This window comes from Sciurus carolinensis, chromosome 6 (assembly GCF_902686445.1).
Source record: "Sciurus carolinensis chromosome 6, mSciCar1.2, whole genome shotgun sequence".
In the NCBI taxonomy this organism is placed as follows: domain Eukaryota; kingdom Metazoa; phylum Chordata; class Mammalia; order Rodentia; family Sciuridae; genus Sciurus; species Sciurus carolinensis.
The window spans coordinates 128,169,114-128,241,202 of NC_062218.1; the positions used below are offsets into that span (position 1 = coordinate 128,169,114).

At 38.0% G+C, this 72,089-nt stretch overlaps 1 protein-coding gene across 5 annotated transcripts; it reads right to left on the reverse strand.

Annotated features, from left to right (window-relative positions):
* Window positions 1–1,407: 1,407 nt before the first annotated feature.
* Smad5 (SMAD family member 5) lies at window positions 1,408–45,123 on the reverse strand. 5 transcript variants are annotated; one of them, XM_047555698.1, is made up of 9 exons: window positions 44,994–45,082; window positions 26,516–26,582; window positions 25,493–25,624; window positions 23,785–24,355; window positions 17,099–17,350; window positions 16,309–16,428; window positions 10,523–10,744; window positions 8,169–8,425; window positions 1,408–6,498 (listed from the first exon to the last, which is right to left on the reverse strand). In XM_047555698.1, exons 4-9 carry the CDS (start codon window positions 24,185–24,187, stop codon window positions 6,355–6,357), a joined length of 1,398 nt encoding a protein of 465 aa, XP_047411654.1. In that variant the 5' UTR covers window positions 24,188–24,355; window positions 25,493–25,624; window positions 26,516–26,582; window positions 44,994–45,082; the 3' UTR covers window positions 1,408–6,354. The 5 variants fall into 5 exon arrangements, with proteins under 5 accessions (XP_047411654.1, XP_047411653.1, XP_047411652.1 ...); XM_047555697.1 differs by lacking the exon at window positions 26,516–26,582 and having other exon boundaries at window positions 44,994–45,118; XM_047555696.1 differs by lacking the exon at window positions 26,516–26,582 and having other exon boundaries at window positions 25,493–25,758; window positions 44,994–45,092.
* Window positions 45,124–72,089: the final 26,966 nt, after the last annotated feature.

Here is a 72,089-nt window from a genome sequence, read left to right on the forward strand (position 1 = left end):
TACCAGAACTGGTTGAAAAGGTATGTCCCTGGCCACTCATGGTGGGCACACACCTGTAATCCCAATGACTCCCGAGGCTGAGGCTAGAGGACTGCAAGTTCAAGGCCAGCCTCGGCTATTTAGTAAGATTCTCAGATTCTTAGTGAGACCCTACCTCAAAATAAAAAGGGCTGGGGATGTAGCTCAGTGATAAAATGCCCTCAAGTTAAATCCCCAGTACTCAAAAACAAAACAAAACAAAAAAAGTACATGCACAAATGTCTAGTGGTTAGCTAATGGTGGGAGGGTTTTAGTTTATGCTTTTCTGAACTGTTTAAATTCTCAGCATTTACCTCAGATGAAAGTATTTTAAAAAATGAGATAATGGTTGAGATTTATTAGATGAAGAAGGGATAAGAGATTAAGGAAGTATAAGGAGCTTTTCAAAATCCATCTCCAAATATGAATAAACTGCCTCACTAGGAATTACATTCACATATCTTGGTACAATATGGATCCTAAGAGTTAGCTACCAGATTAAAATCCCCCCTCTCCCACCACCCATCCAACATACCCTAGGATGAAGATGGTTAAGCAAGCTGGCCAAAAGTTCTTCTTTAAACTTTCCCAGTAGCCCCACTACCCTAACCTTCAAAATACAGCAACAAAAATGATTGAGGCTGAAAAAAGATTTTTTTTGAAAAGTTTATTAAATAATTATAAATCTGACAACAAAAATCACAGTAATATTTTAGTGTTAAATGCGGGGGAGAAGGCTTTTAGAAAATGCTTCCCCTTTTAACCATGTATATACTATACCAGACCTCTAAATAATTACTTTCTTATAAGCATTGTCCAGTCTGACAGGCTTCTTATAAAGTGCTTATAAAATATCAACTGCACCAAAACTGCATTCTGGATTCTAATATGAAATAGTACTTGTCATTGAGTCTCACCACCTCATCATCTGACTGGGTGACAGCAATTTGAAAACTATCTTAAATCTGAAATTTTTTGCCAGGAAAAGTATTCTTTTTGTTGTTGTTGTTGCTTTTTAGGGAATGTCTCTAAAATAGCCAATAAAGTTGCTACAAAGTACCTCACTTTCAAAGAAAATGAGAGAAGAATGAACTGTTTTGCAGTAACTCATTCTTTTAAGAAAATCTTTCTCTAAAGAAAAGAATAAGAGCTTTCATATTTATTCTTTTGAGTCAAAATATTTAGTTTAGCTTTCTCTACTTCTAGCCAAAGTGCATACCATCTCCTGCCCCCTGCCACTTGGCATGGTATAAAATATTTTCTATCACTAGTAAACAAATAATTCAGCAGGTTGTATCAACTGATAATCTTATCCCTCTTCTGTAACTCAATTCAATGAAATATAAATCAGAAAAAATTCCCTAAAAGAAAAAAAAAAGACACATTAAGCAGATTTTGAGGTTTATTAAAATAAAGTATTAGCAAACAATATGCAAAACAAATTTAAGAGTTATGGCTTTGAAAAGCACAACATAGTAAAACCTAATACATATTTATAAGTATCAAAAAGATAACAGATTGAAGCATCATGCTACAAGTTCATTTTCTACAACATGAACAGATGCAGAACAAGAACAAATAAGAAGCAGTCCTACAGTGCAGCCATTGGTTTGGTCTTTATCATCTACATATGAAATATTCTTTAAAGAAGGTGTAGGCAGGTTCACAAATTCAGTTTCAATGATTAATCCTAACCAATTTAAATAAGTGAATTTCAAATTTCAACTTTAAACAATCAGGCTAAAAAGAATATCTCTAGCCCAACCATCATCCTCAAGAGTCCCTCTAGTTAATATACTGTATGAGTAAAATCAAAGAAACATCATTTCCAACAGTATTAGAAGGGAAAATCTGACTCTATGAGATTTCTTCTTTTATAAAACACTTGGAATTCTTTGGCCTAACAGGAGTTTTCTCATAGCTAACACCAGTTAGCTTTAAGAAAGGCACTATCTACTACTGGCCAGGCAGGGATTTATTTATACAAAATTCTGAACTTTTTAAAAACACAGCAACTTCAAATAAACCCTTAAAGGATAATGGTTTATGATGATTTTAGGAATTTTAAGAACTGAGCTATGGACAAGAACCATAAAAACACTTTTTACTCTGCCATGATCAAGGAATTTTGCTCTTTTCAACAAAATAACTCATTACTTATTTTACAGCAAATGCTACCAGTAATATTATAGCACACACTCTTTAAAAATAACAAAAATAGAAGTCAATATATGAAATCTCATTCACTGGTTTTGATATACCATCTAATTTTAGAGCGTCACTTCAATTACAATGCAGTTGTATTTTACTTTGGAGATGAGTGTCATCTTTCTTTTTTCCCTGCCCAGCTCACCCCTGCCCACCCATGGGTGGATCTAACCCAGGGTCTTCCGCATACTAGGCAAATGTTCTACCACTGACTACACCCACAGCCAGGAAGGCAAATTTCTTTTATGAATAATCCAGTTTAACAAAGGCTTGATAAATACTGTTACCTCCTGTAATCAGGACACATTAAACTGCAATCCAGTGAATTCCAAAGAACTGTCCAAGTTTCTGTCCAGCAAGTAGGATTCTTTGCTTATGCGGGGCAGTGGGGGAGGGAAGCTGTGAAAGTACATTCTTCTCTTACAACAAGAAAAACTTCCAAGAATCTCACCTCTATCAATGAAGAAAATAATGCTGCTCTGGGGAGAACAGGCATCAAAAGGAAGATTATGCTCCAAAAAGTTGCCCTAGTTAATATCTGAGAAAATCAATAAACCACCATTTAAGGAAAACTCCCTCCCATAAAACCACCAAACACTCCTAAAACCACCACACTACCTATCACCTTAAAAGATACTGGCTTATCTTGCTGATGGAAAAAATCAGAACGAACACTTATATTCAGACTCCAGAGATTAAGAGACGATGCTTTGAGTTCTTAAAAGTTAATAGGTCCAAAATGCAACTCATCACTGAAGGCTGAATTCAAAGGTGACAGTGACCCAAAGTACCATTAAGTAAATAATTAGAAAAGCATTTAAAAAAGGGAACTAGACAGGAATATGAGATGCTCTCTATAACAGAAATATAGCACTTTAATAAATACCATCAAACTTTTTAGAGCTTCTCTGCTATCAGTAGGATTTCGTTTTTTGTATAAACTTTTTCCTCCAAAATGGTACTATTACAGGGGAAGGAACTGTTTCTCAGAGGTACCCTCAGGTAATAACAGGGAAGGTTTTATAAGGGGAACCCTAGTTCTTATCTTGACCATAGACGTCAGATTTGATTACTTAGTACTTGTTTTACAACCCCTAAAGGACGTCTTATTCTTAACAGTTATAAAAAGCATACAAAAGCACATATTCTATCTGTATTTCTTTGTGTGGCTTGTTGAACTGACTCTTATTCTGGGTTTCACCTCAGATTCAACTGCTACAGTTTTCTTACACAGCAACCATGTGTAAAAGGGATTGAACCCAGGGTCTCAAGCATGCTAGGAAAGCTCTCTGTCATTGAGCTAAGCTCCCAGTCCCTATATCTGACATTTTTGATACCTTCCATAAATTTTCTCTAGAGAAGTGTTAAATTCAGTAGATCAGTAATATGCCTACTAATTTATATTCTATATACACTAGCCAGGAAATCATTAAGATATTAGATGCAATTAAGATCTTGTTACTTTATTACTGAGATTAATTTGATTCTCTTCTGCTTTTTGCATTTACCAAACTGGCTGTGATTTCACTATTCCAAGATTCTGTCTTTTATCTTGCATGTATTAATATATTTTACATGCTATAAAATGATTATTCTAGTGATGCTGATATTCTTATAAATTTGACTATAAAGCAGTCTATACATTAAATAAAATATTAACACTATACTTTTCTGCAATGGTTTCTTTTAGAGGTACTTTCTTATTATTAGCCAGAATTTCACTTCGCTTTTTCTGTTTTAATCTAACAATTTTTATCTCATATATGTATATAATATGTATATGTACATATACATACATCCTTAGGGTTTACAAGAGTAGCCAGACTTAAAATTTTTTCACTTAAAGGCCACAGGTGGAAAGTTGACAATCTTGAGAAATAGAACGGATTTCTACTTCATGAAATTCATAACAGTTAATAGCTTCAGTATTATCTGTCATTCATAAGATAATACTTCTTAGAGAAAACAAAAAGTCAATCACATAAAATCCTGCTAATTCTAAAGGTTGGAAAAGGATGACTGCAAACAAAACAATTTTTAACTTGCAGCTAAAAACATCTATGAAACAATTTGCTAGCTTCCACTAGTTTATGAGACCAGTTTGATTATACGTTTCTGTCATTCTACTTGAGTGAATTCTTTTCTATAAATTTGTGCCATGAGCCTGCTAAGTAAAAGAGTGATAAAAATACCTAAGTTCTATCACTAAGCAAATAATTCTCGTTTGTGTGGCTGATACAACTCTGGAAGTCTGAGAATACATGTTATGAAATACTTATGTTTAAGGCTCAGGTAACTGTCTAAAATTATTCTTTTTACCCAGCAAAGAATTCTGAGCTGAAACACAAATGACACTTCAGCTGAAGGCACTGAAATCATCCAATGGCTGCACTTTGAAAAAGCAATAAATACTGACACAGAAAGCAAAAGGAATTGCAAAATCCTTTTCTTAAAAAAAAAAAAAAAAAAGTTTTGTTTTTTTTTTTTTTTCCCCTCATAAAAGCACAAAGGGCAAAGCAGAAAGTCAAACCAAAAATAACATTTTTAACAGAAAAATGGCATGGCTCCATATACTTACAAAAGGCACTAGAAAACAAAGCTTCTCATTCTGATTAGGTACATTAGGTCATTTTTCTTTTCAAAATAATTTCTTCTTTCTTGTGCCATAACTAAACATCCATCTGACTACTCCTTAGAAAAAGTGGTTAACAGTACTCTACTCAAAGCCAAAGCATGACTGGTTAAATGCAGATTTTAGAGTTTTCACCTTTCTTTCAGAAGACTGTGTTCTGGGAGATTAGCATTCACATAGATACAAAAAAATCAGAAAAAGCATTGATGATAAGCGAGAGAACAGACTTTGATATGTGTATGTTTTGAAATCAGCTATCCCAACACCTACTGCTGATTCATTTAATATCAGACCAGCAGCCTCCTCCTTGGGGCCCAATCAAAGAGCCTCCTCTGGCTACAGTGTATAAGTCCTTGAATAGAGAGACTGATACAATGGCATTAAGTACATGATTTTTCAACATTAATAACACCCATAAAACTGTAGATATTAAAAAGGCACCTTAGCTGGAGCTATAGAAGAACAATCTTATAACCTAGATTGAAAATAAAATACTAGAAAAAGGCATAACTTCCTAAAATGTAAACTATAAATTGTAGTTTGTTAATACAAAAGGGGTACCAAGGAATTAAGGATAAGCATCTAAGTCCAAGTTACTTGAGTGTGTTATACCAAAGGTTACACTAAAAATTATCACCCATAAAAGTGCAAAATAAAAGATTAATGCATGTCAAAATTACAGTCCTTGCAACATTGGCCAAAAGCAGCAAACATAGCTGAACAAGGCCATGCATGCACTGTCACTAGCTATAAAGTAGTATTTATGACAGATTTTGAGTAAATGACATACACTAGCGATCAATTACTTGGCAATTTTTTTTTTAAAAAAGGAAATGTTTTTAAAAAGATATATAGCATGAAGTCACATTACACCAACAAACATTTAGCTATATAAATGTAAATTTTATGTCATCTAGAAAACTCACTTTGCTTTTACTGAACACTACCTGTTAGGGTAGTGCATAGTGTTCCTTCAAATAAAAGATTATTTTAGAGTTTCTTTTAAGCCCCTACCATAGGCTTTTGCAAAACTATGTGTTATGCTTTTTTAAAGTTGCTGGGACAAAGAAATTGTTAGAAGTATAGCTTCTGGAAAAATTAACAGAAGGAAGACCATTTTCTCCTATTTTTACCCTCTTAAACTATAATTTTTCATCATGTGATGCATACTTTAAAAAAATTAACGAATAAAAAACCTGTTGGGATGATAAGCTAAAGACATTCCAGTTTAAAATCAATACCAAACTTCTGAACAGGGGCATAATACTTAATCTACATCTTTTACAATACTTTTGAGAGTTAATCACATGAACATGAATACAAACAAATGCAGATTCATCACAAAATACAAATGTGTTGGTCACAATTATGTAGAAAAAAAAACAAGCTATAAAATCTGTTTTTCCATGTCAGCTCACAGTATTTGTACTGGAAGTTTCTCTAAAATTAAAACAAGTCCACTAATAGTAATAACAATTGAAAAGAATACTTCTGCACTATGAAACAGAAGATATGGGATTTAAAGGGGATCCCATCTGAGTAAGGACTTTATCCAGCCACTGAAGAGGCCCATGAAGATGAATCTCAATCCAACATGGGGTGCTGGTAACATCTTGTCGGTGATATTCTGCTCCCCAGCCCTATAAAAATGAACAGATATCATAGTCAATCCCTCTTTAAATTGTCAACCAGTCTAAACCAATTATAATAATAAGATAGTTGAACAGTAAAGATATGTAGAATGTACTTAAATATCACAAAACCACTCTTGGTGTTCACCATGGAATTATAAGAAAAGAACTGCAATATTCAAAGATAGATGAATTTTTAAACAACATACACTTCTTCTAAAAGAAACATATGGCACCAGATGTTTCACCATTATTTTTAATTTTAGAAAGGTTATACAGTATAACATCTTATAATTAAATAATTAATATTTCTGCTGTGAGGTACATTCTCACTTATTAGATTAAATAAAACCCATAAATAGCCTCACCTAACTTTGTGTCAGATTATATGCCCAAAAAACTTTGTTTTCAAGTTTTGTTTTTGGTACTGGGGATGAACCCAGAGTGCTCCATCACTAAGCTATATCCTCAGTCCTCCTTATTTGTTGAGACAAGGCCTCACTAAGTTGCTGAGGCTGGCCTGGAACTTTCAATCCTCAGTCACTGGTATTACACGCATGTTCCACTGTCTGGCTTGTTTTGATGTTTGTTTTTATTTTTTTTTCCTGTCAGATAAGGCACTGTAGATACTGATAAAAACATTTATAAATAATTCAATGTAGTGATTACATAGCCATTATCCTTAAAGTTGGTAAATTAATGAGATGAAATGAATTGAAATGCTAGCTTAAAACTACAAATAAAAACAGAAAAAGAAAATTTTTCACTTTTTTCCCCCTGGGTTTATTAAGTTCTCTGTGTTAGTGCTTATTATAGTCCTGGTCCAGGAAAACTGTGGAGGAAAAGAGGAAAAAGAATGGAAAAAATGAGGGAGTGCCGATTAACTAAATATGCTGAAGTCTCATTAGAGGGAGGGGAAATAACTTTAGGGTGATTGATAACTCAGTGTACACATCTGATCTACAGTAAAACATCAAGAAAACACTGGATGGATGGAAGAAAGAGAGGGAGGGAGAGAGAGAAGGAGGGAGGAAAAGGAAGAGAGAAAGAAAACACTGGATAGGGACTGAATGCCAAAAAGAAAAAATCCACACAAAGCATGTGACAGTTCTTGTTCTTGGGCTAATTCCTTAAGGACTATGTGAATATAGTGTAGGTTGATTAAATACATCACAAATTCTTTTCAAATTTTGTTCAAGAACCATAATCTTCGAAATATTCAATAAAATCAGGCCAAGAGGGTAAATGATAAACTTGAACTTTGCAAATTCTTAATAACACAGCTCAGAACCAAGTAAAATAATTTTAGTCCTCTTTAAATAATTGTTAAGTAACCCTAATGGAATCTAGTAACAATCAAAACTACTGACACTGAGGGACTCAATAAGCAATTTTATTATTAAATGTTTCCAATAATTTAATCTTTTAACTGACATTCTTTATAAGCTCAACCCCTATTCAATATCAAAATCAATATCAATCATGTATTTTATAATATCTGGATTACAAGGTATCTTAGACTTACCATATATTTACAATCAAATTCAAGAATTCCATCTAAAAACCTAGCAAATCCAGTCAAAAGTAATGCTTATCTTTCACTTAACAATTTTTCTATAATAACCTACAGACATACATATTTACAGTAACTCAAATTACATTACAAATCACACACTCACCTTAACAAAACTCATTCGAATGGTGCACATTTTGGTGAGCTCATATACTGCCTCAAACCCATGGTTGACAGACTGAGCCAGAAGCTGAGCAAACTCCTGATTATTAAAAATTTTGAGGCTGCAGCTGCTGGGAATCTTACAGACAGTGGTGGGATGAAAGCCATGATGAAAGTTGCAGTTCCTACTCTGGACAAATATGCTGCTGTCACTGAGACACTCTGCATACACCTCCCCACCAACATAGTACAGATGAACACCTTAAAAAGATGAGTACCATGAGTCAGTTTAACAAAGCAAAAGAGATTGTATGGTACAATCAAAATACTCAGATATTCATAGCAAACCCCCAACTTTAGATAGAAGCTACCACTAGATGGCCTTCTGCTGCTAAAGATAACGAAGAGGTTAATGTCTGCCTAAATCTAAAATGTTCTTCAAAAAAATAAATCAAGCCTCAAGCTGACCACTGATTAGGTTATCTGCTTTTAAGTTGTTTTCTTTCTCCAACAATCATCTATTATCTCTATGAGAGAAAGAGATGGCTAAGAAAATAAAATTGCCTTTTCATAAATCCTTTAAATAAACAGTCATTTGGTAGTTTTGTACTTTCTTTTTGTTAATAAAGAAGACAACAGTATTAAACAAAAATACAAACAAAACCCCCAAAAGTGCATATGCACTTTCAGATCACAACAAGAATTTAATTGTAGACATTTTACTTTCCTTCAAAAATTTTTTTTCAATATTTAAGATATATGTGTATATGTGTGTATAAAAATAATGCATGATAAGTTTCAATACAAAAATTTAAATTATATAACTAAAGGTGAAGTCATCTGGTATTTTCCCAACGTATTTTTCTATCACCTCAAATTTCTATTCATCAAAGGTAGAAACTGATATCAAAGTGTTGTATATCTTTTCAAACCTTTTTAAATGTACTTAATTTTATGTAAATGTTTTTTTTTTCCTTTTGAATATAACTTTATTTGTAAATGTTCTTATGGAGCATTTTTTGTGTGTTTGTGGAGGAGGTGTTGGGTACTCTGTTTTGTTTCTTAATGTGAATGGTACCACATTCTATTAAATCAAGAACTTGTTCTTAAACCTTAAGCAATCTTGAGGATTCTAGTCTCCAAAATATAAATTTGCCACTGTACATATCTTCTAAATGCTGCTATAATTCTAGAATGAATTTACCATCTACTAATGGACAACTTTTCACTTTTCAACTGTGTTTTTTAGCATCATCCCTGTATATCCATATCTCTGCACACAGGTAAGTCATAAAATTCTACCAGGTTATAATAATAAAAACTTAGTTTTGCTTCTGAGTAAATAAAAATGACCTATGAACCAAAGGCTCCAGAATAGCATGCTGGGAAAAAAAAAAGACAAATAATTCCAGAAATTCAAAATTTCCCAAATAGATTTCACTTAAAATTATTTTCACTGGGGTAGGGGGGAAATCAATGCATACAAGGAAAACATTTCACCCCTATTTAAAAAAAAAAAAAAAATCATGGTGAGTAGGCCATGAAGTCAAAAGAGAATGGGAACTGTGTTTTCAACCTATTTTCTAACATACTATTTGAAAAAAATGCCATCACAATTATATTTATTTTCCTTTTGTTACTACTTGGAGTAAGGCCCTCTCAAGTTAAAGAAAAAAGCAGCAAGAGGTGAAAACAAAACTTCTCAAGAAGTATGCAATACATTCTACCTGGGATGGGTTTCCTTCCTGATTACTTGATGCATGCATGAGACTTTGGCATTTCATTGCAGTGTGATAAATGGTTTGTTGTGGCAACTATATTTCAAGATGAATTACACATAAAAATCTTGTTTCCTGAATTTAAAAGAGGAGGGGTGATGGTAAAACCAACAAAGAATTTTGTCATTCACACTGGATTCTCCACCTCTAACTCTCAAAACATGGTAATTTTTATAAGTTATTTTAATTGAAAATGCTTCAAATACCATAATTATGGAATCCTCATTGTTTACTAGCAGTTTTATGTTCCACAAATATATTTGTTGTATATTTCATGAGCCAAACACAGTCCTAGCTATTGTTATGACCATGACAAATTTCTGTGCAGTTTATATTCCAGTCAGGGTAACACTCAAAAAACAAAGAAATAATAAGATTTCAGATCTTTAATACCAAGCAGACAAATTAAGTAGGATAAGGAATTGGGAATTCATTATGTCTTTATTTAATACATTTTTTAATATGCAACCTGAGGCAGAGGTCTTGCCTTAAGATTCTTTGTAAGTTTACAGCACCTTACACAAAGTGTGGCACATAGCCAGTACAACAAAGGACTGAATTCAACTGCATGTAGGATTACCTTTTCCAATATGTCGCCTTGTGTTTTCAATTGTTGAATTACGATTAACATTTGACAACAACCCCAAGCAGAATCGACTTTTGTTATTTGAAGGGTCTGTGAATCCATCTACTAATACACTAGTAGAAGATGCATGAAAAGCTTCCCCAACACGGTTGTTTAATTCATAGTAAACAATTGAACACCAATGTTTAGGCTCTTCATAGGCAACAGGTTGAACATCTGTGAACAAACCAGACAGAAAAGAAATTTAATAAATGATTATTCAAAACTCCAGATTCATTATGTGCTTAACCTTCAATCCAACCCAAAGCACTACATGAAAAAGAAAAGATATTTTACTTAAGTATCACTGTCCTTCCTGGGTTTGTATCTATATCCCAAAATACTAGAAATAGACTTAAATATGACAAAGCAATTTTAGGAAAATAAAGAGAGACAACTATCTTAATCTGCTCAGGCTCCCTTAACAAAACATCATTGTCTGAGTGGATTTTTTTTCCCCCTCTCACACATCAGGAGGTTGGGAAATACATCAAGATATCAGTTCATTTGATATCTAGTGAGGGTTCCCTTTCTGGTCTGTAGATGGTTGCCCTCTGCCTGTGTGTTCATATGACCTATCCTCTGTGTGTGCTCATAAAGATCCATTTCTGTTTCTCTTCTTATAAGGGCAACTAATTCCATCCTGAGGATCCTGCTCTCTCTCATGAACTCATCTAAACCTAAATTATCTCTCAAAGGCCCCATCTCCAAATACCATGACATTGGGGATTAGGGCACAATTTGGTCTGTTAGTATGCAAAAATACATGCATTACCTCCCAAAGGACCCAAACTTCTAAACTTATTCCAGCAAAAACTATAAAGTCTAAAGTCTAGTCTTATCAAAATTAGAAAAAGGTGAGACAGGAGACAAAATTCCAAGGCAGAATTCCTCACCAGCTGTAACATGTGAAATTACACCAAGTAATGTATCGTAGTGAGCTACACCCTCCAGTCTCCAGGTACCCTCATGGCTTCATTCAGCTTGCTGAAACCAGATTAGTGATCCTGACGATTTCTGAATCAGCTTCAGAGAAATTCTTCTTCTTCTTCGTTTTTTTTTTTTGAAGAATTATATAAGTTTACAGTCAAATAGCTTAACTTGCCTGCCACAGAATTTAAGGAGCCCAACAGCCTTACTAAATTCCAGTCCCATCTCTGTTTCCCTTCAGGTCAAACCATGTTCCTGCTGAGGTGGCTGTTGAGGTCCATGGTTCACGTCCACACTAATCTCACTATCAAATGGCAGATAAGCAAAATTGAGTGTTCTCCTCCAAACACATGTTCTCATTTTTTGAAATATGGATGGATTGAGAATTTTCCAAATCTTTTAAGTTCTGATTCCTTGTTGCTTAACAATTCTTTATCAAATTCATTTCTTTCTTCTTATACCGTGAGAAGCCAGTAGGAACTAGAATACTCCTTCAACACTTAGGATGCTAAATATCCAATTTTATAACTCAAAAGTTCTACCTTCTACAATACATGCGAACATTAACACCATTCAAATTCTTTGCCACTTTATAAAAACAATGGCCTTTTCAGTTTTGCAATAATATATTCCTCTTTTAGTCCTATATCCTCACAGGAATCAGCCTGATGTAACATCTATATTTGTACTAACATTCTTTACATAATTTATGTATTCCCTAAGAAAATGGAAGGTTACTTTAAAGCTTTCCTCTTTTACTTCTTGGCCCTCACCAGAATCACCTTTAATAATCCCTTCGCAGCAGCATCAGATTGTTCTAGCATGTATCTCAAAACCTTTCCAGCCTCTACATTACCTAGTTTCAAAGCTACTTCCATGTTTTTAGGTATTTTGTTATAGCAACACCCATTTCTAGGTACCAACTGCTCTATACCCAAGCAGTTGGTTCAGGCTGCTATACCCAAATACCATAAATGGAGTGGCTTAAACAATAGAAATTTATTTCTCACAGTTCTGGAGGCTGGGAAGTCCAAGATCAAGGTGCCAGTAGATTCACTGTTTGGTGAGGGGCCCGCTTCCTGGCTTGTAGACAACCACCTTCTTGCTGTGTGCTCACATGGTCTTTCCTTTGTTTGTGTTCAAGGGTAGAGAAAGATATAGACAGAAAGGGATCTATCTCTTCCTCTTAAAAGTTTACTAATACCACAATGAGGACCCCACCCTCATGATCTCAGTTAAATCTAATTACCTCCCAAAGACTCATTTCTAAATACCACCACATTGGGGGTAATGGGCTTCAATATATGATTTTTGGGAGGACACAATTCAGAACATAGTAGCAATATCACAAATTGTTTTTCTAGGAAAATCTACTTCAGACTTAAATTTGAGATGTAAATAATTTTTTAACAACTGGAAAGGTTTAATTATATCAGTATCTGCAACACTATTCTAAACAAAAAATTGAACTCAAACTTTGCAAACAGGGAATACAAGCATGAATAGTCATCCTTGCCTTGTTACTGATCTTAGCAGAAAATCTTTTGGTTTTTCATCATTAAGTATGATGTTAGCTATGGGTTTTCTGTAGATGTTCTTTATTAACACAAACGTATAAAATACAAAACACTTAAGAAATATGTAAAAGGGTGGTATGTTATTTCTAAACTTTGATACTATATGAAACTTAATGTCTCAAAACAAAGTGGCTTTAAAACCACAATGACACCATAAAAATAAACCATTTTTCATTTGTCAATTTAAAAAGGAGACAATTAAAAAAACCCACAATGAGGTCCACTTTATACTCACTGGATGGCATTAAAAAAACAAAAACACAGAAAACAAGCACTGGCATGTATAAGGAAAAATTGGAACCCTTATGCACAGTTGGTGGGAATATAAAAGGAAGTAGCTGCTGTGCAAAACAGTTTGGATGTTTTGAAAATTTAAACATATAATTAGCATATGACACAACAATTCTATTCTCAAGAATATAATATTCAAGTGGATTATAAGCAGAGACTCAAACATAACAGCATGACTCACAACAGCCAAAAAAGCAGAAAAACCCCAATAACCATCAATAGATGAAAGAATAACAAAATGTATACATACATACAATGGAATTATAATTCGGTGTTAAGAAGAAATGAATTTCTTTTCTTTGTTTTTTTTTTTTGGTACTGGGGATTGAACCCAGGGGCACTCAACCACTGAGCCACATCCTCAGTCCTTTTTATATTTTATTTAGAGATAGGGTCTTGCTAAGTTGCTGAAGCTGGCTTTGAACTTGAGATCCTCCTGCCTCACCCTCCCCAGCAGCTGGGATTACAGACAGGGGCCACTGTACCCGGCAGGAATGAATTTTTAATGCATGCTATGACATGGATAAATCTTGAAAATGCTATACTAAGTGAAAGCTAGATATAAAGTTCATAAATATATGGTTCCACTTAGATACCTCAAATAGACAAATTCATAGAGACAAAAAGTAGAAGAATATTTATCAGGGGCCAGAGAAGAGAGAACAGGGAGTTTTATAATGGGTACAGAGTTCTGCTCAGCACGATGAGAAGGTTCTGGAAATAGTGACAGTGGTGGTACAACATTGTGGATACACTTAACACCACTGAATTGTACACTGAACTGTACAAACCAGAGAGTCTCAAAACACATAAGGCAAATCTCAACAGAATTGAATGTAGAAATATACAATTCAACAGTAGTTGGGGACTTTAACCTCCCACTCTCAATAAATGATTTAATAATTAGAAAGAAAATAAACAAGGATATAGAAAACTTGAACCATACTATCAAACAACATCACCTAATTGAAATTCAAAGACCCTATGACAGCCCACAATAGCAAAACTGAAAAGAGGGTTTTTGAAAAGATATCTGTAATAGCCAAAAATTAGAAGTAACCCAAGTGTTCATCAGTGGATGACTGGATAAACATGATGTGGTGTGCACATACAATGAAATATTATTCATTCATACCACAACATAGATGAAGCTAAGGATATTATGCTAAGTAAAATAAGTCAGTTATAAAAGGACAAAGAGAAATTAAAATGGTGGGGCTGGGTGACTGAGCACCTGAGTGAGGTCCTGGGTTCAAGGGAGGGAGGAAGAAAGAGAAGGATGAAGGAAGAAAACAGAATGATGGTTGCCAGGAACTGGGAAAGGAGTATATGGGGAGTTACTGCTTAATGTGTACAGAATTTTGGTTTCATAAGGTGAAAACAGTTACAGAAATGGAAAGTGGACCACCGCACAATATGAATGTAATTAATGGCAACAAACTACACTTTTAAAATGGTTAAGATGATAAATTTTACATGTATTTTACTGCGATACAAAAAAACTGGGTGGAAAAATCCTATCAAGCATTAGTAATTAAGACAATGAGGTACAGATACATAATCAATGAACAAAACTGAGATCACCTAAACAAACCCTTACATTTGTAAATTTTTATTATATTTTTATTATAAAGTGATTTCTAATAAAGATGCCAATGCAATGGAGAACAAAAATACAGACATTTACCATATAGCACACACAAATTTAACTCAAAATGAATCAGAGGCCTAAATATAAGCACTAAAACTACAGAACACATAGAAGAAAATTCCAAAGAATATTTTCACAACCTCAGATGCCACACCAAAAAGCATGGTCCAGAAAAAAATTGATAAACTGGACTTCATCAAAATTTAAAGCTACTGTGCTTCAAAAGACATTATTAAGAAAATGAAAAGAAATCTATAAACGGACAAAAATATTTGTAAATCACTTTCTGATAAAGGACTCAAATTCAGAATATATAAAGAACTTGTATAACTCAATAAAAAGATATACGATCCAATGCAATGGGCAAAAAAATTTAAAATAAATATTTCATCAAAGAAAAATTTTTAAAATGATCAACATCATTACTCATTAAGAGTATAAAAATTAAAACCACAATGAACACTTCATACTCACTAAAATGGTTATAATCAAAAAGACAGATGTAATAATAAGGGTTAACAAGTTATGAAAAAACTGAAACCCTCATGCACTGCTGGTGTCAAACAATACAGCCACTTTGGAGAAGTTTGGCAGTTTTTCTTCAATAGTTAAACTTACTATATGACACAGCAATTCTACTTCTGGGTACATTTCCAAGAAACATAAAAACCATGTCCACACAAAGACTTTTATACAAAAGTTCCTAAGAGTATTATTCACACTAAACAAAACAAAAACTAGAAATAATTCAAATGCCTACTGACTGGTGAATAGATAAAATATGGTATATCTATGCAAAAAAAAACACTGTTCAGCAATAAAAAGGAATAAACTATTATTGTTACAACATGAATGTATCTCAACAACACTATGTTAAGTGAAAGAAGTCAGATGAAAGACTACATATTACATGACTATATGAAATATTCAGAAAAGATAAATCTATACATACAGAAAACAGATTGAATGGTATGTAGAGCTGTTCATGGGAGTGAGGATCTATTCAAAGGGTTATGAAAATGTTCTCAAACTACATTGTGATACAAAATTTTATGTTTTCCAAAATCACTTTTGGAAAACATACACTTAAGGTGAATTTTATAGCACACAAAATATACTTCATTAAAGGTATTTTTTTTTTAAGTGGCCAAGACTGGGAGTGTAGATCAGTGGTTGAGCACTTACCTAGTATGTGGTAGGCCCTGCACTGGACCCCTGATGCTACAAATGAATAAACAAAAATAAAATAAAGACAGTTACAATAAAATCAACAGGGTGAATACTTCTCTTACCTCTGCTGGATATACTGGGCATAATTTGAGGAATCATGTTATTGCTTGTATCCATAGGCTGGGAATTATCTTGGCCCATCTGTTCATCAGGTGGCATATAGGCAGGAGGAGGTGTATCAGCTAAGAAGAAGAAAATGAGACAAGTTAAAATCCCAAAGAATAGTTAAAATCTTCAACCTGCTTAAAGTTATTACTTTATAGCATTAAAAAATTTCAAGATTACCAGTAGGGTTCATTACTGAACATTAGACACACAAAAATGTTGAAATTAGACAGCACACCTAATAGCAACTGAAAACCTATTATAAGCTTGCACATATATATATCAGAACCTGGTAATCCAAGATACTAAAATCAGTACTAAAATTCACTAAAATAGAATTAAAGGTCAAAAACTGCCTTTCTTTGCACTGAATCATATGCTCAGATATATATTTTAAGATAGAGTTAAAACCAGCACTAAATCAGCACTATTGACTGGTGACGAGATAAAATGTGGTACATCTATGCAAAGATAAAGTATGAAGATTTATTTTTGAACAAATTCCTAAAAGCAGGTTAAACAGTTGGTATTTAATTTCCCTACTAATTCCATATTTTAAACATATGGTATTTGACAAAATAAAATCCAAACTATTCTGGAAATTAAACAATTATCTAAGGAATATATAGTCAGAAGTAACTAGCTCTTGTGTAGAATAGTCCACCTGGAGGGCCAGCAGTAAGAATAACTGCTGATTCTCAGGGATTAGTATTACTACTTTTTTTCTACCTCTCAATAAAGCCTTACCTGGGAGTTGAAATGGACTTCCTGGTCCAGAACTTGCTGGGGAGTTGGGATATGTACTGCTAGCAGGGGAAGGGGGATAGGGGCTATTTGGAGATAAGGGGAAAGGAGTGTTGTTGGGCTGATGGAAAGAATCTGGAAACGTGGCATTCTGTGGCATATGCGGTTCATTGTGGCTCAGGTTCCTAAACTGAACCAGAAGGCTGTGTTGTGGATTGAATTCATTATGACGAGGCACTAACACAGGAGGTAAGACTGAAAGACAAAAATGAAAAGTCTTCATTTAGAAATCACTAAAGCAAATGTTCCACCCACCCTTAAAGGGTTGGCAGAAAGGATTCACGTAAGACTGTAAATCTATTAAAACAATTTACTTTTAGGAAAGGCTGTTTTGTAGAAACCTGAAACTATATTAACATAATAACTAAACCAAAAAAACTGCATTTAGCCTGTATATGGGACTCAGGAAGACAAAAAATCCAGAAAAGATACTACTCCTATTCTTTGATACGTAGACTTGTTTAAAAGAAAAAAAAAAAAAAAAACACCACAATACAGAAAATTTGAATGCAATAAGTTCAATAACATTAGCACTCCCATATAGCAGGGAATCAAACAAAATACTATAGAAAAGACAACACCTGATCAGACCTTAAAAAATCAGGAGGATTTTACATGAGAGTGCTAGGGGAAGTAAATGGTAGAGGAAGGAGATGGGAAAAAAAACAGTCACTTGGCCTAGGCACTGAACCCTGTGGGATGTAAGAATAGAGAGTGAAGTCGGGGCCAGTTATGTAGATGCCTTGAAAACTTCCACATTTCCAATTCTGAATATTTTCATCATTCTTAGTTTGAAAGTTCTCACATTTTGTATTCTTCAGAAAAATTTTCTGTACTAAAAATAGTAATATTCCCCAAATAGTCTTCTGTTCAAAATTAATCTTCTAAATATGATCATAGTGAAAATACATAGAACAATGTCTAAACATTTAAACAGATGTTTTTTTGAAAAGAAAACTTTAACCTTATTCAAATGTTCATTTTCTCTAAAGACCTAAGTGATCAAAACAACACTCAAATGCCTAATTACTTACTTTTCCTTATAGGGAACTGAAAACTGATTCTTCATAGTCTTAATATGACAATTCACCTCTTTTAATAACTTTCCTATATCTGTCAATGTAATTTCATTTCAGAAAAATCTCACTATTGATATCATTCTGCACCAACAAAATCTATTTTTTAGCTTCATATTTCCTCTCCCTGAAGTTGGAATGTATACAACAAATCAGACTCTTCAGTATTTGTACTGTTTTTTTCACTTTACTGAATTAATGCTGTAAATACATAGTTAATATTGACTACATTTTTTTCTACTGTTGTTCCCCTTACAGAACAATGGGGCAACTGTCATTGGAAAGCAGGGTATTAAATGACAGTAAGAAATTTTCTTTAGTTAGCTAGCAATTTGAAAAAGACTTAGTGAACTAAAGATTTCAGTCTAATAAAGATTTCTTTGCTTCTTCTTTTTTTTTTTTTTTACTAAACACATAACTAAAACCACTAACTTCCCTCTTATTTGCATGTTATTTGTATACATGAATTTTACTATTCCAATATAATACATGGAGAGTTTATAAAGACTACGACATAAATGTATAAAAATGACAAGATAAAAACAGCAATTTCTAGCCCTCTTACTGTTTCCATGACAAATTCAAATTTTCAGCCATTTTTTCTAATATTTATTTTGTACATTGCTAAATAATATGCTTACATTGCATATTATTTATATATTACTGATTTGTCAAGACATTATTTGTAGACTTGCTCTTGTGGCAAATGAGGCAGCTTTCTTATTTCATTCCACTCCCATTTCCCTTCCCCACAACTATCATAGAAATTATGCTAAATCAACATCCAGGGTTTATACTTTGTATATATGTGTATGTATATAAAACACTGATGAGTCAAGTGTATGTAAGTTCGACTCAAAGTGCTTTTATTAAAGTTAACTACTACCTTGCTCCTTCACTTGCTTAATTTTAAGGGGGTACCACTAATTCCAGTGTTTCAAAAGATCTGCCAAATACCTATCAATATTTTCATATAGCACAAATTATCAAATAATTTATTAATTTCATGTTTTCCTCTGAATCTTTCCTCCTTTTTGCTCTAACCTAGACTAGTTGCTACACAAGACTTCTATAAAGATGAAGACCACAGACCGCCCTTCCCTTCTGTATGGCTGGATCTTGTTTCCTGGGCCTCATCCTATTAGCTTCCTAAAAAAGGATAAGAAATATTTTACATATGAAAAATATCTGGGGGGAAAAAAAAAAGTTTTGTCTGTTTGCAGACAGAATTCCAGATAACTCTATCCCTCTGAATTTTGAGGGCAATGTTTCATTTTCTTTAGAATTCCAAATTGCACTGAGATAGCCAATATTCTGATTTTCAATCCTTTGTATATGTCCTAAATTTTTCTCTCTGGAAGCTTTCAGAATCTTTTTTTTTAATCCATGCTCTCCTAAGATTTCATGTGTGAATCTTTTCCAATCCCTTGTTATGATTACATGGTCACTGGGTCACTACAATTGCTTGAGCAGTATTCCTCTGAAATTTTTTCTCTGCCATTTTCCCCATACTCTATTTTCAGACTATTATTCTAGAATTAATATTTAATTTGAAATCTGTTCTGGATCACATAATGTTTTAATTTAAACATTTGTTCATGTAATCATCTAATCCTTATAAAATAATTCTGGGAGATAGGTAGTATTATTCCTATCTTATAGATGACTAAACTACTTCACAGAAAGTTTAAGTAAATTGCTTGAGTTCACATTGGTAATATGGAGTAAAACCAGGATTCAAATCCAGAAAAAATCTAGCTCTAGAATCCATAATATCAGCTAGTAGGTAATATTGTCTATTAAACAGTAAACACCTAGACTAGTCCTCTATTTTTCTTATGTTCACTATCAACTCCTAACTATCTTCCACCATTTTTATCTTTGTGCAATATACTATATACCACTGTATTCAAGTCTAGGTTTCCTTATCTATAAATTTACATACTTGTTGGGGTATAAAATATTAATACACTTTTCTAATTCTATAAAGGAATAGCCTCATAGGGTTTGAAAAGTACCTAGTCCATAAACACTACTACTACTACTTTATTAAAATAGTTCTATGAAGTGATCATCTTGTGTCATAACTACTTGGAACTGGGTCAGTCTGTCATATCCTCCCCAAGATGTTTGGATGGACTTGGGTTCAAATAAGGTTTTTGTAGGTTTTTTTTTTTTTTTTTTTGGTGATACTGAGGATTAAACCCAGGAGTATTCTGCCTCTGAACTACATCCCCAATCTTTTTTTAAAAAATTTTTGAGACAGGATCTCACAAATTCGTCTGGGCTAGCCTCAAACTTGCAATCCTCCTGCCTCAGCCTCCTGAGTAGCCAGGATTACAGGCAAGTACTCCAAAAATGAGACTTCTTAACATTCCATCAAGTAAGTCAGGTGACCTCTAGTGTTCTTTAAAAGTAACAGAGGTATGTTTTTGTTCTTTCTATAGAATGACCGTAGATGAGAAAAAATGGATTCTTAAATAAACAAATATTTATTCTGGCAGCAGTCACATCCCGGCTATGGAAGTAATACACAAAATTCTTAGACTTACTCTTAGCAAAATGCAGCTTGAGAGTTTTACAGACAACATTTCTCTACTAAATCCTCCAATCTTCCTTTCCTCATCAATTCCTTCAGACTACAGCTCTCCTGGGACTGCATGAGAAATTAAAAATCACTTCGAATATCAAAGAGTAGTTCTAAAGCTCTCTAGCTGAAATTTCCCTGACAGGACGATCACTTGTTTCCACATTCAATGTTATTTTCAGTCTTTTTACGACTCTGGGTTTGTTATCTGCAGTGTGGTGAACGGACTCGGAGAAGGCCATCATGATTCCTGCCTTTGAGTATTCACGTCCTTGGGTAATTCTTGAGCATGAGGATGACCTATGATTTGCTTCTAACCAAAAGAATATGGTGAAATGACAGGAGGTATGTGTGATTATATACATAAAAACAGAATGCCATTCTTGTAGAAAGAAGTTGCCATAAATGTAACTACTTATGCAGAACACCATATGATAGGCAACTGAAGGCAGTCTCTTGATGATCAACAAGGGTCCGACAGCTTGCCAGGACTGCTGGATTCTGTTAACAATTACAGGGATCATGGAAGCAGAGCCTTCCCCACCTGAACTTTTGATAAGACCCTGGCTGTGATCAACACTTTTATTAGAGGTGTACAAAACCTCAGCTAAACTGTGACTGGATGCCCCATCCACAGAAACTGTGAGGTAATAAATTTGTGTTAAGCTACTACATATGTTGTATAGCAACTTGATATATGTTGTATAGCAACTTGTAATTTGTTGTGTAGCACTTGATAACTACTGAACTCAGTTAGTATCTCAGCTACAGTGGTTTCAATATGTCCCCAAAATTCATGTGCTAGAAACTTAATCCCCAATGCAACAGTGTTAGGAAGCAGAGCCTGATAAGAAGTGATGAGGTAAAATTATTTCAGGAGTGGATTACTTATAATGAGAACCGATTCTGTTTTAAGGACAGCCCCTCCCTGCCTCACTTATGATAGTTTGCCATTCTGCCACCATGATACAATCAGAAGACCCTCAACAGAGAGAGCCTCTCACCTTGGGACTTTATAGTCTCCAGAACCAGGAGCTGAGTAACTTTATTTTTTAAATGTTAGTTTTTTAAAAATAACTTTATTTTATTTATTATTATTATTTTTTAATGTGGTGCTGAAGAGAGAACCTAGCACCTCACACATGTGAGGCAAGCACTGTACCACTGAGCCACAACCCAACCCCCATAACTTTCTACTATTTGTAATTTACTCAGTCTGTGGTATTGTTACAGCAATAGATGGACTAAACATCAGTTTATGTAATTCATTCCTGACCAAAAAAAAAAAAAAAAAAATACAGAGTAGCACCTACTAAGTACCAGGAAACATTACTCTAGACACTGGGGATACAGTAATGAATGAGACTGAGGAAGGCACTGTTCATGTCAGTCAGTAAACAAAATAAATACCTAACAGACTCAACAAGTGATGGTGCTATTGGAGCAAGGATTAAACACAGTGAGATTATGCCACGAAAATGAGACAGGGGGAGAGTCCTCTAAATAAAGGAAAAGGCAAGATGTAAAGTGTAGATACAAGAATAGGCAAGTCCAAGGAACAGAAGTCTAAGGACAGGTCATAAAGAAACCTGCTCTAAGTGTGATAGAAAGCCTTTAACGTGTTTTTTGTGGGGACTGATATGATTTGACATATGCTGTTTTAAAGGTCACTGGCTGCTACGTAGAAAACATAATGGGTTGAGGGGAAAAGAGAAAGGCAGAGAGAACAATTAAGAGAGTACTAAGTTGAGAGATGATGACAATATTACAAAGTAGTACTTAGAGATGGTGAGGGGTGATAGTATCAAGATATATTTTGAAGGTACAGTAAACAGCAGTTGCTCATAGCTCAAATACAGGACTTAAGAAGAATAAAAGATGAGCCTAGGCTTAGGACAATAGTAATTAAGTGAATACTGATGCCATGTACTTCAATAGATAAACAGGAGAAAAAAATAATTTAGTGTGGGGGGGGGAATCAAGTCATATTACATCCAATGTATATTTGACATTCAAGTGGAGATGTCAAATAGATAAATGGATGTACAAGTCTAAAACTCAAGGAAAAAGTTGAATCTGGAGTGCAATTGTGAGAATCAGCTTATAGATTTAACACACTCGAGGTACTTAGTGCATAAGAGCAAATAAGACAGAATACAGATGGAGAAAAGGTCCAATTATTAAGTCCTGTGAAACAGGGGAATTAGGCAGCAAAGAGAATGAACGAGGGCAATGAAGTGGGAGAATGCAGTGTCTTAAAAGTCAAAGAGAAAAAAGATTTGAGAAGTAGGGCAGAAGACCAACTATATCAAACTCTATTGAGAAGGAAGTAAGATGAAGACTGAGAAATGACCTTGATTTATAAAAAAGCAGTCACTAGTGATCATGACACATTCAATGCAGGGAAGAAAGGTTAACTGTAAAGGTAACAAGAAAAAATGAAAAATAAAATGTAAAGATAATGAAAATAGAGAATCCTATAAAAAGACCAGAAGAAAGTGCAATAGATAAGGGATGGGACTGAGTGAATGAGGTCAAGACAGGAATTCTTTTTTAACTTTTATTTTAGGATGGGAAGTAACATGACATGATTATATGGTATCAGAAATAGTCTGTTAGAAGACAATATGATGCTTGGAAGAGGGATAATACTGTAGGAACAAAATTCTTGAGCAGACAAAAAGGAACAAGATCTAGTGCATATGAGAAAGGCAGATCATGTAAGTAAAGTATATATATATGGGTGTTTAATAGGACAAACCATTGAGTTATGTCACCTATATAAAAAAAAAGTAAATTCGAAATCCAGTATCCCTCCCACATTAAATCTTTAAAAAGGCAATATGAGGTCAATATAACCTATCAATTAATAAACCTAATTATATGCAAATTAGTCAGAGACATTTTTGTTTTGTTTTTTCCTTTTTAGTTTTGTTTTTAATTCTTCTCAGGACAGTAAAACCTACCTGGACTCTCCACTCTCTTATAGTGGTAAGGGTTGATACAAACTTCTTTTTGCTTAGATCCAAAAGGAAATTCACAAATATCCAAAGGCTTTAGCTCATGATGACTCTGTAAATCAGGCCAGCGCCAAACACGACAATATATAACATGGGGTAAGCCCTTCCTGTGAGAAACCTGGAGGCGTCCATCTAAAGACCTGGGAATAGTGACACATTTGCTCGGCTGTCCTGGACTGCTCAAGGCTTTCTCCAGTTCCTCCATGGCACCCTTTTTCTTTTTCAGTTTTTTCACCAAAGCATCGACTGCCTTTTCTGCCCATTTTTCCTCCTCATCACCTTGTTTCCAGCCCAACAATCGCTTCACTGCTGGACTAGTAAAAGAAAACAAGCTGGCCATTGACGTCATTTGATACAAATCTTCAGAGACCTTCCTGTAATCAAAGTCAGTAGCTACTGAAAGAACAGATCACAGGTGAAAAGTCACATACAGGTCCTAAGCAGAAGGTCCAATTAAAGAGGGAGGAGTGACATTTATCTTCACAAGGGCCATATGCTTCTTTCATTGGTTCAAGTCCTAAAAGAGAAAGCAGGAAAGGATCCTAATTTAAACCAATTCGATTTACATACATTTAAATCAATATAACTGAAAAATGTGTTATTTGTCACTTAAGAGCAAAAAAGCATTACAAAGTAAAACAAAAAACAAATCTAGAAGAAGAAATTTTCTCTAAAGGTTCTGTGACTACTTACTTTCTTCTTCACAGCATGAACAAATAATTGACTGACAATGCCAAATCATAACCAAGAGTAAAAACAGGCTACTTTACTTTCTGTATATTATCAAAAACAAAAGTAGCCTCTGGACTCTATTACCTTTGGTCAGGCCACTAAGCCCTAAAACAGTCCTCTAAGATTTGCTTATGAAGTTCTTTCCTTCCCCCAAATCTATATATGCCACATGCTGTCAATTCTGAACATGACACGTCCTTAGGTGCTCAAAGCCCCTAAAGTTTTTGTTTGTTTGTTGTTGGCGATACTGAGGACTGAACCCAGTGACACTGCACCAGAGTAACTGGAATTATTCAAGTCATGTTACCAGATGCAAATTATATTAAAAGTTGTCATAATATGTACCGAATCTTCAAATAAATCATAGTATATATAACTGCCAGAAAAGTAAAAAGTATCTATTTTTGAAACTAAGAGTGCTAAAGAGATTTAGAGAGAAGAAATATAATTCAACCCAAAGAGGTTCAGTTTATATTTTATAATTTCTACTGGCTTCTATGATATTTTATTTAGTGAAGATGCTCCATACAAACTACCATTCTGACCCACTAAAAAGTTCTTGGTGATGACCACAGGAAGTGATATGCAGTGGCACTCTACCACTAAGAGTCACTATATAGCCAACGAAAGAAAACATGCACTTAGTGAAATAGCAGGAATAACATTTAGGGGGAAAAAAAAAAGTCAATAACAAAAGATACTTCCTTTACCAAATAATGCTGTAGCCTTTGACAAATGCTAGCAAATTCTACAGTCAAGACTGTTCTAGGCCGGGCTATATCGTCCCAGAAAAGAATACATGTGCTTAGTTTAAACCAGATAAACATCAAGAAATAATTGTTGTTTGTTTATTATGTGCCATGTACTGTGATCAGCCATGATGGAGCTTTAAAAAAAAAAAAAAAAAAAAAAAAAGTCATACCAAATAGGTTTCTTCTTAAGAACCAAGAGATCAATTCATTCAGCATGTGCTTGCTAAAAGCCTCTAAGTGGCAGGCATTGTTCTGGATGCTGATGGTGGTGACTAATAGAAGTGGTCCTCCACTCTGCTATGCTGGAACCATGGGAGAAGGGTGCAAAAAAGTAAAGATATACTTCTAATAGGATATATGCCTCGTGCCTGGTCCTCCTTAATCCTCTGTAGGATGTTTTTGCCAGGAAAGCAAATCTGGCTACATTAAACTAGAGCTGTAACAAGAGAAAGCATATTTTTCAGTAACAAGCCACAGAATGTGAAGTATTAAGTATATAAAGGAACTGTAAGAAGGGCTGACCTCAGTCATAGTTACATGAAGGCTGTAGGACAAAATCCAACTGGGTCAGAAAGTAAAGGCAAGGTTTGAACACCTCAGATGAGAAAAGAAATTCCAAAGGCAAAGGGACACTAACAAAAAATATACAGGCAGACATAACAGAGAATTTCCTGACCATAGAGAAGAGAAAAGCCTGGCTGATTGAGATCTTATTCAGGAATACAGGATCACAGTGGGGTCCAGACAGGGTAGTGTGTGTGTGTGTGTAAGAGGGTATATGGGCAAGTGAAAGATACGTTGAGAAAGAGGGAGGCAAAAGGAGAGGAGCTTAAAAACCAAAATTCAGAATAGAAAGTTCATTCTAAATGTCACAGTGATTACAGAAACAATACAATTAACTATGATAAAGGTGTGTAAATGAGATACAGTATAAGAATGCTACATAGCCATTACAGTAAGGTAGATACTACAACTTTTCGGGAGGGTATTTCTCCTTGTTTCCCCACCTAAATTAAAACTCTGCAGGGTACAAAGAAAGTACTTAATGTTAACTATTCATCTATTATCACCATCATTCATAATACACAGTCATCATTGTTCATAATATGGAAAAAAAGGGAAAAGTTAATTTGTGTATATAAACAGAGAATAAGGACCAGAAGGCTATATACTAAATTATTCATTGCACTTACCTCTGGCAAGAGGTGGAAGAAAGGGGTCTTGCATGACTTGTTCCATATACTTCTCTACTGTTTTAACCTTTTAACAATAAGAGCCTATTAAAGCATTAAATAGTGCTAAAATAAAAAAAAATCTAAAATCAAATTATGATAACAGAATGAAACTGAGTGCTGACACAAAAAACAGGTGAAATTAATGCTTACTATTAGAAGTTAAGATGGTAGTGACCCTACAAAGAGAAGGGTGGGAATAATTACTATTAGAGAATCTGAGGGGTTTCTATTGTCCTGGTGAAGTTCTGCTTATAGTTCTGGGTGGTTATGTGTAAGATTTCAGTTAGTGAAAATTCAGCTGGTTGGGTATTAATAAGGAGAACACTTTTCTGTGTGATTTTAATAGATTTCTTAACACATAAAAAGTGAACTGCCATCTGTTTTCTCCTTCCCATTCTTCTCTCCACCATCAGTTCCCAATCTCAAAGGTAATCCCTTTGTTTACCTTTAATGTCCTTCCAAAGAAATTTTACACATAAACAAATATATATTTTTTTCTTTATATAAGTAGTTTGCATTCTGAAAAGAAAAAAAGTGTTGAAATGTATCTTTAAGATATTTGCATATTAGATCCAGATCTTTCTCGAGTTTCCAAATTCTTTTCTACAACACAGAATTTCAGCGTATAACTAAAGCATATCATTCCCCTGCTCAAAAGATCCATCTAGTGATTTCTCATGACACTCAAAATCTAAACTCCTTACATTACTTTATAGGACCTACATGATCTGGCCCCTGGCTTCTTCCTCCAAACTTATTTCGTAACCATTTTTCCAGCTAACTCTGCACTTAACTACACTTGACTTCTTTCCATTTCTCAAGGACTCTAAGGTTATTTCTACTTCAAGGCCTCTGCACTTGATGTTCCCTCCCCTGGGATTCTCTTCTCCCAGATCTTAACATGGCTTATTTTCTCAATTAATTCATTTGCTCACATGGCAACTCCTGAAAAAGGAATTCCTTGATCACTTTTATCAAAAATAGCATACACCCCATTTCCACATAACCCTATCCCAACCCTATCCATCTCTGATAACATTTATCCTAAAAAAATCTGATACCCTAGTAGCAATTTTACTTATTTACAATGTCTTCACCACTGAAATGTTAGTAGGGAGATAATTTTATTTTCCGACCTACCACCAGATCTCCTGGACCTAGAATAGTGTCTATTTATAAAACAAACCAGTGAGTGAAAAGAAGCAACTTGCAAAAATATGTGGATACCACCAACCAGACAGAGTGGCCCATCCCTGTAATTCCAGCTACTCAGGAAGCTGCAGCAGAAGGATTTTAAGTTCAAGGCCACCCTGGGAACTTGGCAAGACCCTGTCTCAAATTAAATTAAAAAGGGCTGGGGATAAAAATCCTAGACTATTCAAGTTCCTTATATAAAACTGTACAGCATTGGCATATAATCTATGCACATCTAAATATATATCCAGATTGTTTATAATACCTAATGTAAATGCTATTAAATAGTTGTTATACTGTATTGTTTAGGGAATAATGAAAAAGTCTATACACATTTAGTACAGGCATAATTTTTGTACTATTTTTTACATTGGTGAACCTTCATGGATATAAAACCTGTGGATATGAAGGAGCTATTAAAGTATATAAAATTTAAAATAAAAATTGTCATTATAGAGATGTACATATACTATGAGAGAATAAAATATGCATGGAAATGACACACACCAACCACAGGCTCCTATATACCGGTTATCTCCAGTGAGCAGGGAAAGGAGGACGAAGATAGAAAAATCTTTAGTTTTTTTTTTTTTTTTTTTTTAAATAGACTTGAAGTAAATAGGCAAATTGTCTATTGTGAAACAGATTTTTTTTTTTACTTTTCCATATATTTAAGTATTTCAAAATTCAAAAAACCCACTAGTTTTGATTTTTTAAAGTAGTATAATGAAAGCAGAAGGGAGATCAGATTCTGTCCTTCACTAAGGTTTATGACCAGGACTAGGTATCTAGAGAGAGTCATTTCAAAGTCGAAATAGTAGAGTATTGATATATATATGATACATACTTTACAAACTCAAAAGTTCTATTCAAACATGAATAATCATCATTACTGTTCAGAGGGAAAAGCCAAGAGTCTGAGAGACTGAATGAATTTATTCTCAATCTAACCACCTATCACTGTACCACTATATGTATATACTTCCTGATCAGCCCAAATTCCTATAACTTGTCTGCTTATCTGTATCTTCCAAGAGAAATCTTAGTTATCCTTAAAGATAAGCTCAAATTCATCTCTTTTTACGAAGAATTCAGCATGACCCTACTACCCTAAAGAGGCTATGGCTATTGAGTATTTATCATAAAAAAGAATTAAGAAGACATTGATACTTCCCAAATGGAATACAAAATCCTTCCAAGAGTCTGAAGCACCTGGTTTTATTCCATGCACTGAACCACATACTACAGGAGTCTTTAATGAATAGTTATTGATTTTTCTATCTTGTTCTGCCACGGTTTGGATATGGTTTGAGTCTATCCCCATGGAAGCTTATTCTTCAGTGTGGTTGTGTACAAGATAAAAGAAACTTTAAAAGGCTGGGCATACTGGGAAGAAATTGGGTCACTGGGAGTGTCGTCCTTGAGAAGGTCTAAGGTAGTTCTTGTGAGACCCTGAGTTAGTTCTCACAAGAACTAGTAGTTATAAAAGAGCAAATCTTCCCCATACTATGGTTTCGTCATGCTACATGAACTTTACCTCTCACATACAATCCCACCAGGATGGTATCTGCCATGATGTAAAACAGTTAGGGACAGCCTTGTAAGAGCTAGTATGCTGCTGTTAGGACTTTTGGTCTCCAAAACTAAAGCTAAATAAACTTCTCAATATGTTACCCAGCCTCAAGTATTTTGTTATAGTAACTGAAAAAGGACTGCTACAGTCTGAATATTGAATATTCCCCAAAGGCCCACATATTAAAGGTCTCCAGCATGATGCTATTGGGAGGCGAAACCTTTGGGAGGTAAGGCCTTGTGGGAGGTCTTTAGGTAAATGGAAGTGTGGCCCTGAAAAGGAAACTGAGGCACTCTAACCCTTTCCTGTCTTTCCTCTATTCCTGGCTCATGAGGTAAGTAAGTAGTATGCTCTGTCACATGCTCCCATCACCATGTGCTGCCTTTGTCAGAGGCCCAAAGCAATGGATTGCTCAATCTTGAACTGTGACCTCCAGAACCATGAGCCAAAATAAACCTTTCTCTCTATAAGCTAATTGCCTCAGATAGTCATTATAGTAATGAGAATCTGACAAATATAAGGGCTAAAACCACTGTACCTTAGCAATAACTTGAATTTTGCAGGCGAGTGACTAAGATAATTGAAAATTCCACTAACAGAAATAAGGACATTCAGCAGGTATGTCTGTCAGTAGAAATGAATGATAAATGTCACTGGGAAAAGATCATGATTAGATTTGCAGGTTTAGCAAGGTAAAGATGAGAAACATTTAAAATTTTGCACAAAGAGATAAAACAATAACAAAAAATATTTTTCAACAGTGAAAAGAACAACAAGTAAACACTTAAATATAAGGTAACATTCAATGCTAGGAAAGAAGGAAAAGTTACTGATAAAGAATGTTAAAAAGACAGGTCTAGAACAGTGGTTATTTCAGAAAAGTAAACATATGGAAGAGTTCAAAGAAAATGTGAACAAAGAAAAGTCCAGTGACTGTGGAGAAAGGGGATGCCATCAGTTAAACTTCAAAGGATTGGCTTCATAAAGAAAAATGAGTATCAGATTTTAAAACCTAATATTGAAAACAAGTCCTTTCTTAAAATTACCACTGGGAAAGGGGTCAAATCTTGCACTCAACTTATGCATGTTTGATGGAATTCTTCCTAAAAATGTTTTATATACATTCCAAACTATGTAAGTGATATGTGCAACACATCCAAGTACTCATTATCTAAGTTTCAACTTACAAAATTATAGTGGGAATCAAAATTCATCATAAAAATTCACTAGTGAACAGACAAAAGATCTGAACAGACACTTCATAAAAGAAAATATCAAAATGGTCATTAAATGGAAAAATGGGCTAAACACCATTATCACATAAATGCAAAAAGAACAGAACAATTCACAATACACACACACACACACACACACATATAAACACCACAGTGAGATATTACTCTCTATTAACCAAAATGGCTATGCTTTAAAAAGAAAGGTTAAATGTTTGTGATAAAACAGAACAACTGGGATTCTCATATACTGTTGGGAGGAATAAAAGTTAGCTCTGCCACTTTGGAAAATTGTTTGTGACAGTATCTACTTATGCTAAACATAGATCCTTATAACCCATTAATTCCATTCCTAGGTATATATTTAACATAAATGAGTACTGTTGCCTAAAAGACAGGTACATGTTTATAGCAATTTTATTTATAACAGTTCCAAACTGGAACCCAAATATCCATCGACAGTATAGTGGGTAAATAAATTTTTAAAATGTAATATTTCATGGCAAGGAAAAAAACCCTAACATAAACATGGATGAATTTCACAAATATAATGCTGAAGGAAAGACTACAAATTATTCCATCAATACGATATTCAAAAACAGACAAAACTAACCTATATCATCAGAGGCTATAAAACTACTAAGAAGAATCCCAAGAGAGCCTTCTAGGGCACTAGAAATTTTCTGTATCTTAATCTGGGTGATGATAAGTGTTTACACACATAAAACTTCATTAAGCTCTATATAGTTAGATTTGTACACCTCATTATACAATATAATTTTTTTAACAAATTTTACAATTGACTAGTGACTGATCATTTATAAAATTAGTATCTCCTTCACCATATGGCTTATAAACCATGAGATGGCAAATTTTACAAAAATTGAAAGATTTCATAAAATTTATAAAAATGGTGGCAATGTAGGTTTTAAGGTTTGATGTTATCTACTTATAAGCAATCAAGCTAGTCTGTTACTGTTTTCCTGAATACAGACAAAGGACATGAGTCTCCAGGGTCAAAGACAAAGGACTTTAATACTCATGGCACAACAAACAGCATAAATATCAACATTATTTAACCCTTTTGCCCTCAAGAAGCAAGAAAGTGATGTCATATGGTCATCTTATGGTACTCCTACACCTTTAGAAGAATATCGAACTTGCTGAATCTACTACTTTTATACTAATGTTAGCAAGCTATTCTTTGTGGTGGCCATAATTTGACTATTAAAAGATTTACAGAAGTCCTTGGGGGAAAAAAAATCAATACATATTTGAACAATACTTTTGCAAAAAATATTTTAATGCTAATGTCACAGATATCAAACTGAAGGATGTCATGCTATCAAATTGTTTGTGAGAACAATTAAGCCTATCCATTCACACTTGATTCATCCATTCTTTGTTCCTTGTAACAATTAATGTTTATAATTATAACCAAATGTTTTCCTCTGAATTTAGTTAAGATAAACTTTCAATCAGACACTTTTATTAATCATTTAGTATGAAATGTTGGTCTACATTTTAAATGGTTTTACTTTAAATGAGTTTCTTCCTGAACCAATTATCATTAGTTCACAAAGACCTTAATGTAGGAGTTTTTCTTGATGACTCAGTTATCATTATGAATCTCCATTACTGTGCCATGTTGGAAACCCTCTGAAGAAGGTGTGGAACACAGACTGCACCACTACTGACTGAAGAGAAAAAAGGGCAATAAATCTTGAAAGGCTACTTTCAAAGGTAGACTTTTGGACATTTGACTTTTTAAAAGGAATATAGCTGTATCAAAGATTTCAATGGCTTCCTTTCTTAAAAAATCAATTGCTTAAGCAAAGGAATCATAATATTCCTTTGATAATAGTAAAACTAATCATAAAACCACTAACATTTATTGAGCACTCACTATGCCACACACCATTAAGGACCTTACATTTAGAAACTGAAAATCATTAAATTTAAAACAGCTATATGTGGTAAATTGCATTATTCTCATTTTACAGATGAGAAAATAGGCAAAGGGAGACTAAATATAACTTGCTAACTTATTCAGATAGGAAGAAATACAGCTAGGAATTGAATCCTTGCAGTCCAGCTCCAGAACCAACACTCTTACTCACTGCATTACTAAAAGAAAATCTCTTGTCAAGGAATTTTCTTCCCTTAAAGAGCCTCTCTTAAAAATTCAGCTATCATACTATGGTATTCAACAATTAAAAAGAACCAAGTATTGATATATGCTATACCATGATTAAACCTTAAAATGTGAAAGAAGTCAATCACAAAAGGCCATATGTTATATGATTCCATTTCTGTGAGATGTGATGTCAAGAATAGACACGTAAAATAGATTAATGGCTGCCAGGGTGTGGGGGAAGAGGAAAATAGGGAGGGACTACTATTAGGTATAGGGCTTTTTTATGCAGAGATAAAAACATTCTAAAATTGATTATGATGATTGTTCAACAACATAAAATCCTTATTTGTATACTATAAATGGGCAGATTGTATAATATGTGAATTATATCCCAATTAAGTTGTTTACACTTAAAAAAATAAATTGTTCATATTATAGCAAGGCTCACATCCTCATTCTTTTATGCATCAATGAATTTTCTTTAAATAACTCTTTAAAAAAAAGATCTTCTCTATTATTCTATCCTCCCTTGACTTCTCCAAAACATCCAAATCTTTGTACAATGACATAAACTTATAATTTTTAAGAGACCAAGAATAACACAGTTCAGTGTGCTTATTTTCAAATTAATTTTTATACCATTTAACACATCAATGTATAAAACTTTTAACCCAATCTTCTCTAATTTGAGCTAAGTAGTCAGTAGAAAGGACAGGTCTATCAATGTGTGAGCTGAAAAAGAAATTGTTTCTCCTATTATACCTTATAAACATAGACTACTTCAGTGACCAAATGTGGGGAAGTTTTCCCCACACTCCAAGTATGCAATGCTACAGTAGACATCACTTAAGTGTCTTCTAATTAAATTTGAACACTATTTACCTGGAGATAGATTCAGATCCCACAGGTTGAAGGCTCATGCCCACAAGACTCCCTCACCTCTTTTTGATGACAACTGCAAACCCAGATTTTTTTTTTAACTGTGCTTCTGAAGTTCCACTAATTTTCTGGAGTGACTCACAGAACTCAGAGAAACACTTACTTGCACTTATTTATAAAGGACTGGTACCAGAGATTGAACCCAGGGGCACTTAACCACTGAGCCACATCTCCAGTCCGTCTTTGTATTTTATTTAGAGAAAGGTCTAGCTAAGTTGCTGAGGCTGGCTTTAAACTTGTGATCATCCTGGCACAGCCTCCCAAGCAGCTGGGATTACAGGCATATGCAACCAAGTCCCACTATTAAAAATATTTTAAAGGGCATAAATTATGAACCAGATAAAAGATAGACAGGATGAGATCTAGAAGGGTTTTGCAAGTAGAAGCTTCCATCCCCACGTAGTTGGAGTATACAACCCTCCTAGCAGGCAGATGTGTTCCTGTCTACCTTGCTAGAGGTCCCAATGTGTCTGGCTATCTGTAAGCTCATGGAACAATATGTAGGCATACGTTTTTATACCACTGGCCACTGGAATCTATTTAACCTTCAATCCCCCCTCTTACTTTCAGGATGATTGGGAGATGGGACTAAAAGTCCTAATTCTCTGAACACATGACTGGTTCCCCTATCAATGAGCCCCCCTCATCCACTTGTTACCTAAGCTCAAGTATGTTTGAAAGAGCTTGTCATAAATAAGAAAGGACTGCAAATGTTGCAGGAACAAAAAGCCCAAATATTTTAACAAAAGATACCCTTTATTGTCCAGTCACCTGGGAAAAAGCTATAGGAATTGTGAGCCAGGAAACAAGGAGGACAACCAATATATAAATGGATTAGGAAGGAAGAGCAATTATACTAAGAAAAAAGTGAAAATATTATGTACTTATAAGACTGCTTAAGAAGAAATTAACTGTCCAAGTAGCCAGGAACAGACAAAAACTGGAGGCTTAGCAGAAATCCTATCTCAGATAAACTCTACCCTATGCTACCCCCAACACAAACACACTGCACAGAATTGAATAAAACCTTGAGTATGAGGCATGGGTAACTACTGACCATAATAGCGCAAATTTTGAGAGTGAATACCAAATAGAAACACGACAATCTATAATTCATAGTCACTAAGAAAGGACAAGAGCAAGAAGAAAAAAGTTTTACTAAGCCAAGTGGAAATCAGGAGGAGACAATCAGCCAAGTGGCCTGTGAAGCCAAAAGGAAGGGCACCACCAAAGAATAAGGCCAAACAGGGAAAGAATGAATACAAACAAAGGCCTCAAACTGCCAGAAGTAATCTTATGTGCAGTGCAGAGTTCTTTATCAGAAGGAAGATATGCTCAAAGACACATTTCAAGAAGACAAAAATGGCACAACACATGACCAAGTAAAGACTAACCAGGTGGGCAAAGAGGATGGAAAAACATGGAGTAAGTCAACCATAAGAACGCACACACCAGAATGATAGTACACAGAGCAGCAAGACAGAAAAGGAAGAGATAAGAAGGACATTACAAATAAACTACTATTGGACCTTAGTGATCAAGTCCTATTGATTAGAAACAGAGGGCAAAGTAGAAAGGAAAGGTTTAAAAGCTGAAAGAATAATTGTATAACTTACCAAAAAAGGGAAGTTCTGGTTATGGCCAAAAAGGGGCAAGAAAGTGATAGTAGAGGGCAAGCACTGACATACAATGATGAAGATATAAAACTCAAGAGAGAAATAATAAATATATCAATTTGAAGGACCACATGAATAGATATGAGAACTGAATTTGTGACAGTAGATACTTCATTTTTTCAAAACCTTTTGGGCATTTACTACATCAGGAATACTACATGCTAGGAACTCAGACTTAAAAGACACTACCCATAATCTTTCAATTCTTAGTAATGGGAAGAGAGAGAGAAAGAATAAAGAACTTCATATGGCTTTTGGCACATCACTTAATTTTACCCTAGACTTATTTCCATATGATAGCCAACAGAGATACAGCATTAAAGAAAGAACAGCAAGTACAGAGGGCCAGTAATTGAGCAGACAGGAACATATGCTATTTCTTATGTCAGAAATTGAGGAATGGGAGTTAGTAACTATGAACCCATTATTTGCTTTTATCTTGGCCTTTTATAACTTGCCTCTGGCTTACAAAGACCTGACTTGATAATACTCCTTTATTAATGTATTTTTTCATTTCTTAGAGAAAAGATCTAAGTGCTAGAAAGAAAACCTGGATAATAACATTTAGAAATCACTATGGATGTTAGATTCCCTAAATTTCTTATGAAAACTGTAACTTTACACAGAGCAATAACATCACATAGAAATCCAAAGAAATGCAATAGTACTTTAACCATGAATGAAAATCTTATAAAATCAAGAGACACCATGTATTACAAAAGAATCTATCACATTACAAATCAATTCCCCAACTCTCACCCTGCCATCAACCCTCTATTATATACTTACTGTATACCATACCTTATCTTGTAGCTTTTATCATATCTATGTTGCTACATTTATCTATTTAATCTGCCCCACAAAAATGTAAATTCTAAGAGCCATATCAGTTTTCACTCATCACTGCAGGCTAGTGACACATATGCTCAACAAATATTTGTTTAATAAGAGAAAGGAAAAGTACATAAGGAACTTGTAAAAATAAACATTTCTTAGAAAGTCAGCGGAAAAAACATATTTTAAAACCAGAGTGAAGCTGTGCCTCAGTCATATTAAAATTCTCACTAAAAAGAGGATTCACACTATCAAGAGACATAACAGACATGGTGAACACCTATACTCACCATAGGCTTAGGCAAAAGGATCAAAATTTCAAGGCCAGCCTCAGCAACTTAGCAAGACTTTGTCTCAAAATTAAAAGCAGGGAGTGGGGCTCAGTGGTAAGGTGCCCCCAATTTTAATTCCCAGTACCAAAAGGAAAAAAAAAGAAGTTATTCATATTTCAAAAGAATTCCCTCTACTATATTTAGTGTTACTGAAATTTGGAGGTTGGAATTCATTTAAGAAAAAATAAACCAGAAACTGGTGGCAAATAGTTCCATAACTATAGTACTCTAGGTAAGTCAACAGGAAAATAGAATTTATTATCATATGATAGACCTACATCTGAAAGTACAGTAACTGAAATAGCTGTCATAAATAGTTCTAGATCATTAAACAACTATTGAGCATCTACTATCTACCAGACATTGTGGCACAGTTGGGGATTTATCAGAACTATGATGTAAGGTAATGCAGTCTGTTCACTGTGTAAGGGTAAAGGAGGAAGTGAAGGTACTTTTTTCTAAGTCCCATACAAAAGTAGTGTATAAGTGAGTAAGATAAAAAAAAATGCATATGGCACAGAATTTCCCTTCACGGAGTAATCTAACACAATAGACATCAAACTATACCCTATATATTAAGTACAATGAGATAAATTCACAGTACTGAAGGAACACACAAGGACAGAAGAGGGGCATCTAATCCAAACTTTCTAGTATATCCTCTTACTACAAATGAGATGGTGTGCCTCAAAACAATGAAATAAAACTTTGGAAACAACATTCTGGCACCCAGTAAATATTAGTAAGACTTCATTCTTCAAAAGCACTTCACTTCCTGTACTGGAATATCTTTTATACTTCAGATTTTACAAATGCCATTTTCTGCCCATTACATAATGCTCAAGCCCCAATCACTAATTTCTAGATCATTCTTCTAGTTTCAGCTTTAGCTATCATCTCAAGATCTTCCCTTAACCCTATAGAAAGTAAGTTTTCTGCACTCTGTAATCCAATACTATATTCATCTCCTTCACTTGATTAATCAATTTGTAATAATTTGTTCATTCACTAGGCTTGCCTCTCCCACTAGAATGCAGTCTTTAAGATATAGTAGCATACACACTGAGATAACCTGTTTAATTCACTCAAGTCCTTCATTCAATTTTCAATATTTCCCAAATAGTTTATTAAAATTAATAAAATTATTAATAATAAATTCAATATTTAATTAAAGTAGCATTTCAAAAGCTGGTAATACAAAAATGAACAAAAGGGAACAAAATCCTTGTCCTCATGTAAGGCACACAAAATGTTATGATAGCTTTGTTAGATTAAAAATTGCTATGGAAAAAAATTAAGCATGAAAATGGGTGTCCTAGGGGAATGGTGTCATTTCAAAAAAGATGACTGGGCTTGGCCTACTGGAATGTGTGAAATCAATCAAAATTTTAAGGAAATAAAGAAAGTGCGCTAAATAGATATTTGGGAAAAAAACATTACAGGCAAAGGCAATAGGCAATACAAAGATCCCAAGGTGGGAGCAGACCTGGCACACTCAAGGAACTAGAAGACCAGTGTAGCTTGAGAATAAACTGAACTAGAAGGAGAAGGTAAGGAATGGTGTCAAAGAGGTTAAGAGACCCAGATTGGTCATAATGGCGGTGATAAGGGTTTTAGGATTTACTATTTAAAGTAAATTTGGTCCTGTCAGAGGGCTCTGAATGAAGACACAACATTTGCTGGTTTATATTATTAAGAAATTTCTCTAGCTGGTGTGCTAAGATGAAGAATGAAGGATGGGGTGAGTGGAAAGCAAGAGTAAAGGCAAGGAGACCAGATCAGAGTTGAAGTAATCTAAGTGAAATGATGATGGCTTAGACCAGGTGATAGCACTGACCTGGCAAGAAGCAAATGTGAGAGACAATAGGCTTCCTGATGGAAGAGATAAGGGGTGTGTGAGAACAGAGGAGCCAACAATGATTCCCAGGTGTCAGCCTGAGCAACTGGAAGAACAGTGTTTGTCATTAACTGATTTGGAAAAGGCTGATAAGGAGGTTAAAGAAAGATGAGAAGTTAAATTGTACACAAGTTGAATGTATGAATAAAATGTTGCTCAGCTTCACAAGACTTTCATCTCTAATGAAATCATAATAACCCAAAGGTCCTGCTTTTCTCTCAAACTACTGAGACAGGACATACCACCAACTCCCATGAACACACACACATGCACACACACTCTAAACACCCGCAACCCACAAAGACAGACACACATAGCTCGTACCCAGACTTCTAAATTCACATAAATAGCTCCTTCACTTTCTACTCCAACATCTCTGATTGCTTCAATTCAAAATAAATGGCAAACAAACCAATCCTCTCAATTCCCCCAACATTAGCAAAAACAAAATCAACTGAGTACATAATCCTATGTAAATGAACATCCATATGGGCTACAACCCACCATCATCTACACCAAACCTTTATGAAAGAATTACATACAGGTGAGACTGGGTACAGTGGTACACACCTGTGGTCCTAGTTGCTTGGGAGGCTAAGGCAGAACACTAAGGCCAGGAATTAAAGGCCAGCCTTGGAAAGACAGTAAGACCATGTCTCAAAACAAAAGAAAAAGAGAGAGAGAGAGAGAGAGAGAGAGAGAGAGAGAGAGAGAGAGAGAGAAAAAAAAGAAAAAAAAAAAGAATTACAAGTGAGGGCTTAAAAAAAAACAACAAAACACCACTCGAATCTACCCTAAAAATTCATTCATTAAGCTTAGAAGTCTGGCCCTACCTCCCATATTTTTAATAAGAGTCTCGTGTTATGCAATAGGTTTGGGAACCAAGAAGCTCAGGATCACCAGTAATAGAAGAAAGCTACATTCATATATACATCCAAGGGTGACTTTCTAGGGGATTTGTGGGGGATAAAGCTTTAAAAATTCTCTTACCCTTGTGGAATTTTTTTTTTTTTTTTTGGTACCAGGAATTGAACCCAGGGACACTTAACCACTGAGCCATATCCCAGTTCTCTTTTTTTATATTTTACTTAGAGACACAGTCTTGCTGAGTTTCTAAGGTTGGCTTTGAACTCACAATCCTCCTGCCTCAGCCTCCAGAGCAGCTGGGATTACAGGTGTGCACCACCACACCTGGGACTCTCCTTGGAGTTCTAATGTCAATAGCAGTCACCAAGCATCTGCAAGAATATACACTCATGACAACCATCAAAGCAACTTAAATACAAGTATACAATTACTACAGAACTTACAAGCTACATTCATGATTGCAGGCAGAAAAGAGAAAAACCCAAAGCAAGTTTGCCCATAGTTCTTCTGGTTTCAAAACTTCTTTTCTTTATGAGAACATCTATAAGGAAGAGACCATACTATCATATGGGCACCCAAAATTATTTTCCTAAAGAAACACTTAAATCACCATTTTCTCAATTGAAACCCCCAATTTCCAATGACATGAAAAGTTCTCAAAGTAGATTGAAAGCTCTTCAGGAGCTGAACTCATGATCCCTAACACTTTTCACAATATAATTTTCTTGCCTGTTCTCTTTGTGCCCACACAAGTCTCTACTTTTCTATCTCCCACACCAGACTTTTGTTTCCCAGTTTTTAATCACTCTTTAAGCTTCACCTGCTCCTTTTAAATCCTCTAATTAAGCAGAGCCTGATCTAGATGTATCACTCACCTCCACAGAGCCTGCAAGATTTTCTACATTGCTACGAAGTATTTGATTGTGCTTGTACAAGCTTGTAAGAACAGGATCAGACACAGAGCTGGTCAATCTTCACAGTGCTTTTCTTTAAATTATACAATCACCAAACACAGATGCCAAATTGTTACTGTTAGATGTATCTCTGAAGAATAAAAAGCTAACCTGTGCACACAACATATATTCCAATGCATTGCAAAGATGTTCTCCAGTCATCTCATACATCCCAGAGTTCAAGTTCCTCACTTAGTAGAAAAGTGAGTGAACAAGGCTCTGGGTACCTTTTCAGTTCTAGTCATCATTCATTTCATTTACCCTCAACTCCAAAGAGTGGGAAATGATCAATAAGTCAACTAGATATTTATGTGGGCCAAAACATGTGAATAAGGGAGGGGAAAAAAAAAAAAAAAAAAAAAAAAAAAAAAACCCAGAATAATGACTTTGAATTATTTCTGCAGTATCCCCTCTTCCTGAGAACACACAAACCAGAATAACTAGATCTCAAGTGATATAGCCTACTAGATAGGATGCTAGACAGAGACTAATACAGCCTGAAAACAAAACTGAACAAAACAAAACTTGCCTTGAAAATACCAGCCATATTCTGAGATCATAGTTAAATTTGAAAAGTATAAACCTCTTCCCAACACACCAGATGCTATGCTCTGAGAGAGCTGGGAAGGGGACACTGGTTTGTTTGTTTGTTTGTTTTTTGTTACTCTCCGTATAACAAAAAAAAATGAAAATGAAAATCAAAAGGAAAATCCAGTTAAAATCTCACCACAACAGATAAAACCATTTTCAATTTCAATAGCGTACCAATCAATAAATTACAGACATATTATAGGCAAAAGTAGGGTCCCAAAGGATTCAAAAGTAAAACCTACTTACAAAATACACATTAACAATAGCCTTCCAAAAGTCAATTAAGATCTTACACATAGAACGGTCTTAATGAAGAGCTTGTCCTTCCAAAATATCTCAATTAAGATTCAGTAAAAGCAGGAGAAAAAGTCATTGAAAATACTAAACCAAAACCTCCCCTCCCAATTCACCACAGAATGGATATATGGATACTCAAATGTGTGTGTGTTTTACATGTATACATCACAAAAAGTCCAGAACTAGCTGATTATTTATGAAAAATCTAGGAACTCTGTAATTACTTCATCTTTCTAAGCTGTAAAACAAAAGCTATTAGAATAGGTAAGCTATGAGGATTGAGAATTCAGTAGATCCTAACAATACTCCACGTTTTCATAATTCTTTTTTCAAAAGAGTTCTAAATCTTGACCTCCTACTTAAAAAAAAAAAAAAAAATTCAGGTTCAAAGTCTTGATTAGCAGTAAAAGGCATATGACAGTGAATATGAGCTAAAAATCCCAGCACTAAAACTTTCATTACTATTATTCTAACTTCAGAAGTGAAAAAACAAGGTACAAAAAGACATGGGTCAGCTTCCTGGGATCCTTCATCTTTGTTGAAAAAGCACCTATATCTGTGCACCCCAGCTATCTTGAGTCCTGCCTACCCAAATAGTCTTTTCTCCAATATCCAGAATGGTAGAGATAAGAATAATTCCTCTGGCTACTACTGTCCTTTACAAAAAGGAATATCTCCCAATGTCAACAGACTTAGACTGGCAAACATAGAATATAAGGTAACTATAGTATCTAAAGAAATACAAACTTTGGCTTCTTTTTGTAAGCACAAAAAGGAACTAAGGAACATAGACTCTCTAGAAATAAAAGAAAATATGGAAAACTGATAAACCAGGGGAGAAAAGGTACCTATACCCTTCAGTGTATTCATATCAGCTCCCATATGTGGGGCTCATTGCCTAAACCAACAAATACAATCTGGTTATAAAGAACATGGATAAGTCATAAACAAAAAAAGGCTTTCTTAATTCAAAGACTCTACAAGTTACTGGCAATATTAAAATTTACCTAAAACATAATCAAAGAATATATTAAGAAATGGAGTTTTATATGGTATTTTAAAATAAATTCCTAAGAAATGAAAAACTATTTGGTATTTTACTGCCCAGTCTTCAAAACACTAAAATCTTTGATTTGACCAAGTTACAAATCTGTTTTCAGCAGAGAGGGAAAACACATTGCCTCTATTTAACGCAAAGGACAAAAAAGATCATCACTGCAAATCATAATGTTTGAGTTCACGATGAAAACAGGAAACAGACAGGCTGCCCAGGTATAATTATGGTTGTACTCTAATGTGCCTTCAGGTTCAGCCAAGAATTAAAACCCAGTGAAGAGAGTAAGCAGAATCTACTCCTTTTCTACCTTGCTACAGAATGCAACTTTTAATAATACTCTCAGCAACATGTTACATAACCAACAGTAAACAACAATCTGATTCAAACCTCATTAGTAACAACATTCTGCCACTGTCTCCCACTGAAATTAACAGCTCACTTTGCCAGAGGGAAAAGAAATGTACCATATCAATCTACCCATTTCTGTGGCGCCTACCACAGTGAACCAGACAAGAAGATAAATGCTACTAGATCTGTACAAAACCTACAAAAATACTTTTTTTTCCAGTTCTCTTCCTTGTTTTAACTAAATCATATCATACGGATACATTTAAAACTTAAGAGGAAAGTCAGTCTACCTTTATTGCCTATTTCAGTTATGATCTGAAAGTAATAGAAGCACAAAACGAATGGGCATTTGTAACAGTTTATGTGGTAACAGCAGTTAGGTAAAAAGGACTGACGGCAGGAGCAGCAATACAGAGGGAAGGAAAAGAGGATGCATATGGATGATCACACAATCATAATCAAATATGAAATTTTTTAAATTTTTAAATGTATAATCCAAAATTTTAAAACCTGAGCATATGTATAACCACTACGAAGGTTAGAATTTATTAAATTGTCTCTCCAAGTTGTTTTACATTTTTATAACTTCAGTGTTTACCTTAGACCAAAAAAAAAAGTTAACCAAAGGAGTTAAATTAAAAAATAGAATATATACATAGAATATGTAAAGGAGTTAAATTAAAAAATAGAATATATACATAGAATATGTAATAGATCCACAAATAACTTCTTACAGAATCTGGAACACATTAATGATATCAGGTCAATGTGTGTCATACTGAGTGTAGGTATTGTTTCTCCAAATGGACACTACCACATTGGCATTTAGCAGAAATATTAAACCATTTGAAATGTTATTAATCTGCTGAGGCTAAGGCTTTCAACTTTTAAATTAAAACTAATTCACTTAGCATTCAAGTACTCTAAGAAAATATAAGTACTTTAGTTTTTTAAAAGAATTTTATAAAAACAACACTTGCTGCTGGGTATGGTGGCACATGCCTGTAAAATTCCCAGCGACCCAGAAGGTTGAAGCAGGATGATGGCCAAGTTCAAGGCCAGCCTCAGCAACTTAGCAACATGCTGTCTCAAAATAAAAAGATAAAAAAGGGTTGGAAATGTAGTTCAGTGGTAAAGTGCCCCTGGGTTCAACACCCAGTGTCAAACAAACAAACAACACTTGAACCCTTTCCTCTCAACTTTGGTGAAGCCAAGCCTCAATCTCCACCTATCCAGTCTTTGTTGCTAGATAAGAACACTTTTGGTAGTTCTAGGTAACAGGCATATGTGACAAACCCAACCTGACTTCAAAACTTTTTCCACAGAAAGACAAGGTAAACAAGATATACTTAGCACCACACCCATTCAAACGAAAAAGCAGCCAGGAATGCTCCCCACTCCCATCCACCAGACCTCCAGCTGGTCAGGAAACATTGTCTTTACAGCTGAGATAAAGATCTGGCCTAAGGTGTTCAGGCATTCCTCACCTCTAGGCTGGCCTATGCTCCATTCTCCAATGCCATCTAAACCAGAATTGAAACATATGGGTCAAGAAATGGGCAAATTTCCAAATACCCCGACTATCCTCACCCGTGTTCTTTTTTGCAACTCAAATCTGTTTTTGCTATGGAGCATGCTCCGACTTAAGACAGGCGCCACATGGGAGTTTTCAAAGCTTAGGCTCCAAACTCCACGTAATAACAGCAGTTGAAAAGGGAAGAGGGAAAAAGGGAAAAGGGGTGGGGGGACTAGAATATGAATTAAGTACTAATATTTAAGGACCTGGGCAGGAGGTGAACATAGTGATGGAAAAGAGACACTACTTGGGCATTCTACTTTGCAGCTTACGGAAGTTTATATCAAGTAGAAGAAATCTTTGCAATACTGAAAGCTGACATAGCAAGTGGTAGAAACCAGATCTAAGTACCAGCTGAGTGCAGCAGCAGGTCACCGATGCCCAGAGTGTAATTCCCACCGATAAGCGTGGATCCTTATCTTTGAAATACAAAGCGACAGCGGCACAGATTCATCAGACCATTGGACACCTTGGCGGTGCAGCGGACCTAGCTGCTTAGCCGACTAGGGCAATCCTATCAGGCATGTGTATCGAGGGTGGTGCTTAGAAGCGTCAGGGTAGCAAACTGCTCCTCTGGACATAAGTGGGACCCGGGGAGACCCTCTGGGACGTCTGGGACGCCTGCCTCCACCATCCGGGCGCGAACAGCGGAGCTGGGACAAGAGCCAGACCCGGCCCCGCCTCAGGACGCCCCGCGCCGCAGGCGAGGCCTCTGCAGCCGGCCGGGCACTCTCATCCCCGCCCGTCCGGACCCCGGCAGGCCGGACTGGGCCTACCTCCCGCCCCACAGGCCCTGGGCCGTTTCCGCCCCGCCCGCAGCCGAACGCCCCCGCCTCGGCCCGAGTCCCGCCGCTAGGGCCCGAGGGCGAGTCACGTCCGGACCGAGACAGCAGCCCCCGGCCCCGCTCGCCCGCCCCGGGGCCCCTCACTCACTCGCGGGCCGGTTGGGCGCACTCTCCTGGCGCCGTAGTTGCGCTTCCCCGCGCTGCAACTTTATTAGCAGCTCGGCCGCAGGACACGCGCACGGCGCCCGCTTGCCCAGGACCCGGATGACGGAGGGAGGGAGGGAAGAAGGGAGCCTGGAGGACGCCCGCTGGGATCTGCGCATGCGCGCCAGGGCCGAGTGACCGCTGCAGTAGGAGGGAAGGGCCGCCTTACCCCGGCAGCCGAAGGAAGCCTCAGCACTTGGCTGCGAGCCCACAAACCCCAACTTCCGATCAGTCCGAAGCTTTCTCGCGTCCATGTCCAGAACTGCGAGTAGGAGTCCGTTGTAGGCACTAGTATCCTCCACAAGCCAAATGAACACACATTATCATAAAGTAATTGTCCTGGATATGGACAATTGGAGATTTTTGTGACATAAAGTGTAAGCAAAGTTATCTACAAATACAAGATCGGTACTTTTTTTTAATTGTGATATAAATCTGAACAAAAAGAGTTCTCTTTATGTGCAAAAGTCGCTTCAGGACAAATTTCTGAACATCCTACAGCTTCTTCCTAGATGCATCTGTAAAACTTCTCCCATAGGGCAATCTTGGATCCCTGGGATTCAGGGGGATAGGTCTGCCCATCCTGTGGAGGAGCAACCCCAATAGTGAAGATAACACACTCCTCCACCTCCTGGGTACACAGGCCTGGACAAGTGGGCTACGGGGCGCAGAAAGGCTGATGAACTTCACCCCTTCTGTTCCAGTGATTGAGGTTCCCTCCTTTCCCCCTCCCAATTCCCCAGAGTGTTAGCGCTTTCCAGAATATGATACGGGAACCACCTAGGACACCCGATTTGGAGAGCACTAGTGAGGAAAATGTTTTAAATAATTTTGCTTTAATTTTAAAAGGTCAATACTGACTTTCTGCTTTTCCATTATAGGTTTTCTCATTCAATAAACATCAAACTTGGGGCCGGGTGTGGTGGCGCACGCTTGTAATCCCAACGGTTTGGGAGATTGAGAAAGGAGGATCGCGAATTTAAAGCCAGCCTCAGCAATTTAGCGAAGCCCTAAGCAACGCTGTCTCTATATAGAATATAAAAGAGAACTGGGAATGTGGCTCAGTGGTTAAATGCCCCTGGGTTCAATCCCTGGTACCAGAAAACAAATAATAAATAAATCAAAATTGTAATCATTTTTAATCCTTTCTTTCACAGACTAATCCAATTCATCAGTCCTATTAAATCTGCCTTCAGATACTGAACAACCTAAATCTGACAATTTCTCATCACCTTTATTGCCACCTCCATTGCCAGAGCCAGTGTCATATCACCTGACACACAAATGGGGCAGCTATTTATTTTTTTTGTTCCAGGTTCTAGTAAATTGTTTCCATGGAGAAAAGATCAAAGAAATGCTGCAGAAGCCTCAGCATTGAAGTGGCCACCTCCAATGGTGACAGGGGCCTGGTGAGAGAGTGAAGTGAGCCAGAGTGGGGAACCAGAGAGTGTCTGTTCCCACCAAAGAGAACACCTGCTGTTCTACTCTGGCCAACTGTTGCTAGGGGGAAATGAAGGGATGAGGGCCCAGTGTTGGTAGATCTTACTTTTCAAAGGAAACTGAAAACTTGTGTTTTTATGCAAAAACCAAATCTCAGTTTAATCTCTTTAGCAATCTCCCTCTCCTCTCCTCTTCTCTCTGCTCCTCTCTTCTCTTCTCTCTCCCTCTCTCTCTCCCTCTCTCTCCTCCCCCTTCTTCTCCCTCTCAGACATTCAGGAGGCCAACCCTGTACAAGCCAAACAAAACAAATTCATGGTCCCAATTTAGCCTGCTGGCCATCAATTTGCAATCTAAGGTCTACATCAGGTCTACATGTTAAACTTCTTTACTACATCATAAACTTTGTAAAAGTAAAGTCTGTGTACTTTAACTCTTTGTCACACTCACTGATTATTTGTTGTTAATTCAGAAATTTCCAACTCTTGGAACACACATATTTCTGGAGCCTGCATGGGTTTACAGCTCCCAGAAGTGCCTCTAACCCTGCCTTAGAGGATACCTTTTATTCAGAACTGGTGTTTACAGAGTGCTTTGTTGAACATTACAGGACATGACAATTTGGTTTAAATATTTCATATGCTAGAGCCACTCCTCATTTCAAACAGCCAGTAAAATCCTTACCCAAACAAATTGTTTGCATATATGTAAGAACAATCTGTGATTATAGGATTCCTTTTCAATATTTATATTTGTAATCCTAAAACCAACAGTTTTGCTCTCTGAACTATGAGTTCACATATTGATCAAATCAACCAGAGACTCCAATCTCTCTGAGTTACTATGTGCGTTCGGCTTAGGTCTTTAGTTGGAAGAGATAATTATATAGAAGAGAGGAATGGAGACTCTAGCAGCCAGCATGAGTCTTCCAAAAGGACTTAGAAATTACCCCGACTTCTAAGGTATAGAAAGTCTGAGGACTCACTATCTATATAACTCAATGTTTAGTTACCATCTTGAATTTTCCCAACAACAATGCATGGAACATGAAAAATTGGAATAATTAACCAAGAAGATTATCAAACAGAAAGGATCAGGCTTGCCAGAGCTATAGGAATGGAATAAAGAAGACCCTATTTTTGATCTGAGAACAAATGTAGAACAGGATGCTCTGAACATATAGATAGAATCAGTGAGACATCAAAATAGACAAACTGCTTTTTCAGTTTAGCCACCTACCTGATCAAGAAGAGCAGCAGCTTCAACACTCAATTTTACTTCGCTAGTAAAGAAAGCTATTTCTGGATAATTTAGGCCACTGCTTTCAACCAAGGGTGACCGCACCCAGGAAACATTTGGCAGTTTGAAGATTTTCTTGGTTGCCACAAGAAGGAGGGCAGTGCTACTGGCACCTAGTGGGCAGAGGCCAAGGATGCTGCTAAACCTTCTGTAATGCACAGGGCAGCCACCTTCTGTCAACAATTATCCAGCCTAAAATGTTAATAGTGCAGAGGTTAAGAAACCTTGGTTTAAACCCCACATAGTTTTTCTTTAATTGGGTGTTAAGAAAGGAAATGGGCCATTTCTTACTAACTTTTCAAATGGCTTAAATTATTCATTTCACATAGAGAATTAGCCTCAATGTTTAGTTCCCATCTTGAATTTTCCCAACAACAATGCATGGAACATGAAAAATTGGAATAATTAACCAAGTTCATTTTTTTATGTTTTATTTTAACATGTCAAGTAATTGAGACAATTTGGTTTGGTTTTGAATATCCTTAATAAACATCTCAATTCCACAATTTGCTGTAGTAGCTCAGAAGGTTCTGCCTGAATAACTCCCAGGCCCAGTAGAACTGGAAGAATGCAATGATATTTGGGGGCATCACACATCACAGAAGCATCAGCAAATGACATCACAGGGATCCTTAAAGGGCTCTGGGTAGCTACCTCAAAGACACCTCATTTCTACAGACAGTCATGAAAAGTAGACATCAGTTTGTAAGACTCCTCCAGACAGGATCCTTAGAAACAATAAAACTTCATTCCAAGCTCTGAGAAATCCTTGTATGTCCTTCTATTTGCAGACCAGCCCCTTCCCCCATCCTTCAGATTGGAAACAGTGCCAGAGCCAGAACTAAACAGAGAAGAGTTCCAAGAAGGGCAAGTTCCCAAGAAGTGATGCACAAAGACATCCTCCACAGTCCAGAGAGAGAGAGAGAGAGAGAGAGAGAGAGAGAGAGAAAATCACTGTTACAATTAGCCAGAAGAAGCTTCATGTTCTTTAAGAGGATGAACCAAAATTCCATGACAACCAGAGATTACACTAAAGTGATTTTATAGAATATTTCAGAGTTTTTTTTCCCCAGTAAAACCTTGGTGATCTGGCGTGAAATGCTTCCATAATAATCCACAGACAAATTCCTTTATTTTCAGAACTGAGAAGTTGAAATTGTAATGTACAGGAAAGAGAAAAATAAAAGAATGGAAGCTGCCTCCATTGAAGCACAGGGATCTGGAAGTTTCAGGGATAATGTCAGAGAATCCATGAGCCCCCGTGCACATTTTTGCATTTATACCTATGTGCGAATTTTCTGCAGAAAAAGCCTGTAGCTTTCATCATATTCTCAAAAGTTTTCCTGAACTCCACATTTGCAGATGCTCGAGACAGTGGTTGCATTACATATGGTGTACGTTTAACGTGCCTATTTTAACTTATCGTTTTCTTTTTCAGAGCAACATAATTAGGAGACTCCTCTCTGGGGAAGGCAGCTTGTTTTAGAGTGGAAGAACCTGGCTCGCCTGTCTCCAGCCATCTGCTACATTAAAGAAGGCCTCCTATGGCTGGAATCCAAAACACAAAATTAAAAGGGTAGCTTGCACCCAGAGTCATAAAACAAAGAGGCTTTCTAATGCAGGGCTTGGAGCGAACACTTGTTTCTTCCTGACTTAAGCAGCATCTGTTTCTCCTGCCGGCTACACCCCCACAACCCCACCCCCTGAGTTAACTCCACTAACCTCTGTGGTTCAACATTCTCCGTTTTCATCCTCAGAGATGTGGTCTCAGAGGAGCCAAACCACATGTGTACCCCACCACAAATCCAGAGCAGCAGGTGGAAAATCTGGGAGTGCTATGGAATTGGGGAAAGGGGGATAGACAAAATTCTACATTTTCTAGGAAGGCTTTTAATTTCCTGAAATCTTACTCTTAAGAACTCTAAAACTGGCCTCTTGATTTGAAAACAAACTGTTGATTTACTACCTGTGTACCTTGGACAAGTTTCCTACACAACTGTGCCTCAGTCTCCTCATCTGTAAAATGGAGATATTAGTGGTTATCAATTTTATAAGATGTTTGTGGGGATTGTAAGACATTTAGAACAGTGTTGGCACACAGTTTAAGTGCAACAAAGGTGTTTATTTTACAAAAAATGCATTTCTTCTTGATATGCCAGAAACATCTACAATATTGTTAGCAAATTGATTTATTACATAAGATGTGTGTTCATTTCACAGGATAATGGGTCTTCTTCCTATGTCACTCTGATAAGTAATCTCATTCATTCCCAGGCCTCTGGTACCATCTGTTACAGACCATACCTAAATTTGTTCTTCCATTGTACTTGGCTAATGAATTTCAGACTCTTAAATTCAACTACTGTATTAGTCAATTTTCTATCACTGTAACAAATAGCTGAGATAGTTGACTTATAAAGAAGAAAGGTTTATTCTGGTTCCTGGTTTCAGAGGTTTCCCTCCATGGTCAAGTGACCCATTGCTTTTGGACATGTGGGAAGGCAGCACATCATTATGGGATCATGTGAGGGAGAAGATCTTTTCACCTCATGGCAGCTGGGCAGCAAAAAGAGAAAGAAAGAGGAGAGGCCAGTATCCCTTCAAAGGTATGCCTCAATGACCTAACTTCTTTCCACTAGGCCCCTCCTCCTAAAAGTTTCACCACCTCCTAATTGTGCCACGGGCTGGTGACCAAGGCTTTTACACAAAGGTCTTTGGGAGACATTCTAGATCCAAACTAAAGCAACTATCCTCTTCACTTTCCTATCTGACTATATTAGCTAAATATTTTGCCTGCCCTCATAATCTACAGTCCTCTCTCCTTCTTCTTTTATGTTCCCTTCCTATAGTTACCACAATCTGGACACCCCAACCCAGAGATGAGCACATGACCCAGAAGGGTTATGATATCCCACTTACCCAAGCCACCATGATTGGTTCATAGATGGACATGTGACCTCAATGAAATAACATGCATCATTCCTTAGGTTGATGTATGGATGTTAAAGAAAAATTCTTCTTTCTGTCATCACTAAACCAAGAGTGACTCTGAGGCACCCATGGTCCATCCTGTTACCTTGTAGTGTGGTAATGAAGCCAAAAGAGAGATGAACAGAGAAAGGGATGCTAAGACAAATTCCTTATGAAATATTTGAGACCCTGGATCCAGCTATGCCCAAAACTCTAGGTTCTCCTTAGACTTTGCAATTACATTAACCAGTACAGTCTGCTTTTGTTTAAGCTAGTTTTACTTGTACTTCTTGCAACACATGCTATTAACAGTCTCATTGGGTTTCTCTGGTCCAAATTTGAACTCCTAATATTTGTCATACTCCCTCCCCAGCCTGGTCCTGCTCCAGTCTTACTTATATCAATAAGTGGCAGTTTCACCCCCTAGTTGCTCAAGCCATACCTGGCAGTCACATTGGTAGATTGGGTTATTGTTCCTAAATCTTTACTTCTTCCCTGTTGTGGAATAACACATCCCATGCCCTTTGCTATGTAGCTTTGCAGTACCCTCCACTGGAGAAGGTAGAATATGCTCTTTTGAAGTTGACTTTGGCCATGATGATTTTGACCAGTAGATATGATATGAATATAACCTTTAAGTGTCTTCACTTAGTCTTTGGTTCTGTTATCCATCTTTAGAAGATAAGATTCCAGTAACCAATGGTCCAAGGAGAATGAAAATGTACAGGGAGCTATGTCATCCCACACTCCAGTAAGGAGACAGCTCTACAGACCTGCAGCCTGAAGCACTGCTACCCAAGCTGTTTCACAGACTCATGAATGAGAAAAATCAATGTTTGCTGTTATACACCACTAAGATTCTGGGCTTGTTTGTTAAAAAGCAATAGCCAACTAAAAACATTCCATACTTATCCCTGTCCCTCATTTATTTGTCTCTCATTTATTTGTTTACTTACTCCATAGTTCAATAAGAGGTAAATATTTATTGAGCACCTATCAAACATCATCAGACATGAGATATTCTTCTTTTTTTTTTTTTTTTTTTTGGTGCTGGGGATCGAACCCAGGGCCTTGTGCTTACAAGGCAAGCACTCTACCGACTGAGCTATCTCCCCAGCCCCCAGACATGAGATATTAAACAAAAATCCAAGTAATAATAAATAGGTCATTTTTTTAAAACTACAAAAACAAGTAACATTTATTATGCCACATGGTAATAAGTACCTGCAGAAAAATAGAACCATGAGTAGAGGTTGGGGGAGATACTGCTGGTATAAAGAGAAACAACGGCTGCTCTCTTGATGGAGTAGTCAGGGTTAAATAGGGTTGCTCTTCCACTTTCAATCGGTGCCAAGTCTTAGAGTTCTACCTCAAACCATATCTCAAATCTACCCACTTCTTTCCATGTCCTCTGTCCACAAGATAGTCAGCACTACCTCACAATTCCATCTCCCCAGACCATCTTCTGCTTCCACGCAGCCTTGCTCTGTCCCTTTATCACCCAGCAGCTATCATAAGTTGAAAAGGCAAATTAGGTTGAGTTGGGGATAAAAGTCAGTGGTAGAGTGTTTGCCTAGCATGCAGGAGGCCCTGAGTTTGATTCCCAATACCCACCTCTGAAATGTAAATAAGATTATGGCCACCCCTGAATAAATGTTCTGCAATCCCATTGCATTTGAGATAAAACCTGGAACCCCTCCATGGCCCTTCCTCCAGTGGTAGAATTCCTTCTGTCACCAACATTTTTGCATGTGTCTTGCTCACATGGGCCTTCTTTCTTGCTTATATGGGCCTTCTTTCTGTTTCTCACATTTCACAAACTTTTCTCCAAATCAGGATCTTTGTGCCTGTTGTTCCCTCCCTTATTCTCTCTCCACCTCAGAAACCTAAAGAAGGCTTAACCTGTCTTCACTCCTTCTCATCAACTCGAAGTCTCAACTTAAATACCACTTTCTTACAAAGGCTGTCCCTGTCCACATCCACTCTCCCTCCCTCCCCTCTCCACCTAGATTGGATCCCCCATTACATAGTTACAGAGCATCCAGCTCCTGCTGTGCTGGGACTCGCTTCTCACACGCCGTAACTTGATCAAAGTCTATATTCCCCACTGTAATTAAGCTCCTCTTCACAACTGAATCCTTAACACTCAGATCAGGCCCAGCATGCTGCAGGCCCTCAATAAAGAGCCATTTGATATTCTGCTTCGATTTTGGCCTTATGTTTGCTCCTAGTTAAAAATCACATTGTTTCCAGCTGATTTTTCTAAATTTTCTAATTCAGTTTTACTATGCAATGGGGTATGACTCCCCCAACCTCCCAAGCATAACCCAGCCCTTGGATTCAGCCTTTATTCATTCAATATGAAAACATGTATGTGGTATCCCGGTGTACTGGTCACTGTGTCAAGCAGTGGGAATACAAAGGTAATTTCCTGCCCTGATGAAACTCAGGCCCCCTGGGGGACATTTGCTTGTCTTCTGTCTTTAAAACCCTTGAACACTTGACCTGAGATCTAGAAACTAAAAAATCAAAATCTGTTATTTTAAAGCTGTGAACCCAAGGGTTCACAGTGGAGGAGAACCTTCTCTTCAAGGAGTTCCTTGAAGAGTTCCTTTAACAGAACATTTAATCATAAACATGCAAAAGAAGAACCTTATTCTGAGGTGGAGATTTTAGCATTAAGGGGTTAAACTTTTCAGTACTAATTATTCTAAAGGTGGTTACAAGCAGAGCTGTATCTTACTGGATTACATTTCCTAAAATATTTCATTACTAAGTACGAATTTAAAAGAAACCTTCATGGTTATTATAAAAATGACACAACATTTACTGGGAAAATTCAAATTATAGGAGAAAGGTCAAGAATGATAAAAAGAAAAAATTAAAATTCCATGAATTAGAAATGACCATGGTTTACAAGTTGATGTAACACTTTGCCAGATCTCTCTTTATGTGTAGGTACTTTATGAAAATAGCCAGTATTGATCAAGCACTTAACTTTATGCTAACTGTAGAGAAATGTGCTTTATATATTTTATGAAATGCCACTTTAACCTTACCACAAGCTTCCAATTATTGAAATTATTGTTCTCTCTCTCTCTCTCTCTCTCTCTCTCTCTCACACACACACACACACACACACACACACACACACACAAACACTCACGAAGAAAAATAAGAAACAAGCCATAAAAGCTATTGTGGATGCCGTATTTCTATGGCAGGTGTGGATTTACAGCTCCCAAAAGTGTTTCTGGCCCTTCCTTAGAGCATATCTTTTTAAAGAACTGGTGTTTGCAAATTTTTGCTAATCATTAAAGGATATAACAGAATTTTTATGAAATAGTTTGTACATGAGGCTTATTCCTCACTTCGCATACTCTGTAAAATTTGGCGTATTCTGCTTCCCACAACTCAGTCCATTACCATCTCCCCACCCACCTCCCTTTACCCTCTCCTTACCCTGCCATCAAACTGGTCTCTCTGCTACCTGCACTGCTCCCAACTTCCAACTGACAATCACATTTCCATCAACACAACTTTCTTTCACAATAATCTCTCTGTGGGGAATGTCCTCTCTCACTGTCTTTCTTATTTTCCCTTCCCAGGTCACTTTATATTCCTCCTCCTCCTTCATGAGGCCCTCCTGATTCTCAAGGATCTTTTCTTGATGTTTGGCATTCTGAGAGGTGTAGTGTAGGAATAGTGTTGTGTCAGGATGATGAGAGATGAGGGCAGCCCAGAGAGGTCAAGTCCGTTCCTGAATTTGTGTAAGTAGTAAGGGAACTTGAATTCACATCCAGTGGCGCTTAACTCCTGAACGCCTGCTCAACCCACTACACAGTGCTATCTGTTCTCTTGATGCACTTTTACCAAAACACGGAACCATGCTAAACTATTGCATTCTGAAAAAATGGTTCTTATGAATCCTATGATAATGTCAGGGAACCACAATATTCTGCAAACTAGGTTGGGAAAACAATAGATTATTAAGTAAAATAATAAATAAATGTGTTGATGTATTCTATTGCGATTTCTAACCTGAATCTGTGTCCTTCAGTGATAGCAAAATCACATAGAGCAAGTAGACCGTAAAACTTTATAAGTATTCTAACAGTCAGGCGAGGGCCCCAGCAAGTTCAAAGAGCCCTGAGTGAATGGAGCTAGTGTTCCAACAGGTTTATCTTGAAGTGTAGTGAAACTATTCATTCTGTTTATATAGTGACTAATACTTCTGTGGATGTGTCATTGACAATATGGGGGTATCACTAATGTGCCACATTAGGAGCAATTTGTACTGATGAATCAAATCAGTTAAGCTTCTCTAAGTCCACTCTGACTTCCCAAGTCACACAGTACACTGTTTCCATCACTGAGAGGAGCCATGCTAAGCAGTCCAGAGATGTTGATCTGTTATGTTGCTTCCACAAAACTTGCTTTTGAAAGCATTGTTGCACTGTGTACTAAAAAACTAAAATTCAAATGTATAAAAAACAAGGTAACAAGTCCACAAGTCCTCTGTCCCAAATGGGTTATGGATGGAGTAGAAGGAGCCGCCTGCTGGGTCATTCTGACAGAAATGAGAATTTGCATGATATCAGAGCTCCAAAGTGGTCTTGGTTTTAACGTCTCTGAGCTCAGAGCAAAAACTATCTGGGGGCTGCTTCTGGTCTTAGAATGACAGGAAAGAATTCTATTTCCACATAAGATAAAATATTTATTTTACTTTCTTATGATTGATGGATGAGATTCTATATATACCAGGAACTATAATTGTAAGGAAATTATTTCATACATTCCTCTATTTATTCATGAAAAATAAAGACATTCAGAGATAAAGATAAGTGAAAAAGAACACCTATCTCTCTCCTTGAATCTTCTGTCCCATCTCATCCTTTAGTTGGTTCTCTATTCTGATCTGTGGTATCATGATTGCAACTTCCTTTCTGGTTCATTTATGACTGAACAAACATTTGCTGAGTGCCTGTTATGTGCCAGGCCTTAGGCTCAACACTGGGGATGATTTAGAGAGCAAACACATGCAGAGGCCTTCTCTCATGGAATGCAATCAAGTCAGAGAGACTTGTTCCACCTCTAGTCTGCCTAGGATGATCCCAGGACATTCGCTTTATTCTTCTGATTATCATCAGCTGAGCTCAACTTCTTCAATGACAAAATTGTTTTCTTTGCTTTGTTCATCTTGTCTCATCATTACCTGTCTGATACTCATTTTTGAGGTCTATATCCAACCTCGTGGAAATAGATACAGTGATGCCTTTCTTGTTGATTTGGCAACACTGACATACCCACAAATAAATTGGACTAACTAGGTGCACCTGGACACCAATATCCACTCTTGCTTTTAATTTTGTAGAACTTGGCACCTGGGGTTGTTGGCGAGTGCTACACAAACATATCATGTCTTAATCTATCTGTGATATTTCACCTTAAGGACCCCAAACTGTGCTGGAACCACGAGGACATCATGAATGACTTCATTAGCAGGGTAATGTCCCACAGCTAATGAATAGCCTGCTACCTTTAGAAGCTCAGAGCAGCCTTAAGGAGGAGCCAATTCCATTCCTCATCCACATACTTAGATTGTTCTTACTCTTCCATTTGAAAGGAAAGGATGAACACTAGCTCCCAGTGGCAAAGGAGGCACATGACAAGGACTTCTGAGAGTGTGCGTTTCCTTATCCATAAAATCCCTCTGATACCAGGGCTACAGAAATTGGACTGTCCTGTGGGCTTATAGAACAATAGCTCAGGGCAGGTTGGGGTTAGAGCCTGCCCTAGAGAGGAACTCCTGCTCTTTTTTCTCTTTTCTTTCTAGAATTCATGGTAATTAGACATCTTACAAGAAACTGCAAACTTGTCACTGCCCAGATGAAGCCCCAGTATTCGGCAGAAATTCATGCCAAGCCTTCTTGGAATGTATTGATTTCTAGCCTACCCAGCTATTTGCAATTTGGCAAGGGCACATGTCAGTCCTTACCTGGGCAGCTATGGTCAGAGCTATAGGGCTGCCGCCACTCCAACTGCATAGCAAAAGCCAAAGTCCCAAATGCAGGAAGGAAGTGGCTCAGGTCACTTTCCTGATGAGGCAGTCATGGGCATGGCAGACACCGTGGGCTTCCTGGACTCCACTGCTGCCCAGCCAGCACACAAAGTGAGAGTCAGGGATCTGCTCAGTCTGGGTAGTTTTCTCCATACTGGACACACATTGATTCATCAGTCACCTGCACACTTGTTACTGGTAGCCTACTGTGTGGCAGGCTCTGTAAAGACAGATGCCAGACATAATAGTGAGCGAAAAACAGACTCATCCCTGTCCCCACAGATTCTATAACTCAGGGTGGGGGGAATGGGCAACAATCAAATAAGCACACTGTACAAAAAGGAACAGAGGCCATGAGGGCACAGAGCTGCTCTAACCAATAGGTGCTTGAGGGGAGACCTGGAGGATGAATGGAGTTTGGAGAGATGTTTGGGGATAAGGGTAGGCAGGGCTTTCTGGGCTTTCTGTATCATGACCCCAGCAACGTGGGGGAACACAGTAGTGACAATGAGAAACTAAAGAAAACCGACATGTTGGACAGAGGAGAAAACAAGGAGAGATGGACCTGGAGAGGTGGGTAGGACAGTCCAGGGCTTGGTGGGGGGGGGGGCATGGTGGTGTTCTGGAGTTATCCTAACTGTGCATCACAGGATTGCCAGGTTCTTCTGGGTCCCAGGGAGTTACCTTCACAATGAAAAGGAAAGCTGGAGGTACCAGAAAAGAGATAGATATAGAGGGGAAGGAGGCTGGAAGATGGGGGTTCTCTAAGGACAAGCCCTCCTACAATATTTCAGGAGCACCATTGCTATCTCACCTGTGACTTCTATTCAAGGCCAGCCCAGGATCATTTTTCCACCCCATGCCCACCTAGATGGCACTCCCAAGGCTTTGCACATCTCCCCTGCTGTGGTGAAGTATGACCAAGGTCCCCCCACCTGCACACCTGGTAATGAGCTTCGGGAACAAGGTACAATGAGGACACACAGACCCCAGGGACGGAGCCCTCACTTGCTACTTTCACCCTTCAAGGTGGTGTCAAATATCACTTCCTCCCACGACTCCTAGATGACATGACATCCTGGAGCATCTGTGGGAAGTCGCATTGCACCTGAACTATTTCTGTAATGTCGGGTAGGAGTATGAAGCGTCTAATTCTTCACTGTGGTGTCTGCCACATAGTGATGGGCATAGTAGAACTACAGTAAATGTTTATCAATTGAATTATAATGCAAAACATGTAAAAATTTATTTTATCTTTTTACCCTGAGGGGAAAATTTGGGAGAAATACCCCAAATTAACAGCAAAAACAATTTTCTTATGCTCAGGGCAGGGGAAGGGTGAGTTCAACAGGTGTTTTGTTTGGGTACAGGGGACGGAACCCAGGAGTGCTTTACTACTGAGCTACTTCCTCAGTCCTTTTTATTTTTTATCTTGAGACAGGTTCTTACTAAGTTGCAAGGCTGGCCTTGAATCTGTGATCCTCTTACCTCAGACTTCTGATTCACTGGGATTACAGGAATGCTCCACCATACCTGGCTCATTATAAAAGTTTTAAAAGGTTAGAAAAGTCTCGGCCTAACTGGGGCTCCTGTAGACTTTGCTCTTGTTGACTTATAAGCTATTGATTTTTTGTTTGTTTGTTTTTTGTTTTAATTATGGAGACTTCATTTATTTTGCCCAGTTTGGTGCCCCAGTAAAGGATGGAGCCCAAACAAGTTTTCACTGTAGAGACAGGTCTCTTGGCCCTTTGTGTGTGTGTGTGTGCACACTCACATGTCCATACCTGTGTGTGTCGGTAGGTTCCTCTCTTTTCTAGTGACCTAGAAGGTCCCAGTTACAGTTCATCAGTGAGGAGACCGCAGATTTGGTCCAGGGCATGGGGTGCATCATGTAGACTTTTTCCTCATGAAACATCAGAATTAGCATTTTACTCACTCTGAACTTGAAGGGAAATTCTTGCTCTGGAGCCCCAATTTAAATGACAATAGAGAAGAAGGGTCCCCGATTAGTGGAACTGTCTCCTAAGGGAAATGCTCATTCACTGGCCCTTTCCCTGCAACCAGGATCTGGGGACTGGACCCAGGTGGAGACCAGGATTCTCTCCTCACTGTGTGTGGCGATGTCAGGACTGTGTACTTACCTGCCTGCCTACTGGAGCCAGGACCTGGCTGGCCCTCTGCCTGATGGAGTCCTGGTGCTATATGTGGAGCATTGTTCACTTTTCCCCAGTTCAATCTTTCTGGTGAGAGGACACTTTGCCTATTCTAAGGTTTTATGATCCCTCAAAAGCTAAGTACCTCTTATCTTTATAAAGATAAAGATTCTTCACAATTTATCTACTATTTCAGAACCTCCACTGAGTCTGGCCTTATTCCTGCTTGATCATCTCAGTCTCTGAACAAAGAAAACTGGCACATAGTGTCATATACAGCTCACCAAGAATAGAGGTGACAAACAAGGAAACTTCCTGTGTATTAGAAGGTGACTTTTCCTAGAAGAACCCTTGCTCCCTTGGAAGAAGACTCGCTACTTGGAGCTTTCTCCCTACAGGCCAAGCCTCCATTTCTGTTCCGCTACACAGACCAACAAGCTCTAAGACTCTAGTGCCAGGGGAGCACCTGTCACTGCTCACGGCACCCTTCCCTGTTCCAGGCAGCATCACGGATCTTGCTTCTGCTGGGAGGGCTCAAGACTGAGGAAGAAGTGGGAAAAGGGAGAGGATCTTGACAGTCCTTCCCATTCTTCTCCCTATACTCACAGTCTCCAGCCCAGGGAGTCTAGCCAGAGGGTCCTTGAGGAGTATGACCTAGGACAAAGAAAACAAAGTGGCAGAGTGAAACATCAAGTCAAGGACGAGGCTTGGAATCCATGAAGAACTTGAGGAGGAATCTTCCTGGCTTAGAAGGGGCTGCAGATTGGCTGTGGTGGGATCAGGGTCAGAACAGGTAGCAGGCATCAGAGCCAACAAGAGGGCAAGGAGTAGAGGTCCATGAGGGTGACAGAAGACTGGGTTCCCTGGCAGGGAGAGAAGCTCCAGGTCTTGAGTCAAGAGCTCTTTGGGTTGAAGAGGGAAGAGGTCTGGGAGTCTGAGCCTGTGGCAGCAGCCTGGGTTTTCTGAGGAAGGAAAAAGGTACAGGAGTCTGGACGAAGAGTGCACAGTATTGAACTAGACAGTCTGGAAGTTTAGATTCCTGTTCAGTAAAAAAGGACAAAGATTAAACACTGTAGACCATCCAGTGTACATTTTTATTATGTTTATTTCAGATCCTCTTTGTCTTTGTTTTTTGTTGTTTCTAAATTAGCATGAACTTGATCAACTCAACTCAGTCTCTGTCTCCATGAAGGATTGACTTGTTAGTAAAGAAAGGGATCTCTGAGAAATTCTTTGGCCTTGATAAGCAAAACTTACAGTTCCAAGTAAGATGTGCAGAGGCAGTGTGTGTGTGTCAGGGTGGTGGTGGTGGCGGTCATGTGTACCTCCATAAGAATCCTCCATCTTCCTCATCGTCCTCCTCATCTCTGTCCACATCTCTCTACCTTTCCTGCTGTCCCCCCACCTCACAGCACCATCCTCTGTATAGAAGGTCAACAAAAGTCTCCTCCATCCCTTCTTGACCCTCTCAATTTGTCTTCTACATAGTAGATGGTGTATTACTGTCAAGTGTGATATGATCTTATCAAATCCCCATCTCCTTCCATGTTCATACCCTTCAAAATGCTTCCCCTTGCTTTTAGAATATAGGGCATCTAGGGACTGGGGGCATAACTCAGTGGTGAAACACGTACCTAGCATGTGTGAGGCCCTGGGTTCAAGACCCAGTACAGCAAAAAGAAAAGAAAAAATAGAGTAAGGGGCATCCTCACTGCTCCCAGCTCCCATGCTTCTCTCCTCCAATTCTGCGTCCCTCCACACTGGCCTTCCATAGTACCTTCTCCCTCCCTGTCCTTGGACTGCACTCTTATTCCCCAAGTCCCCACTCTTATCCATTTCTGCACTTCCCTCAGCTTTTAGAGTTGCCTCCTTAGCACTTAGGAATCTCTTCATGACCTCTCAGTGCAGAGTAGCTTCCTCATTCTAGATTCTCATAGAACTTATTTTTGTTTTCGAGCATGCATTTCCCTTCGCTATTATATCCTCAGAATGGTAATTATTTGATTAAGAGGTGTTTCTCCACTCAGCTGTAAGCTCCACAAAGTTGGTCATGCCTCTTGATGTTTACCAGTGTATCACTGGATGCTACATGGGGATTAGTCCCAGCAGTTACTCAAGAAAATATATGTTAAATATATAAATGAATGGGGCACCTGGCAACTACGTATCTATTCATCCATTAGCCAACAGAAATATGGTAATGGGACTACTGTGTGCCAGGAGCCATGTATTTTGTAGCAAACCTAACACATAAGATGCCTGTCTTCCAGGAACTTAAAACATAGTGAGAGAAAATATCTGTCTTTTTTAAAGATGTCATCACATTTGAGATGACATCAAAGCTACAGTTAACCAGGCCAAGATAGGAAGGGAAGGGATTCCAGGAAAAGGGTAAAGCAGATAGGGAGGAAAAAATTTAAGAGTACTAAGAAATCAAATAAGGCCAAAGTGGTTACAAAGAGAGGATGAGCAAAGGAGAGCACAGAGAGAGATGAAGTTGGAGAAGGAACAAGGAATGGATCCCTCATTGTCTTAGAGGTCCTGGGGAGAAGCTCATATTTTTTCCTGTGCACAATGGGAAATCATCCAAGGTACATTGAAATGGGGATGAGGCAGCATGCTCTGCTCATGCCGACTGCTGGCAGAGAATGCACCCAAAGGGCAAGAACGGAAGCAGGTGACCAATCAGGAGGTTATTGCATTTGTCTGGGCAAGAGAACAATTACTTGCTTTGTATCAGGTTGGTGACAGAAGAGATGGACAGGAAGACAAAATAAAGAAGAATGTTCATGATAGAATTGAAAGAACTAATGGACTGGATGTAACTCTGGAATGGTGATGAAGAATAAGTGAACCATCAAGAATGACTCCTCTGGCCAAGCATGGTAGCACACACCTGTAATCCCAACTGCTTGGGAGGCTGAGGCAGGAGGATCTCCAGTTCAAAGTCAACCTCAGCAACTTAGTGAGGCTCCAAGCAACTCAGCGAGTCCCTGTCTCTAAATAAAATATATTAAAAATAGACTGGTGATATGGCTCAGTTGTTAACACCCGTGGGTTCAATGCCCCCCTCCCCCCAAAAAAAAAGACTCCTAGGGCCAAGCACAGTGGCACATGCCTATAATCTCAGTAACTTAGAAGGCTGAGGCAGGAGGATTGCAACTTCGAAGCCAGACTCAGCAACTTAATCAGACCCGTCTCAAAATAAAAAAAAATAAAATAAAAAGAGGTGGAGCTGTGGCTCAGTGATAAAGTGCTCCTGGGTTCAATCCCTGGTACAAAAAAAAAAAAAAAAGACTCCTGGGTTTCTGGCTTGAATAACTAGGTGGTTAAAGTATGTACAGATGAGAACAATCAGTGAGAGTGAATTTAGTAATAAAGATCTGTTTCAGATTTGTTAACTGTGCGTGGTTGTAAGATATCCAAGTAGTTTTAAGTAGACAGTATACATCTGGAGTTTAAGGAGTTGTCAGGTAATTTTTAGAAATTGTCAGTTATAAAAATGGTACTTAAAGTCTTGTGTATCAAGTAGGGCATGGTAGTGTACATCTGTAATTTCAGCTACTCAGGAGGCTGAAGCAGGAGGATTACATGTTTGAGGCCAGCCTGGGCAACTTATTGAGACCCTGTCTCAAAATAAAGACTCAAAAGGGCTAGGGATATAGATCATAGGTAGCTTGCCACTGGGTTCAATCTTCAGTACTACAAAAGAAAAAATATATATACCACATGTATCAGAGAGCCTCTGCTGTGTAATAAATTACCCTAAAATTCAGACAAGACAACCCTTTTTTGTTTGATTTTTTGCTGTACTGGGAATTAATCTCAGGGCCTTGCACATCCTAGGTGAGTACTCTACTATTGAGCTACATCCCCAGTCCTTTTTATTTTATTTTGAGACAGGGTCTTGCTAAATTGCCAGGTTGACCTTGAACTTGCAATCCTACTGCCTCAGCCACCCAGCTGGGATCACAGGTGTTCACTACCACGTCTGGCACAACCATTGTTTATTAGCTCACAATTCTTTGAGTTGGTAATTTGGTCTGGTATTAGCTGGTTGATTTGTCTCTTGGTCTGTCCAAGGTGAGAATGGTTTGGAATAACCTCACTCACAAGTTCATAGGCTGTTGGTCTCAGAGCATCTCAGGTTTTCTCTGTCTGATCCCTCCAACAGGCTAGCTAAGGCTCCTTCACAAAATGATTTCAGTGTTTGAAGAAAGGCAAGAACTGGCAAGTGCCAATGTACAAATGATTTCTAAGTCTTTGCTCCTACCACTTTTATGAAATACCTATTAGCCAAAGCAAGCCCAGATCCTAGGACTAGAAAAAGATGAATTTTATTTTTTGATAAGAGGAATAGCAAATTCACATTGCAAGCAGATGTGTATGGGGGAAGAAATTCTTTGCAAGCTACCAGGCCATAGAAGTAAGATGAGCTCACTCAGAGTGACAGTGTAAACATAGAAGGGCAGAGCTCTGAGAGGCACCACCATTTAATGACAGAGAGAGAAGGAGGAACCTGCTAAGTAGGGTGAGGAGCAGTCAGTTCAAGAAAAATCCAGAAGCATTGGCTTGTGCATACTGCAGGAAAGGAGCATTTCAAGAAGGAGGGAGTAGTCTACAGTGTAGCAGGAGGTAAACTTGGGTGAGGACAGGAAACTAGATGAGACTAATAGGGTAGGATTCATCAGGAGGGAGGCAAAGCAGGGATAATTGACTGTATTCACTTGAACAAGCAACCCAAGCTGCTTCCTAATCCCCCCCAGCTCCACTTCACCCCAGCCTGCATATTGCTGAAATAGTGGGGGAATAGAGATTATACATTCTGGTACACTCTCTTTCCTTCCTGACCCTCTGCCTACTCCTGCATTGGTCTTGTAGCCACTGGTTACCTCTCACATATCCATGAAGCTCCTACTAGGGATCAGACATCATACCAGATGCTGGGGTATGGGTGGGGACTGAAGGCTTGAAAACTGCCTGATATGCTTAGGTTCTTCCTAAGTTCTTTCTCTAGGCCCCCAGTTTGAGCTGCCATCATGCTCTGAGTCCCAAAATAGCAGCTTAGGGGCAACGGACACTTACCAGATGCTAAACCTTCTAGGACCTAGAACATGGACTTCCCCAGCTCCCAGAACTGTGAATAATGAATTTCTAAATCACCCATTCCAAAGTATTTTGTTACTGCAGCTGGGATGCACAGAGACAGAGGAACACCAGGAGCTGTGAACAGTCTGCTCAGCCATCTGCTTCCCAAAATTGATGGCCCCTTGTGTGCGATTAGATTTGTCTTGTATGGTTCATCCTACACCAAATCTTGAAGAATTAGAGGGTCATAAGGGGAAACTCAAGTTTTTCTAGCAACTCTTGGAGGAAGGGAAGAAGGGAAAAGCTGCTGTGTGGAGTTCTCAGTCTGGGAGAGGAATAGGGACCCCTGTAGAATCCCTTCCTCTCTTGCTGGCTCAGACCCCAATCAGTTCCCAACAGGAGCCAGGCTTGGACCACAGTGTCTCTGCATTCCAGCTGCACAGGAAGGAAAAAGAAGGGAGCCATCCCAGCACCCAGAGGCATCACCTGACCAACAGCCCCTCTGCTCCAGAGCTCAGACTTCCTTTACGGGTGAAGAATGAAGAATGAACCAGTTGTAGCCCTCAATGGGGATCAGATCCTTGTGCCTGTGCCCCAGGTACTGGCAAACCATGGCTACTGCCCTCCAAAGATCCACAAAAAAGCATAAATTCATCTTCCTCCGAGGAGCCTTAAAACTACTCTAACCGAGCTGTAGGTTTCAAGGACCACACATGTGTCAATGTCGTCCCAGCCCTAGGTTTATTTACTGGTTTTTTTTTATGTGTAGTTCCTTAATCACCCTCACTATTTAAAAAAAAAATTTTCAAAATTAGCATATCGTCATCAAAAACGTCTAGCATTATAGAAATAAATAATGTAGAAAGGGCAAGAGTCCTGTAGTCTCCCTTCCCTTCTCCACCAATATAACTATTAATAGTTCTGTGTCTATTCATCCAGAGTTCATCTCTATGCTTATACTATCAAAAAGAATTTCACTACACTTGACATTTTACAGTTTGCTTTTTCCATTTAATATATTTGGAGCCTTTCCATGCCAACCAAGACTACATACTAAATCACCTCAATGTTTAAACAGCTCCCATAAATGAATTTTGCATTGTCTTGCTCTCTGTTTTGCTATTACAAACCTGGCGTCATCAGCATCCTCGCATCTTTGTGCATGTGGATGAGCACTTGGGTTGTTTCCAGTTCTCTCCTTTTACTGGCATGCTGCAATCAACAGGCTGGTGCCCAGGCCTCTGTGCATGCATGTGCATGTTTCTGCAGGACAGAGTGCTTGAAGTAAAGGTTGAGTTAAAGGGTAGATGCATCTTGAGTTTTGAAAAATGCTGCCAAATGTACTCTTAAAGGCTTGTACCAGTTTTCACTTCTAACGGTAGTGAGTGAATCACTCAGTTGTGCTTTCATGTTGTCCTTGGCTTTTATTAAAGGACGTGCTAAGATACAACCACATAGACTCTGTCCCTGCACTTGCTGTGGGATTTAGGCTCAGCCCGGGATGGTCAACATCACTCAGCACCTGCCAGAAAGTCCCACTTAGGCCTCACATGAATAATGAGATGATCTAAAGACACTTTTTGAGAAGGGCTTTCCGGGAAGCCCTAAGACACAGACAGAGGCAGGAAAGAGGCAGGTCTACAGATAGTCAGGAAGATCACTGGAAGATCATCCTCTGCTTTACAGAGAAGGATGTCATTTTTTTCTCACTGGGTGTTCCACATCCCTTTTCCAACACACACACACACATACATACTTACTCACACTCTCCAGTTTCCTGTGCTAGGGACTTATCAGTTGTGCTGATGAAGTATTGCTCATTGAAGATGCCATTGTACCCCTCCTTGGCCCTGCAGGTGGATGAGCATGCATGCAATGGGCTTCCAGTGTGGTGTGATTTTTCAGGTCCACTGAAAGTGGCATCTCAGCGGGTCAAATCTCAGCTGCATTGTCATTCATTTTGTCTTTAAAATCCTCTACTGCTTTGTCTACTCAGCCTGCCCATTTTTGTACAATGCAAAACTGCTATGAGCAGAGTGGGTGTTCTATCCATGTGACCAGAAATGATTAGAAAAAGAAGCAAAGTAGAAGCCCAAATTGGGCCTCTGGGTACAAGCTTGGCCGCTGAAAGACAAGGATGTCTATGGGTCTGAGGATGAAGGTCAGTGGTAGAGCATTTGCCAGTCCCTGGGTTTGATCTCCAGCACCTCAAAAGGAAGAGAGAGAGAGAGAGAGAGAGAGAGAGAGAGAGAGAGAGAGAGAGAGAGAGAAACCTTGAGAATAGCCCTGACAAATAATAATAAATTAGTAATAGTTAACATTTATTCAGTGCTTAGCATATGTGCTTACCATACTTTAAGTATATATCATTTTACTTAATTCTTTTATCAGTCTTAGGAGGTGTGAGTTACTTTCTGAGTCTAACCTGAGTTAAGCAGACAGTTTGATCCCTCAGCACACTCAGGGGAGTGCTGCTATTTTCACAACACATTCCAAAGAAATCATCTTATTTGGTGTTCAAAGCAATGTCAGTAACCATGGAGGACAGGTATTAATATACTCATTTGACAGGGTAAGGAAACAGACCTGGAGGTGTCCTTTGCCTCAAGCCCCACCCCCTCTGGACTGGTATGGCTGGAACATGAAGTAAATCCCTTAGCTTGGGCTTTCACATGACACCCCAGTTGAGCACCTGTCTTGGATGTACGTCCTAAGATTGTGTGCATGTCCTCAAAGTATGGGACTTTCTCAAGGCTCGAAGCACTGGGCACTGGGCCAGCACAGGTGGCTCCCAGCCAGATGTCAGATCTGCAACAAGCTCAATCCCTGCATAAGGCTTGGTGTTTCTTGGGCAATTATTTTCAGAAGCCATTGACATCTTGGTTGGCTAGGGAGCCTGGCTCTCCCTGCTGCCCAGGAATTGAACTGCTCATTGGCCCGTGGGTTTATGAGTGTCAGCTGCTTTTTCTCATTACCACTTTCAATTAACTCATTGTTCTGAGCCCAAAGCTAACAGGTTCCCCCTTGGGATTCATTTACATTAAGGTTGGGGCCCTGTTTCCTTTTTTCCTATTTTCTTTTCTTTCTTTCTTTCTTTTTCTTTTCTTTTTTTTTTTTTTTTTTTTAGAAGAAAAATTTAGGTTTTGTGAAGTGAACAATTGGAAACAATTGGGATAGAGCTCCTGGTTGTGCACCTGGGACAGACGGGCACACATGTCACAGAGACTCTGCAAGAAGTAGCAGTCTATTTTTTTGTTACTAGAACAGTCTACCTGAGGTAGGCTGCTTTTGAAGAAAAGAGGTTCATTTAACTGACAGTTTTGAAGATTGAAAGTTCAAGATCAGGTGTCTCATTGGTGAAGTCTTTGGTGATGGCAACACAATTGCAGGAGCTCATATGGGAAGAAGAAAGCACATCACCAATCAGGAAGCCAGAAAGTGTTCAGTGGTCATCCTCTCTCTTCTAAGAATTTGCTCTCTTAAGAGCTCAGGGGTCTCATGAAAGATACATTAATCCCTTCCGAGGGAAGCACCCCAATGACCTAAGGACTTCCTGCTGGAGGTCCAACCTCTTCCCATATCACCACACCGGGGACCAAATTTCCAACACATGAACCTTTGGGGGACATATTCAAACCACAACACAGGACCAGGTGGCGTTCCCATCTGGACAAACTGAACACATGCTTCAGGTTCAGATCAATCCTCCTTCATGGCAGCAGCTGTGGTCGCAGGACAGTCAAGTGGGTGAGAAGGCAAGGTGCCATGGGGCTTACTGAAGAGGGACCATCTTGTTCTGTGGAGACCCGCTGCCTAAGGGACATGTGTGCCTTCTATTACTGAAGAATTGGAAGGGAACTAAAGTTTATTAAATACCTACTATATGCTAAGTGTGATCACTCTCATGTAATCTCTAGGGCAACTACATCAGGTAAGAACTATTATTCCCATTTTACAGGTGAGGAAACAGAGGCATGCAAGGAACAACAAATTGACCAAAACCACACATCTAGAAACAATGAAATGGAGATTTACACCATGAAGATTGATAGATGTGAGAAAGTGGGAGGAAGGGAAAAAGTTGGGGAGAGGGGTACTGGACTTTGTACAATTGAGTGACCATTTCCTAAATCCCATTTTCAAAGTTTCTTGTGATAGTTCGTTTGCTTTTCGTGCACTTATTTGAGAAACAGTAGCTTTTTATTGCCCATAGATTGGCCCAGATTGCTGACTTGAAGAGTTGTTTCTGAGTATGTTTCCTCTTATTAAAAAAAGGCAGGACAGGGAAAGGCCTATACTTTTCTCCTTTCTGGTGTTTATTAGATGGCTGGTGGGCACAGGAGAGACCATTCCCTGGAGGCAGCTACTTCATGGTCAGACCCTAGATCAGATGAGAAAGGCCTAGCCAGCCATCCTGATAGCAGAAGCACAGGAAGCAGAGAGAGCCGATGAGCCAAGCTGGGCCTGTGACCACCATCCTGTAGGCTAAGAGTGGGCCCCTGAGCTGGACACTCTGTTTGCTATCCAGTTGGGAACCTGGGAAAGTTCTTACTGCTTCAGTAGAGACTTAGTTTCTCTATCTGGAAAGTGAAGGTACCTCATGAGTTGCCCTCTTAGGTCTCTCCCAGTTCTGAAGTACTCCATCTACCCTTAGTCAGAGAAGATCTAGTCTGGTTATTCCTGAGGCTGAAGGAGTTGCCTTACCTATTATTTTTTTCACACTCAAATATTTTGATGGTAATAGAAATTGTATTTACTTTTCTGGTGTATGAAGTTATAAATTTATTCAATTATTCTGGTCTTTGATTACAGCCTCTAACCTCCATTGGACCTGAATTGTGTGACAAATGCATCTGTGTGCTGAGTTGCCACCTTCCCCTCGCCTAGCCCTCCAATGTTCCTAGCCCTCCACTGGTCATGTAGGACATACAGACCCTGTACATCCACCACACATCCACTGCACTTTGAAGACTACCTTTTGTTCCTCCTCTGGAGGGTGTTCATGTGTCTGAGCTCCAGGAGATGGAACGCAAAGAGGCTGAAAGATCTAACAGAGAAGGAAGGCCGGAAGCTTACAGGGAAGATGGCTAATTCCTGCCAATGGGGTGAAAAAGTCAGACATCTGGTTGCTGGTTGTATTTCCTGCTGAAATTCAGGGCAAAAGGTCCCCTAGATGTTTGGGTCTGGGAGGGAAGAGAAAAAAGGGAGTAGGAGGATGGATGTGAGACAGGAATCCAGCAGGCGGAGGAGGGAAGGAGTAGAAAGACAGCCACCCCATGATTTTGGCTCAGAGCTTTTGCCAAGAGTGGGAAGGGGATCTGGCAAAACATTCAATGCCACCGGCTTCCAGGGAGTGAGCAGTATCTGAGAGGCCCTTGCAGGTTTGCCCTTGGCTTAAGTCCGAGTTTTCAGGAGGAGCTGCAAGGCTGTGAATCCAAAGTCCTTCCAGATAACAGAAACTGGGAGTTAACTTGGAATTTTTCATCTACAGCACAAATTAACAAGAACAAAAAAGATGCCTGGTGCTTTGTGTATACCCCTTGTTTCCAGAACCCTGTACATTTTAACAGTACTATTTCTTTCTTCCTTTCTTTCTTTCTTTCTTTTTTTTTTTTTTTTTTTTTTTTTTTTTTGGTGGGTGTGAGGGTACTGGGTACTGGGAATTGAACATTCAGGGGCACTTGACCACTGAGCTACATCCTGAGGGGCTGGCATTGTCCTGGATCTCATGAGGAAGTGTTTGCCCACTTATCTGGCTTACGGGGCTCACCCTACTTCTCTACTTATGCTTTGGCTAGATGACTGAGTCCAAGTATTCAGCACTTAGATTCTTCTCCACTTCATCAAAATCATCCCTCATTTATCTGCTTAATATATTGGGGGAAATTCAATCAACAACAACAAAGGTTTTATGACTAAACACTAGGAAGAAAGAGCGAGACAAAGAGGGGGAGAGAAGAGGGAAGAAAGGAAGGCTCAAACTTAGACCAGTCTAACACCAAAATTCAGGTTCTCAATTACCCTAGCTGGAGTGTGCATGCATGTGTGTGTATGCATGCGAGTGAATCCTGTATTATGGGGCTTGTTGCCAATTAGAGGAGTATAAAAGTGTCTCTATTCTATAGAACAGCACGCCTTTCCTAATTCTGCCCCTGATGCCCACTAGACATAGAAAACTATCTTGCTCCCAGCTGCCTGCTCCCCTCAATTTCCTCAAACTTGAAGCCCATGGTTCCAGCTCCCCACACCACGGCAACTTCTGTTCATCTCCTTGTGAAAAAAGGGAGATAACCCTGTCTTCACTGGACTTCATTTTAAATAATTCCAACATGCCCATAACTTCATAATTTTTGCTTCCACCACTAAATATTCGGCATTTACAAAGCAGCATATGGAAGTTCAACATAGTTTCCTTTGGTGAACCCAAAAAGCATTTGGACACTTGAGCCCTGAATTCCTCCAGAGTTCTTCCACTTTTACTTTGTACCTTTATGGCAGAATGTGACCTCTTGAAATAAGGAGATGATTACCACGGAGAAAACTTTGTCTTACTGAAATCAATGAACACATGAAGGTGGGTGTTTTCTAATGATAATTTTTTGCTACTCGCTTTACACCTTTGAGATACAATCTTGTTGGGAGTGTAGCCTCAGAAGAAAGTGTTGTAGTGCTGTGGGAGACCCAGAAAATGAAAGATCCAGTCCCTTCCTGGAGAGAAGGAACTCTGCTTCTGATCAAGGAATCTGAATGGGAAAAGGGCCAACCCTGATCACTAGGAAATGTGCTCAGCCACCGAGCTTCAGTTCAAGACTTACCATAAGGTTATTGGGAAGAGTCAGTGAAGTGAAAGCACTAAATATTGCCCCATACAAAGCACATTTTAAATATAAGTTTAATTATTATTACAGTTTCACTGGGATAAATAAATCCATAAATTGTCACAAGGTAATTGAGATGAATGGTACAAAGTGTGAGGTGTAATAAAAAAAATTGCAATAAGAGGACATAAACTAGATTGTGAGGTCAGAGAAAACTCCCTGGAGGAAGTAAAGGTAAAATGAAACCCAGGAGATAAGGGGCTATCAAATGGGAGAGGGGCAGTTCTGTTCAAATTGTGCTTCACTTCAACTTTTATAACCTTTTAAAAAATCTACAACTTGTAACAAAAGCAAACATGTTACAGTGTTATTTCATATTTGGATTATTAATGAAGTTAAATGTGTTTTCAAATATTTAATTATGATTGTTTTGCTCAAGTTTCTTATGGGGGATGTCTGTTTATTCTTATTTATTTTTAAAAGTTCTTTATATATTAAGTATATTAACCCTGTGTCATCGTTTTTAGAGACTGTTTTAGTCAGGTTTTTTTTTTTTGGGGGGGGGGGTGCTGTGACCAGAAGACCTGTCAAGAACAAATTTAGAGGAGGAAAAGTTTACCTGGGGCCTCTTGGTTTCAGAGGTCTCAGCCCATAGATGGCCCATAACTCCGGGGGTTAGGCAGAACATGGCAGAAGAGTGAAATGGAGGAAAGGGGCTCAGGATATGTCCACCAGAAAGTAGAGAAATGAAGACTGCCCTCCCTACTGACAAAATATATACCCCAAAGGCAAGCCCCCAATGACCCACCCCCTCCAACCACACCCATGTGTCTGCAGTTACCACCCGGTAAACCCCATCAAGGGATTAATTCACTGATTATGTTAAGACACTCAAACCCAATCAATTCACCTCTAAACTTTCTTACATTGTCTCACAAATGAACTTTTGGGGTAACACCTCAGATTTAAAACACAACATAGACATTTTTCCGAATTTGCAGTTTACTTCAATTTTGTGAAACTCTTTAAAAAACTTAAAAATATATCTATCCAAATCTCTCTCCCTGCCATCACACATCATAGGTATATGTAATTTGCTGTCATTGATGTTATTTGTCTGTTTAGAGAGTTCTTACCCTTCTTGATATCTTGTAAATAATTACCTATGTTTTATTTATCATTTTTATGGCTTTATTTTTGATTTATATACTCAA

Coding starts and splice junctions, on each gene's coding strand:
- Smad5 (XM_047555695.1), bottom strand. CDS start 24,187: ATGACGTCAATGGCCAGCTTGTTTTCTTTTACTAGTCCAGCAGTGAAG. Junction 16,429..17,098: donor AAGTCCATTTCAACTCCCAG/GTAAGGCTTTAT, acceptor TCTTCTTCTTAG/CTGATACACCTCCTCCTGCC. Junction 8,426..10,522: donor AAGGCGACATATTGGAAAAG/GTAATCCTACAT, acceptor CATCTTTTTAAG/GTGTTCATCTGTACTATGTT.